General features: G+C 44.4%; 3 protein-coding genes across 6 annotated transcripts; 1 reads left to right on the plus strand and 2 right to left on the minus strand.

Annotated features, from left to right (window-relative positions):
- Positions 1 to 2,217: 2,217 nt before the first annotated feature.
- On the minus strand, positions 2,218 to 24,739 carry RIC8A (RIC8 guanine nucleotide exchange factor A). 2 transcript variants are annotated; one of them, XM_075928363.2, is made up of 11 exons: positions 24,396 to 24,739; positions 22,247 to 22,432; positions 14,723 to 14,770; positions 11,827 to 12,442; positions 10,664 to 10,763; positions 9,934 to 10,084; positions 8,782 to 8,877; positions 7,759 to 7,903; positions 6,904 to 7,048; positions 5,854 to 5,973; positions 2,218 to 3,970 (listed from the first exon to the last, which is right to left on the minus strand). In XM_075928363.2, the coding sequence occupies exons 2-11, from the start codon at positions 22,328 to 22,330 to the stop codon at positions 3,850 to 3,852; spliced, it is 1,626 nt and encodes a 541-aa protein (XP_075784478.1). In that variant the 5' UTR covers positions 22,331 to 22,432; positions 24,396 to 24,739; the 3' UTR covers positions 2,218 to 3,849. The 2 variants fall into 2 exon arrangements, with proteins under 2 accessions (XP_075784478.1, XP_075784479.1); XM_075928364.2 differs by having other exon boundaries at positions 10,664 to 10,758; positions 11,828 to 12,442; positions 24,396 to 24,736.
- A 2,514-nt stretch (positions 24,740 to 27,253) lies between these two features.
- On the plus strand, positions 27,254 to 32,846 carry BET1L (Bet1 golgi vesicular membrane trafficking protein like). The gene is made up of 4 exons (XM_075928372.2): positions 27,254 to 27,412; positions 28,753 to 28,844; positions 29,632 to 29,688; positions 32,109 to 32,846. The coding sequence occupies exons 1-4, from the start codon at positions 27,394 to 27,396 to the stop codon at positions 32,274 to 32,276; spliced, it is 336 nt and encodes a 111-aa protein (XP_075784487.1). The 5' UTR covers positions 27,254 to 27,393; the 3' UTR covers positions 32,277 to 32,846.
- A 3,834-nt stretch (positions 32,847 to 36,680) lies between these two features.
- On the minus strand, positions 36,681 to 57,475 carry CIMAP1A (ciliary microtubule associated protein 1A). Of its 3 annotated transcripts, none has more exons than XM_025186268.3 (8): positions 57,404 to 57,475; positions 55,480 to 55,672; positions 53,165 to 53,294; positions 51,244 to 51,441; positions 50,708 to 50,809; positions 46,581 to 46,702; positions 42,928 to 43,065; positions 36,681 to 36,817 (listed from the first exon to the last, which is right to left on the minus strand). In XM_025186268.3, the coding sequence occupies exons 3-8, from the start codon at positions 53,271 to 53,273 to the stop codon at positions 36,728 to 36,730; spliced, it is 759 nt and encodes a 252-aa protein (XP_025042053.1). In that variant the 5' UTR covers positions 53,274 to 53,294; positions 55,480 to 55,672; positions 57,404 to 57,475; the 3' UTR covers positions 36,681 to 36,727. The 3 variants fall into 3 exon arrangements, with proteins under 3 accessions (XP_025042053.1, XP_025042049.1, XP_006111815.1); XM_025186264.3 differs by having other exon boundaries at positions 57,340 to 57,475; XM_006111753.5 differs by having other exon boundaries at positions 57,288 to 57,469.
- Positions 57,476 to 60,218: the final 2,743 nt, after the last annotated feature.

Below are 60,218 nucleotides of genomic sequence, written 5' to 3' on the forward strand. Positions count from 1 at the left end.
AGTCAGTGCAACAGTGAGACTAGTCATGTTTTAAATGGTAAACACGTGTGTGGGGCTTTTGTAGCATCGGTGCCTAAGTCCATTGCAAGCTTGAGTTTTAAACATGGCCAATTTCTGAGGAATTTGAAGACATGAAAATTAGATAAAGGAAGAGTAAAATATGCCATGGTCTCTTTATTTTCTTGATTGGGTGAGGTGTCTGCCAGATCTAACACTTTGAAAAAGATCAGAGGTTTGAATAGAAAGTTTACTATTTTGCTAATTTCTATCTTCAATAAATAAAATAAAAGGACTTAACTCAGAAACTCCTCTGTTGATTTTCTACTATTCTCCTCAGAAAACCTGCTGTCTATTTATCAAGTTTAGTAGGTTAATTTTTCCATACATCTAGGAACAACTTGGAGTTTAAAAACTTACAGAAAGTTCTTCACTAGGGCTACGTCTACACTGGCAGATTCTTGCGCAAGAACTCTTTTGCGGAAGAGTTCTTGTGCAAAAAATCTTCCACAAGAGTGCGTCCACACTGCCATGTGCCATTTTAACCCTAGGGGCTTCTTGCGCAAGAAATTCATGTGGCCTGTCTACACTGACCTCTTGTGGAAGAGCTCTTGCTCTTATTCCTCGTGGGGAGAATTATAACTCTTCCGGAAGAAGCCCTGTTATACAACGCTATACTGTAAATTTACTTGCGCAGGAACACTCGTGCAGTGTACACAGCAGGCAGGTTTTTGCGCAAGAACTCCTGTTCTTGCCCAAGAAGCTGCCAGTGTAGACATAGTCTAGGTGAAGAACTAAACTTGCATTTTAAATAAGTAAATCTTTGGCCTTTTTCCCTTGCAATTACAATCTTAGCAATTGGTTTACAAATCAATTGCTAAGGATATTTAGAATTGTTTTTCTCCCCTTAAAAATTCACAGGAGAAGGTATTTTAAGGTACAGTCCCAGATTTTTCAAACCTCCTCCCTCCCAATCCTCCTCCACAGCTGCACTTCTGGCCACCAGAGATCCTATCACATCTTAGAATCATAGGACTGGAAGGGACCTCGAGAGGTTATCGAGTCCAGTCCCCTGCCCTCAAGGCAGGACCAAGCTCCGTCTACACCATCCCTGACAGATGTCTATCTAACCTGTTCTTAAATATCTCCAAAGAGGGAGATTCCACCACCTCCCTTGGCAATTTATTCCAATATTTGACCACCCTGACAGTTAGGAATTTTTTCCTAATGTCCAATCTAAACCTCCCTTGCTGCACTTTAAGCCCATTACTCCTTGTTCTGTCCTCAGAAACCAAGAGGAACAAATTTTCTCCTTCCTCCTTGTGACACCCTTTTAGATATTTGAAAACCGCTATCATGTCCCCCCTTAATCTTCTTTTTTCCAAACTAAACAAGCTCAGTTCATGAAGCCTGGCTTCATAGGTCATGTTCTCTAAACCTTTAATCATTCTTGTCGCTCTTCTCTGTACCCTTTCCAATTTCTCCACATCTTTCTTGAAATGTGGCGCCCAGAACTGGACACAGTACTCCAGCTGAGGCCTAACTAGTGCAGAGTAGAGCGGCAGAATGACTTCACGAGTTTTGCTTACAACACACCTGTTGATACAACCTAGAATCATATTTGCTTTTTTTGCAACAGCATCACACTGTTGACTCATATTCAACTTGTGGTCCACTATGACCCCTAGATCCCTTTCCGCCATGCTCCTTCCTAGACAGTCGCTTCCTATCTTGTATGTATGGAACTGATTGTTCCTTCCTAAGTGGAGCACTTTGCATTTCTCTTTATTAAACTTCATCCTGTTTACCTCTGACCATTTCTCTAACTTGCTAAGGTCATTTTGAATTATGTCCCTATCCTCCAAAGAAGTTGCAACCCCACCCAGTTTGGTATCATCTGCAAACTTAATAAGCGTACTCTCTATCCCAATATCTACATCATTGATGAAGATATTGAACAGATATTGAAATCTTGATTTCCTTAACTACAACTGTTCAGCAATAAGCCACAAAGCCCAACCTTTCCTGTCCATACTCTCTGTACATGAGAGAAACACTACTATGCTTAACCTACTCACTCATTCAGAAACCCTATTGTCTGCATACTTTCAGGTAACCATTTAGCCTAGATTCATTCTACAAACACTAGCTGAAAATCTCATTCTGCAATTCAGGCTATGCCCTTAGATATTCTACACAGAGCAGAAAAGGGAACTAACATGCAGGGAATGTATTACTTATTTTTAATCATTACAAACCTTTCAAAAGTAATGGAAGACTTATGCCCAATAGTTACAGTACATGTGGCGAGTACACAGAGCAGAGTTAAGGGTATTAATGGAATCTTAGCTTAAAATTTCCTGAATCACAGGGGCTAAGATGCTTCAAATTAAAACATTCAGTGATGTGTTTGTTTTGTTAACATCTAGAGAGAGTTTCTGCTTTAACTGTGTCTTAATAGGCCATTTTTTGGGAAATAAAACTAATGTTTGGAATCATCATGATTATATGATGGACTTTCTAATTTGCTTAGTGTTGTGACATCACTCAGACAAAACACTAACATGCACTTGTCTGTGCCAGAAGGTGTCCTTTATTCTTGTGTAATTCTTTCTATCTGTGCTGATAAGTTCTGAAAATCTTGGTACAGGAGACAAATTGGAAGAGAGTTTCTCTTCTTTAAACAGAAACGTCTATAACAGAGTGCAGGAAGAGATTTGATACCAGTCTAGGAGTACAAAAAATTAGGGATTTGTGTGAGCCAAAGCAGAAGATTCAGCAAGAAACAATACAATGGGTCTCCATTTTTTGTTCAGAAAGTAGAATGGGAGAAGTTAGTCAAGAAAATGGAACGTGGTGGAAACAGGCACAGAGCTACAGACTACGAATCAGAGCATTGCTGGCAAATAGTCACCTGCAAATGTCAATCCTGCAGTCAGTGTGAGTGCTGAAAGTTTCTCATAAGATCTATACTCTTAGACCCACATGTGATCCCACACAGAATGAATCCACACACATGTATCCAACATGAGTCCACCCAGGTACATGTTCTTAAACATTACACTCACATCCCCACCTGTAAACGTCACAGCGACTCCTGTTTACACCCCTGACAATGCCCACAAATGTTATCTAGATTTGTACCTAAACATTACACATTGACACGTTCCTGTCTATACATACATAATTGCATACATGCCAGACAGCCAGGTTCTCCCATACATGTACATACCATCAGTACGCAGACACGTAAAGTCCATTCTTCTAATCACTACACATACGTCCCAGGCATTTATTCCACTTGTACAATCACATTCACAAATTATCTTGTGTTCCCAAATTCCCACACATGTTCTCTGACATAGGCATACCATCATGTGCCCTTACAAATGCATGCATGCTGCACAAGTGCCTCACGTATGCACAAACACACCCGCACCCCATATCTGTTTATCCAGATACACGCACCACGTCATGTGCCCACACAGAAGTCAGCTCATACAATGCTCCACACACTATTGGACCCTGTTGATGTAATAAGATATTCCGAGTCCTCCCCCTTCCCAATCTTCCTCTATGAAAATCCTACTGGACAATCTTGGGCATGGGTTGGAGTCTGAGATCCTCAGAGACACTGAGGGAAGGAGACCAAGCTGTGGAGAGCTCTTTGGAAAAGGAGAGTTGGCTACGGGATTGGAGAGAAGGTGGATATTATCCGTCTAGGCAGTGGACTCCAGCCCTGATTCAGATCCCACTGGGAGAGTCCTCACGCAGTACTATTCTCTGGCTGCAGCACCAGTTCTGGAGGGAGAGTGGAGAGCCCACAGTCCTGGGGAGGTGAAGAGGTGTGAATCAGTCCAACCCCAAATCAGAGTCAGACGATGACCTCTCCTCCGCCATCTCATGCACAGCATTCTCCAGAGGGGTCAGAGTGCCACCTGGAGTCATCCCCATTGGCTGGATGACTTGCTGTCTGCAATATGAGGGGAAAGAGCAGAGTCAGTCTGGCAAAAGGAGTTCCCAGGAGAAACTACATAATGTTACCGGAAGAACGAGGAGACTGGGGAACACTCATCACTGAGCACTCATGTCCTTCCCGAGAGACCTATTGGCACTTCCAGTTGGCAGCCAGGGAGAATGCTTTGTGGGTTACCAGTGCAGTAGAGGCCTGCTAGTTAAAGGAACAGGCCAGGTGCCAGCAATAACATCCCCATGTACCTTTAGAAGGAGTAAACCCATGAAAAGAACAAGGGACTGATTTTCAGAAGTTCTGGGCATCCACAACTTACACTGAACTTCCCACCGCTGAAGATATTTCCACTTGCAAAGCTCCAAAAGGCAGCAGAGAGAATCTCACAGCCCAGCAAATCAAGTCCAGGAATGGCTTGATTCCTCCTCTCAAGCAACCTGAAAAGCACCACCCTGCAGCAGGGCGTGCTAGGGTCCCACAAGTCCAGTCATGTTGGAATTAACAACTGGAGACTCCTGGAACTACCACTCTAAGCTCCTGCTACATTGGTTGGATTCTAGAATCTGATGGGCATTCCTGGCCCCATCTAGAATAGCCCTGGGCAGAGGCAGGTAGTGCTTACTAGCTGAACCACTGTCATTAGTGGTTAGTGCTAATTCTAGCACCAGGATGAGTTTCTCTCTCCTTTTGACACGCACGTGCCGTCAGCATTAAATGAGCTGCCTTGCTGCCATTTTCTTTCCCATCTTGGTGCCTTTTGAACTCTCTAGGTAGATCTTGGATCCCTGTCTACAGTGCCTCTGAATGACGGATGAGTGCTTACTGGAGGAGGCTGTCCTGTAGGGAAAGGGAATTGGTGCCATTGGCTGCCATCTGTGTCTGAAATGCTACTTTCTACTAGTAGCCAGGCAGGGGCAATGCCACCCTCTGCTAGCAAGCGCCCAGGCTGAACTCTGGGGAGGTGACAACCTCCAGATGCACTGGGGGGCAGATAACATGTCTACGTGGCAGAGCCGCAGGCTGTGTCTACACTGCAGGGGTTTTCCAGGATACTGGAGGGATCCCAGGAAAACCCTGCCACGTCCAGGGAATGTGTTTGCTCTTCCGCTATTTTTTGTGAGGAATAAGGACTCCTCCAAAAGAGGAGGCTTTTCTGCCATTTGGCCCCACCAGAAAAGCCTCTTCTGAAAAAACAATTGGGAAAAAAAAAGCTATGCAAATTTTTCCAGTAAAAGAGTGTAGTCTAGACCAGCGGTGCACAGCCTGTCTTCCTGGGGGGTTGCAGCGCCGGGCTGGGCGCCATTTTATTTTCCCGGCTCTGTGCCTGACGTATGCACAGTGGGGGGTGGGGGAAGTGGCAGGGGAGCAGACTGGCGCTTGAAATGAAAGGGGCCTCAACAAAATGTTTGTCGGATTTTTTTTTTTTTAATTGCTCAACCAAAGTTTTCCCAGCCCTGGGGGTCACAAATTAAAAAATGTTGAGCACCACTGGTCTAGACATCGCCTCAATCTGCTGCTGTCTCAACGACTTGGCTAGGGCCCCTGAATTCCTTTCACTGGGGTAACAGAATCCAGCTGTTAATGTATTCATATATTAAATCTTCCCTGACATCACCCGGAGCCCACCCCCCATGACTTTCCAGAGCCCTGGACAGCTACCAAATGCTCAATGCATGGAGGTGGGATTCCTCTCCTCCTCAAGGCATATGTTGTGTGCCCATTGAGACCATCCTACTGCATTGACCTGCCATAGTCATGTTTCTACGACAAACCTGGGTCTCTCCACTCCCAGTGTCTGACTGATACTAGCCGGCCTTTTTCTCCTAGTGCATTCCCATTGCATCCCCAAACCACACACATGCCCACTCTGTTATCTCTTCTGGTACCTGGACAGCTTGTCAAACATGTTAACCAGCTTCATAGCTTCATACTCCTTCTGCTCCTCGGTCATCCCTTCCATGGGGTTGGGGAGCTTTTCCTCCACACGCCCTGTCACTGGGTTAATGCTAAATGCGATGATGGGAGCAGGAAGTAGAGAAAAAGGGGAAGATAGAAAAGAGAAACTGGTTCACTGAAAATCAGGCTGTGTCTATGAGTCTACAATTGCCCAACAACAGAGTTGGCCACAGAGCACATGCACTCTCCTCCTTGGGATGCTAGCAGTGGTGGCATCACAAGGGACAGGTCATGCTCCACCGATCACACCAAACTCTCCTGAGGCAGGCGAGTCCTACCATGCCCTCCCCTCCTTCTTCAGCCACCACAGTGAGAATATGTCCCCTTCTCGTCACTTCCTTCCAGTGGCCTCCATCTGTTGAGACTTTACATCAATCTTCTTCCACATACATGTGGTCCGTGGGATTCCAGAACTGGCTGACCAATGGCCTGATTTGACATAGCCAATCCTATATTCAATCAGAGCTTGGTAGGTCTGGAGAACCCCCTCCATTCACCAGGTCATAGGGGACACTGCTAAGGACTGTGGAGGGGAGAGAGGAACGTGTTCATGTTGGCTAAAGACAGGGACCCAGCAGCTGGAGGTGGGGATGTCCTGAGCTCTAACCTCACTCTTACTGCACAGGCTGTCTCATCTCCATGCCTCTCCTGAAAGCTGAGTGGATACTGGCACCCTAGCGATGGGGGACATTCCTGGAAGGGGGGAGCAGGAAACGTAATTTTTGGATGGAATGCCATCAAATGAATTTTGAGTAGCGAAGAGGAGAAAGTGGGTGAAGCCGTGGGCACAGAGATGCAGGGAGAGGATGGGGAAGAGCTTAAAGGAACAGAGTGAGAAACATGGATAATGGGGTAGGAAGTGCACAGGGACAGGATGGGGAAAGTAGCTTGTGAGAAAGTAGCTGGGCATGGCGAAAGGGATTTGTGAGTGTGTAGGGAGGGACTGTGCGGGGAGGTGGTGGAGGAAAAGGGGTCCTTACTTGGGCTTAGCTTCCTTGTATTCCTCAGTGTCCGTGTCTTCATCCTCAGAATACTCTCCCTCTGCCCGCCCTCCTGCCATGAGGCCTCGTGCGGCCAGGAGCCCCGCTGCATTGCCGTATCCTGTGTACTTCACAAAGCGCGACACTGAGGGGAGAGAGACAGGAGAGTCAGCACATCCCCAGGCCGCCCACCAGCCAACCAGCCTTCCAGGGAAAGGCTGGGCTGGCTGAGAGAAAGTGACTGGTTTTAAACAAGAGGTCATGTGAAAGAGGCAGACGAGAAATGCAGCCTGTGGCACTGAGAGTCGTTACACTGCTCCTGAGTGCTCAAGCGGCAAGTTCAGCTCTGGGTCCTCCTCTCCCAGACAGAATCCCCATGTACCACTCCTCAGTCCTTCCCCTGGACTTTGTGACAGTGGAGCGGAGCGTAAAGCAAACGATACCAAATTTATTAGCTGTCTCCCCACACCTGGGGAGGGGCTGGACAATGGATCAGTGGAGCTACAGCCGCTGACAGCAGGTGTGACTATGGCCTAGCGTGTCTGTGAGGTGAGAAGAAGTGTCTCCTTGTAAAGTGTTTCATTAACCCCTAGCACTGCTCATCTATATGACGTGTCTATGAGGTGGGAAGGCAACTTTGCCTTCCCCATAGTGCATTCCTATACTACCTCCCCTAAGTACCGATTGTCTGGGCAGTGAGTCTGAGGGGTGGCAAGGTGCATCCTCTAGCTTCTGAAGGTCTGGTGTGGTGTAAGCTCTAATTGGCTTTTACCAGAAACTGGATTCCATGTCCTGCCGCTCTGGCACTCAGGCCCCAGAGACTCTCATCCATCCCCCAGCGCTTCCGTTACTCACCACTCTCCTTGCAGAGCACAAAGAGGAACTCGGCCGCACAGTGCTTCACGTCGGTGTCAATGTGCGTCATCAGACGCACGAGCTTGTTCCGCAGCAAGTTCCCCACCTCAGGGCGATTCTTCACATCCCGCAGCGGAGGCAGCACCTGCAAAGCCACAGCAAGAGGGATGAGGCTGGAACCGTGCAGAGATTTCCAGAGCACCTTTGTGCCACAATGCACTTTACAAATGACTGCACTACTGGGAAGGCAGCAAGTGTGCAGGCAGACATGGCAGATATTGTGGTGCTCATAGCCTTGGAGATCAGAATCGATATATGGAGGTAGAAGGGTGTCTGTTGTAGTAAAGTGAGGGCCTGAAACAAAAGCCCATGTAGCACAGGCCTGGTTTGAGGCCTGAGGCCTAGCTAACTATGGACAACACTTGACTACTATAAAGCAAAGCTAAGCTGTAAACAAAAGGCAGGCCTTTGCTCACAGAACTTGGCACGAACAGGGCAGAGAGTGCAAAACACTAATTGGTAATAGGCCCAGGTGTAGAACAGTCATTGGTACTGGTCATAGGTTGAAAGCACGTTCCAAAAGGATGGTACCACCAACTCATTAAAAAAGACCTTGGTACCCACACTCCCCACAGATACAGACACAGGTTCAGGAAAGGCTCTAAAATAACGGCATGATGGATAGAGATGTTCTAATCGAATTACAAGGTTCACAGTGATGGGTGGTATCTAAATAGCATTAGAGGGTGGTCTTTGGGGGCTCTCTTGGGGTCTGCTGTGGTGACTAACTGCACAAGTCCACCTGGCACACATCATTGTGCACACATGCATGCAGCCTTCTGGTTATCATCATCGAGAGAGCCAGAGACCAGTCAGGACACCACACCGGTAAATCCTACTACATCAGTGACCTTACTACATCTGTCTGCAGGCTGATGGTATCCATAAAGTTTGTGTTAGTCTCCCGGCTCAGAGGAATCAGGAGTTAGTATCATCTGGATTCTCGCTATGCCAGCATAGTACCTTAGCTTTGAGGAACTTCCTCGTCTGGCGGTGGACACGGGCACTCTCTGTCAGCAGGTTCAGCACAGGAGTTAGTGTCTCCTTCAGTTTGTGACCCTGTGAAAGAAACAACAGATCATCACAAGCTCATGTCATTCTCATTGTCTAGTTCCTAGCTGAGACAGATCACGAGATACGTAGAAAGAGACGAGGATGGGGGATTCCAGTTCTCTACCACGGCAGTGTTCCCACTGTACAGTACTCAAAGCTGGCAGCCTCTTTGCATTTGCTGTATGGCACAGGACTGCCAGAAACACACTGGAACTCAGGCGTGACAGCAGAAAGAGCTGGGAAGTCATGCAGCCCCCCCGAGAAAAACTCTCAGACTATCTCTGGAGATTGAAGACCACACACAATGTTCTTCTGCGTTGGTGACTTGTTAACGGATTTCCTTCATATAACACCTTTCTGTCAAAAAAAGACTGAGTACTTAACATGATTTTATTTTTGGCTTCAGGGAAAACTCAGATTACGATGCTGGAGTAAAAAGCCCAGGAATTTGAGGGGGAGGGTGGTATTAATCCATATGATCTGCCTCAATGGAGCCCACAAAAACTCCACCAACTTGCCACCTCAAAGTGAGAGCAGTGACAATCAGTCTTCAGACCTGCTGAGTTAGTCATGGAAAAGAAACAGCTAACCAGTAACTGAACACTGTCATATCCAAACAGCTGACTACCATACCCGTTAATTAACCAGTTCCAGGTCTTCCAATTCAACCAGCTGTTTCAGCACCCCGCTAAGTATCCCTCTCCCAGTCAGTCAGTTAACCAACACCCATCCAACCAATCTTACTATATAAACAGACAATAAATCTATTACTTTTTAATCAATAAGTTAACCACCCTACCGTCCAGTCAACCAGTAAACATACTCAAACACCAACCATAATGTTTTTGCCTCTCTCAAGAAAATATCTGTTACTGCTTCTATTCACGGTATAGCTACAAATGACTCTGGTGAATTCCAAACCAGCTATCACTTGCTGACATTCCTGCGGTCTCCTTGGGAGGTGTGTTTGGGTTTTTAATGGAGAAATCAGCACTGCTAAGGAGGGTGAAAGGGAAGGTACTGCATAGAAAGATGAATCAGCTGAACAGCATCTCTACTTACCCGGTCGAGTCTTCGCTCTAGGAAATCCAGCAGGACACTGACTGCATCCATGTTGACGCCCATGTACTCAAGCGAGCCTGGCCGTACTTTCGGGGTCAGCAGAACATCCAGACACATGAGCGGGAGGTTTCCCAAGAGGTTAACTGTGTGGCTGAACATACAGGGAGAGGAGGAACCAAGAGACATCCAGGCTCTGTGTTAATGTAGATCCTTTTACTCTCCAAGAAGCAAGTTTGTTTCTAACTTTTAGCAATATGAAGAGCTGATGGGTAAGATCAAAAACCATCATTTGCTGGAACCTGCAAGTGGACTCTTCTACAATCAAACCAATCAGAGGATGCACACACAAAGGTCAAATGTGACCTGATTTGGGCAAGTCTCTCAGCTTTCTCTCTAACAATTGTTAATGTCAATTGCACAACATATGACAATTGCACAATATGACTCAGGATAGAGATGTTAGTGCAGTTGTTTAAACTGGTAACCAATAAGCATGAGCAGAGGCAGCAGGTGAGAGCCACGGGACAGCAGCCAGCTCCCTGGGAGTATGGTGACAGGCAAGAACTAGTGCACACCAACAGCTGGCTCCTGGTGTGCACCAGCTCCCAGGGAGCCAGCTGCTGCCCTGTGCTGCTGCCTCTGATACAGGATGGCTTAGACAGTAGCACCTTCTCCTGTGGGCCAGAAGGTTATGTGGGTTCAAATCTTATGCCAGGACAATGATCTTCACCTGTGAAATTCTTCTGTCCGGTCCTCTCCATCAGCTGAAATCATCAGGCAGTGACGCAGGAGAGCACCCAGGCGTCGGTACAGAGCAGCATCTTCCTGGCCCCAAAAGAGAGAACAAAAAACCTGATTATGAAAGGGAACCACATATCTGCAGTCCCTGAAATTCTGGAGTCTGGTGTCTGCTCTGCCTCTCTATTGCTGTTCTGGTAACAGAACACTTCTTTACACTGAGGTCAGGTTCACATTAGACCTGGAAGGTTGAGTTAAGGCATGCAAATGCTCCCATTGGCCTCCTTTACTCCTCATGACTGCCAGGAGTACTGGCGCCGACCAGAGCTGCCCTGTGTTCGATTTAGTGCATCTTAATTAGACCCACTAAATCAAACGCCAGAAGATTGATCTCTGGTGCACAAGTGAAGATGTGGCCTAATACTGAGAACAATAAAATCTTGTTAAAGTGGAGTCAGAGGACTAACACACAAATCATGGAAATGTCCCCAGAATTCTCTTTCTGCTTCCAGCCCCACCCACATACTTGATCATTCTTTATATTGCTCCATATCCCTTCCAAGTTCTCCATCATGCTCCGGGGCCTAGCTAACTCCCAAGAGTTAGCCATCTGCAAACTCCATCTCATCCACTAGCTATTATAAAAGGCAGAAAAGGGCCGTGCCTTGGCTCTCCCGAAAGGAGAATTACATGAACGTTCTTCCCTCTTCTGGCACAGAAAATTTATTTTTAGTCATAAGAAAGTTTACAAAAATTCAGCGGTTTTTAAATGCTACAATTTGTTATGTGTTAACACTGGATAGGGCTGAGATAACAGAGTTGTCATCAAACTGTTCTAGAAACAAAGGCTGCTTCTGTTCCTACACATGTGTATAAAATATGGAGATATACCTATCTCATAGAGAGAGAAGAGACCTTGAGAGGTCATTGAGTCCAGTCCCCTACTGTCAGGGCAGAACCAAGTACCATCCTTGACAGATTATCCCTAGATGGCCACCTCAAAGATTGAACTCACAACCCTGGGTTTGGCAGGCTAACACTCAAACCACTGAGCTATCTCTCCCCTTGCAGTATGTAACTGAGTTCACAGACTGGTGGATGTACCAAGAACAGACATCACAGGAAGGAGTTACTTAGTGACTTCTGGGAAACTTACCTCATCCACCTCTCTCTTGCTGGAGTCAAACGTGATGTTGAAGAGCACCTTAAGGATCTCCATGGCACGCTCTGTCTCCTGGCGTGGCAGGGGTAGGGGAGGGCTCCCCTCACTGGCTACTTCATGGGGGTCCAGCCATTTTACCCCTAGTGTCAGCTCCAGGGTGTCTGTCATCAGGCTGATGCCCCTGAGCTCCTGGGCCAGCTGCTGCCGGATGTCCACCCTCAGTGCCGTCAGCAGGAACACAAGTCGCAGGTCAAAAAACTTGACCTCGTGGGACAGGTTCTTCTCGTTGTAGAGCTTGATGCGCTCTGTGAGTCCCACCACTAGCCGGGCCTCAGCTGTCAGCTCCTGTGCCCTAGGACTGCTGAAGACGATGTTGCAGAGGCATTTGAGGGCCTCCAGGATCACATCCAGGTCTGGGACCTCCCGAATGAGCTCCTCTGAGTAATCAATGCCAGCATGTCTGGCCAGGGTCTGCAAGCCTTCTCTGGTGGTAAAGGGGTCAAGGCAGCTTTTGTCCCGGGACAGGATGCGGATGCTTTCCAAACATGTGACTTGGCAGGAGGGCTGGAGCTCTCTCTCCAGGAACTTGATCAGCAGCTGGGCCATTTTCTGGAGGAGTAGGAAGGGAAAAAATGAAGACACAGCAAACAGTGCCTTAGCGTGCTGACCCATCAACAGCTGTTCTCACAAGTGGGCACTGTGTAACATACTGTGCTGAAACAGATAAGTGAGATAGAGATGAGTCTAGCACAGAGTTCAGATCAAGATATAAGCTTTCCGAAGCTCATGGGCAGTGTTCCCTCTAAGCTGAGCAGCAGCACAGCTTCACAGGTAATGAATCAATCCCGCCCAGTCAAAGGCTCAGGGTGCATGGAGCTCATCGACTGGGTGGGGCTGTGAAGCTGTGTTGCCCTTAGAGAGAACACAGCTCATGGATATTTGGCTCTAGTGTGTTGGTTCTGACCCACTTCTAGCACTAATGCATGGAGAGAAATACAGAATATTGGGGGGTAGCTGTAAAGAGAGTCTCTAGGGCAGACAGCGGATGGTACTGGGGGTGGAGGCGCAGGCTGAAGGCACTGAGGGAAGGATAATACGAGGTTAAGGGAAGGAAGGGGAATCTAGCTGGGAGGAGAAGAGGGTGGAAAGAAGGGAAAAGGTCTCACAAGATATATAGTAGAATATCACTAATTCTCACTCATAACAGGAAACTCATTGGCCCTGGTTCCCTGCTGGGATAAACTGGGAGAGCTCCCCCAGTACTGATTTACACCAATTGAGGTTCTGTCCCCATTGCGAACTGCTGATAACTTGCAGACCAGCGAGTTTAAGAAAACAAACAGCAAAAGAGCAAAGGCAATGCATCATACAACCCTGTGCAGTGTAGCTTCAATGCATAACAACACTTCAGATGACCCTAATGTTCTGCATATGTTGTCTGAGTAATGATGCCACAAGGATGACTACAGCTCACTCGCTGCCATTCAATCTGTGATGAAATGTGAGGGTGAGACAGCCAGCTGCCATAGGAGTGAATTTGGGAGACTGTGGCTCAGTGAAGTATGATATGAATCAGGGGCGTTTTGCTGTAAATGTTAAGCCTTTCTGGAGATGATCTGAAGTGAACTGAATGAGGAGGGGGCCTTGCAGAGATCGCCTGTATGAAGAATAATGATCATTTCTTGCTTTGTTGCCAGATAAGCACTCCAAAGTCAGGGTCCTTCTACCACCCCAAAAGAATGGTTTTTGATGACATTCTTGAAGCAGTTGAATTTATTTTATATTGTATATGTTAAAGGATATAAAAACCTTTATGAAAAACACCCTCCTCCCACCCCTCCTGACAAATAGTGTAGTATCAAAAACTTCACAGAGATCAGCTGGGCCTCTCCGTAATTGCTCTCCACCAAGTAGCTGGAGTCTGCATTGGTCCAGTGGTCTGTCCTAGTTTAAGGCAGGGTGATGTAACACAGGGCTGCCTCTGGTTGATCAGATTGCTCCTTTAAAAGCTCCTTGCCACAGGATTCACTGTTGCTTACTGATACCAAATCCAAGGGTATTTGCCATATTTCTTACCCCCCCGACTATGTACGGAACACTTCTGTGTGTAGACACAATAGACGTTTCCATCATCTGAGAGAGACCATAGTACATTTCTCCACTGTAGATAAAGGCCTCAGTGTGTCTATGCAGGTGCAGATTGTTTTTCTGGCTACCTGAGTGGTGGCAGAGGTATACCTCTGTGTATACCAGATTCTGCAGGCCACACTCAACTCTGGGATAATTCCAATGACTGCAGTGGAGTGACAGAAGGCATGAATGTGGTCTGTGTCAGTAGTGGTGGCAAGCATTTTTCTGTATGGTATGTCTGTTTAGATGCTGTGTGTGTGGCCGTGTGTACATGCATGCACACGGTGGGCATTTGTCTATGTGAGGGGTAGTGGCAGGAGCGTGGTCATGTGTGTATCAAAACTCAGAGTAGAGAGTGTGCCAGCAATAGAGACTCAGAGACAAGAGTGATTTTCTATTCCCATGGCTGAAACACGAGAGTATAAAAAGCCATTTCTTCAAATCAAGAACCATAAAAGACATCTTACGACAGAGCATTGAGCAATACCATGCCTGGCCCTGGGGAACAAGGAGAGGGACAGCAGATGTGGCATCTCATGCTATGCAGAATCTGCTCCTAGATCTGGAATGGACACTGTTGACAAACTGAGTCAGGGGACCACTGTTCTAACCTAGTGCTCTTCCACATATGACCTAAATCCCAATAAGAAGGCACATGTCACTTGGGGGAGGTTTTCTGTCTTTCACCAAGCCCTTTGGCATTCACTGCTCTGCATTCAGGTATCTCTGCGTGGCCATAGTAAGAAACAAAAGACATACTTTCCTCGCCTCCCGCTCTTCATCTTCAAAGGTGAAACACTGAGATTTCTGTGAAAACAAACCAGAAATTATCAGCTGCAAGAGGCAAAATACAGAGAGAAAAAAAATTGCTCTATGGTATACAAGGAAATGGTTCAGGGACAGCCATTGGGCTGCTTCTACCCAGCCATACACACAATATGAGGCCTAAAGGCCAGTAATTGAACTGAAACACAGCAATGAAAGAAGAAGTCATTCTTCCTGAAGAGTAGAGCCAACCCATGGAACTCACTGCTGCAGGAAATCAGTATGGCAATGTTTATAAGAGAATGTTACAAAGATTTAAGGTATTTACATAAAACAGAACATAAGTAGCTGAAGTCACTAAGAAACCAGGTAAAAAGTTAACAGAAATCAGGATTTGCCTGGAAAGTTCAGAAAATCATTTCTCCCGACACATTAACTAGACACATTATGGGGAGTGTCACCTTCCTCTGAAGTATCATGTAAAAGCCACTAAAAGAGGCAAGACACTGAGCTAGATGGGTCAATGGTCTTAGCCAGGGTTCCCAAACTTTTTGATACGGGGACCAGTAAATCCATTCACGAGCTTTGGGAGGACAGGTAACATTCGTTTGCATATTTGTATATTCATTAAGCAAATGATGAATATTCAAATAAGTTGTTTCTGGTCCTCCCAAAGCCCCCAGTGCCAGCATTAGCAAAGCTTTTGATACAGTCACCTACAATATTCTTGCCAGCAAGTTAAGGGAATATGGATTGGATAAATGGACTGTAAGATGGATAGAAAGCTGGCTAGACCAGTGTTTCCCAAACTTTTTACTTTAGTTGGAACCAGGTTTTTTTTAGTACTGTTTTTTGCAGCCCAAAAATATAAACACATATTAAAAAAAGAATGAAGATGAATAAATTTTCAGTGTTTCACCTGGCTGCATCCTCCACCCAGCCTGGGCCAGGGCTTGGGGGACCCGGCATCACATGGGCACTCCAGGAGGCGGGAGAAGGAGCAGACTGGGGGTAGGGTATCTGGCTAGGAGGGAGGGTGCAAGGAGGGGTAGGGTTGCCAGGTGTCCAGTTTTGTACTGGACAGTCTGGTATTTGAGGGTTCTGTCAAGGAAACAAATTGAGAAAGTACCGGACATATGAAATGTCCGGTATTTTCTAATTAGGTAAGTTTTATTATTATTAGGTGTATCAGACTGTAGCTGCGAACTGTCTGGCTGGTAGATGTGCTCATGCTGCATGAGTGTGTCTACCAGTCAGGCAGTTTGCAACTACTCGAGGGAGGCTATGAGGGAGGGGGGGAGAAATGGAATCCCTGGGGTCGGACTCACTCGTGTGCCTGGGTCAGTCCCACTTCCCGCCGACCGATTTGCTGCCCCTCCCCCCGCTTCTCCTCCCAATCTCCCCCGTCCAGCCCTGCCTCCAGCGGCTGGTTCTCCCATTCTCCTCCTCATAATCTCCCCCCGTCCCCCGTCCAACCCTGCTTCCGCTGCCCGCCTGCCCCGATCTCCGCTGGACAGCCCCACTGCCCCCAACCCCGCTTCCACCAGCCGCCCGCCCCTCCCCCTGATCTCTGCCAGACAGCACCGCTGCCCCCAACTCTGCTTCCCGATGGCCAGTTTCCCCACACACACACCTCCTCCCAGCCCGCCCCGCCCACTCCCCTCCTGGCAGCCACGCTGAGGCCCGGTATTTTTTTCCTGCGGCCCAGAATGGGCTGCGGCCCATAGTTTGGGAAACGCTGGTCTTAGCCTGTATGATGGTTCCTTGTTCTTATATACATAGGAGACAGTTCTGTGTCATAAAACGTTACCCAGGGTTACATAGGCTCAAGGAGCCAACCCACAGGCACTCCACATGTTTCCACTCAAATTTAAAACAATGGAAGTGGGGGGTGGGTCACATCAACTGGATATAGCATTACAAGCCCTTTATACATGGTTGCAATTAGGGTCCAATCCAAGAGCTGATGAAGTAAATGAAAAGACTCCCATTGAATGTAAGGCACTTTGCATCAGGCCCCTATATCCTGGAGTTTGCATTACATTTTATATGACCACTTACATACTCAAACTATTCTCCACTCATTCTTCTGCTCCATGTCATCTGCCCTCCTTCTGTTTTCTGGATGTACAAGAACACATTTTCCACCACTCATGCCTGAGGTTTTTTCTTGCATCTTCCATCCTAGGTTGTCTAACAACCATAGTGACCCAGGGTGGTTCCTGGTGTGGGATCCCGCAGCAGGGTTAGCTCTTAATACATTTAAAAAGTTGGTGCGCATCAAGGGAGACTCCATGGCTATGTCTACACTGGCATGATTTTCCGGAAATGCTTTTAACGGAAAAGTTTTCAGTTAAAAGCATTTTCGGAAAAGCGCGTCTAGATTGGCAGGATGCTTTTCCGCAAATGCACTTTTTGCGGAAAAGCCTCCGTGGCCAATCTAGATGCGCTTTTCCGCAAAAAAGCCCCAATTGCCATTTTCGCGATCGGGGCTTTTTTGCAGAAAACAAATCTCTGCTGTCTGCACTGGCCCTTTTGCGCAAAAGTTTTTCGGAAAAAGACTTTTGCCCGAACGGGAGCAGCACAGTATTTCTGCAAAAGCACTGACAATCTTACATGACATCATCAGTGCTTTTGCGGAAATTTAAGCAGCCAGTGTAGACAGCTGGCAAGTTTTTCTGCAAAAGCAGACTTTTCCGCAAACTTGCCAGTCTAGACACAGCCCATGTGATCTGGGACAACTGATTCCCGGCTTGTGCCGAGTCCCCTCTGCTGCACTTCTGCTTTTTAAATGCATTAAGAGTGCGGGGCAGAGTTCCCCTGCTTATCAACTAATCGTCTAGTTCAGGGGTCTCCAAACTACGGCCCGCGGGCCGGATGCGGCCCGCGAGGCCCTCTCGTCCGGCCCGTGGAGACTGTGACGGGGAAGAAACTCCCCGCACTAACAGCCCCTCCCCTGGAGAAGCGCCGAGCGGCGCAGCGCCGCGGAGCTGGGGCGGGGAAGAAACTCCCCACACTGTCAGCCCCTCCCCCGGAGAAGCGCCGAGCGGCGCAGCGCAGCGGAGCCCAGGGGAAAGCCCACGGGGAGGGGAGCGAGGGCGCACAGCCGCAGGCGCGGCAGGCGAGGAAGGCGGCAGGACCCAGGAGGAGAAGGGGCAGGGACGCCAGGGTAAGCGGCACGCCCCATGCGTGCCGGCTCAAAAGGGGGAGGGGCCGGAAGGACAGGGGCGGCCGGCACTCACTTTCTTTTGGGCAGGCAGCCAGGAGAGGGAAGCCGGAGGAGCCAGCGGGACGGAGGAGGGACTCTGGACCCGCGCAGCCCTTGCCCTGGGCAGCGAGACTCGCCCTGCGGACCGACGGCCGAGCCCGGGCTCTGCGCGTCCCTCACAGCAAAAGGGGTTGGGACTTGGCGTGGACAATTGCTCCCTATTGGCCAGTGCGTTCTTATCCTATTGGCTAGCTCTCTCATGAGGTCTCTAGTGGGCTGGGCTCTATTTTGGCATCCAGGAAACAATTTCACCATTCACACTAATACAGGTGTTCATGTGTAGTGTATCAATGTGTTATTAAATAATAACTGAATAAAATAATATTAAATAAATAATTAAAAACAACATCCATGTTTTGATTGTTTTTTATTTGGACCTCAAGTGTGTAGTCGGCCCCCGAACTGCTGTTTGATAGTTAATGCGGCCCTCGGGCTGAAAAGTTTGGAGACCCCTGGTCTAGTTGATGGAAATTCCACTGACTACTTGATTAGTTGATTAAACTAAATTTAACATCCCTACTTAGCACTAGTGCTAGTTCTCTTTCCTGGCCTGTCAGGTGGTTCAGGTTTTCAATAAGCAAGTTTAGAAATTTGCCAGTGTGTCCAAGAGGGTCTCGGTTTCTGGTTGCATGGCAATTTTAACACACAATAGACCTCTTTATTGTCGAAGTCTTGTGTTTTTTTCTGTAAGGCAGCTGAAGGCAGCAGTATTATTATAAAGGCTAAGATGGCAATGGATCATCAGAATTCCATTCACAACACACCTGCTACAGCATGTGGTGGTGCATTTAAACCACATACAATAGGCAGCATGGAAGCAGCTAATTTCATTCTACGACCTTTCCATTCTTCTCCTGACCCTACAATTTTATATCTCAAAAGTTCCTCTTCCTTCTTACTCCTGATGATTCTGTGCTTTTTTTTTTTAACTGAGTGGCAGGCAAACAGACAGAATGTATGTATTTTATTCCCCATCTGGAGCCTCCTATCATACTCACGTCATCTCTTGCTCCTCTATTGCTTCGACCTTATCAATTAACCTGATGTTACACTCTCTTCCACATCTGGCTTTTTTCAAATGCTGTCCCTACATTCCCTCACAAGCAGGTTAACTTCATTTATACACCTAGTCAAAATTACAGGTACTGTTGCTTTGATGCTTTCCCATCTCTGTAGCTCCAGTCAAGCCCTCTACGCTACTCAAAACTCTCTCAAGACATTCCCTTCTTCTCAACTCACTTTTTGATAAAGCTTCCAAGGAAACCGAGTTCTAACTTTTTGAAGCTGGGGCACTGGGCCAGATCCCAAGGTGTTACGAAATGGGGGGTTGGGTGGGTATGACAGTGGTGGCTTTCTACCTCTACCCCTACTCTTGAAGGCAGAAGGCGACTGTTTTGGTCCCTGGCGCAAATTAGAACAGATTGAGAGTTGCTCTAAGGCCAGGCTAGTCATTCCAAAACTGCAAAGCTTCCTCTCTGCTGGCATACCCACTGCCCCTGGAAGGTGTTATCAAGAACATGTGATGCAGTAGAGTTGCCTATGCAGACTTCATGCCACCCAAGGATTCCCCTATGCAAAGGGAATCCTCAGCTACCCTGTCAGAGCAACAGTCTTCCCTTTGCCCACCTGGGGATCTACAGAGAGGATGAAACAGGAGCTGAGAATCTGACTTTACATCTTCTAATTGCCTGCAAAGGACTATGTAAAAATACAGTGCTGCATGTTAATAAGGAATAATAAAAAGCTACTAGCGGGCACTGCTTTGTTTACCTAAAAGGTCCATAGCTACTGAGCCTCACGGCTCCCACTGACTCCGGTTTGCCATTTCCAGCCAAGAGGAGCCACAATGCTCAGTGGCCATGGACCCTTTAGGTAAAATAAGTGGCACGGGCCCGCTAGCAGCTTTCCCAAATCAGGCTCACGGCCCACTATGAGAAACACTGCTCTATAGTTTTGATTTTCAAATAATTGGTTAGTTATTTTAGCCTAGTACTGTGTATAACACACATCTAACTCCCTGTCTGACCAACTGACTTATTTTAAAAGACTACAATACAGTAGTAGAGAAGTTAGTGTGTGATCCAGGTATACTGTGTGTCCATCTATATCAGTACCCAGTTATGCCCCAAATCATGCACGTATTGCTCATCCATTCTTTTTTATTGATACATAGTGCTCACTACTGCACTGTTTCACCCATGCACTCTCTAGTCTATCTAGATATTATGTGGTTCTCGTTACAATAGTATCTGAGCGTGTCAATTATTTACCACATGTTCTTTAGACACAAATGGTTAGCATATGAAAACATTCCCCCTCTCTATAGGTTCTTGTAGCTGTGCATTACTACTCTGAGTCACTTTGTAATGGAAATCGTTTTAAATGACATATCAACGATCAACAAGGATCTCATGTCAACTTTACCATACACTGCAGAGTTTTCGGATGCATTGTTTAGAAAATGTTTTCATCTGGTCTTTGGTATCATTCACATAGTCTCTCAATAATACAGGGCCAAATCTAACACCATGTCTCCACTTACTGGGAGATCAACACTCTGGCGATCTATCTTCCAGGGTTCAATTTATCGGGTCTAGTAGCTGGAATTGTGTACCTTAAGCTGACCTACAAATGGGGCCTACGATTTTTCCAGGGTGATTATATGTAATTTAGAACCTATCAACATGTAAAAATAGTTCAAATTGTTCCTTCCAATATATATCTTCTTCCACTGATCCACAGTGACTTTCTATTACCTCCATGTTTCTCGATTGCCTACTGGCATCTGATTCAATATCCTCCAAAGTCAGTGATAGGCTTGCCAGGGGGGATCTGGCCTGTTGTGGGGTCCCTCGGGAATTTCTGACATGCTTTTGCAGCCTTGAGAGACTACATACATTTCTGTCATCTGCAAATCTGGCCTCCTCCATTGTTCACAACATCCTTTATAAATACAATTGAATTGTTCAACATGAATTCTTCACTCACCCTAATGTTAACTCCCTTTCATGCCCACATGTTAAAAAGAATATGTCTGGGGCAGGAATCTCCCTTCCTCTTAAGACTGACACAAAGACATTGCCTCCACTTCTCTGTAATGTCTTATCCTCCTCGAATGTTCCTTTTGCTCCCTGGGGGACTAGCTGACTTGCCAACTCTCTCCCAGGCTTCCTGTGTCCAACAGACTCTAAAAAAAAGGCTTGGTATTTGTTCTGCTATGTTTAGCAATTTGCTCTTCATGTTTCCTTTGAGCGTCTTAATTTCTCTTTTATTTCATCTGCCACGAACTGTATTATTTCTGCTGTATGTCACTTTTATGGGGTTTTGCTGTCTCTTCATTGAGACTTTCACTGGATTAAAATTGCCCAGCCGGAACAGATGTAACACGCACATTTTTTTCCTGGAAAAAGACACTTGTGCAACAATATTTGCAGCTTTCTCTGCTCGCTTTCCACCTACTTCAGCGTGATGCAGAATGAGTCATTTTGCTCTGCTGGGCCAAATTCATCCCTAAGGTAGCTCTTTTGAAGTGAATTTCACCTGCACTGGCTTATTAGCTCCTGAGCTGAAAATGTCATGTGTGTCTATTCTAAAGGGGCAACCCCTTTGTGCAATGTTTTGAAACATTCCCAAGCTAATAGCAGCAATTACTCAGTCCTACCAGTTTTCTTCTTTTCACACCCTATTTTTTATTCCTTTTGCCATCAACTTTCAGATGAAGCATATGTGGCAAATCCCTACCGTTAACATGCTCCCTTCATTATTTGTAGTTGTGAACCATAATAATTCTACTACATCCATAGCTTGCTCCCTAGGCCTCAGATGTTACCTCCTAATCTTCCTTTACCATAAAGGTCTCTTCCTTGCTATCTCTTTAGTCCCTGCGTCTTCATTCATTTCTCTGACATGTTTCCCTTGTACCCTTGATGCTAAAAATCTGAGCTGAGTGCTTCACTTCCAATACACAAGGGAAGCAGGATGGGGAGATGTTTACTAAATGCTCAGGATCAGTCACTGTCAAAACATACATGCAGGAATCACTGATGCTACAAATACAAAATGTAGCTGCTAAGCAGGTTAATGGCACTTTTATTGAAGTGACACACAGGCAGATGTAGGTAGAGGAGACAGACAGGGACAGCTGGCTGGCAAGAAATCCCACAGCATGGCTTCCCCAGCCAACCTGCTGCCAGACACGTAAACATGGAAGCTGAGCACTGGCACAGGCCTAGCACAAACCCAACACTCACCTCCTGGTTGTAGATCTGCAGCACCTTGAGGATAGCGTCTTGTTCTCCGTTTTCCACAGTCTCTACCACATTCTTGAGTTCCATTGCCCCGGCAGGTTGGACAGGGACTGGAACGCTATGGGGTGGAGTGGGCAGGCTTGCAGCGTTGCTGGATAATTACCCGGATAATTACGGATGCACAGGGACCTTGACACACAGACCACAGGAAGGAAGAGGGGAGGAGCAGAGAGAGAAAAGCAAGTGAAATGGCTCACTCTATTACAGCCAAAGGGCAGAGCAGATGGATGACCCCAATAAAACCAGGCGCTAACTCCCTCTCTTCTTCTCTCCCTTTAATCCTCTCTCTCCCTCTCTTTACTTTCCAATGTTTAATAAACACCCTCCCACCAACACACTTAGGAAACCCCCCTCCCTTCCTCAGTGGGAAGATTAACACAGAACAGATAACTGCAGCTCCCTGCAGCCCTCCCCTTCCACCCACTGTCCTGATTTCTGTTCCTGCACAGCAAAAACCCAGAAATTTCTTTGTGGAATAAAAGAGATGCACAAGAGAGCAAGACAGACAGACAAGCCCCATGCAGGCTGGGTTAAGGTGGAGCTGTCCTTTAAGGTGGCACGAAGAAGTCCGTCAACTGAAAGCACATTAATTTTGTTTTGTTTGTTTACGAAAGAATCTAGCACTCTGAGGCATCTGTGTAGGTCTGTAACTGGGGAAGATGAATATGCCAAATGCATTATAAAAATGCCTGGCTTGATGGATAAAAGGCCACTGTTGTCCAACATAGGGGCAGCGGGCTTCTATCATTCCTGACACGAATGTGTTTTACAATTATAGTAAATAATTAGATGTGCATTTATATGCCAATAATACTCATAGATTCTTTGGGGCTAGGCATTTGGCTGGTTGTAAAGCACTTTGTTGACGGACAGCGCTGAGAGAGATTGTTAATATACTACACTATTGAATATGATTCCATAAGGCTGTGTAGGGTAATATTTTCTATAGCTAGATTTCAATTCTGCACTAAATATTGAGGGTGTAAATCCCCCAATAAAGCCAAGGTCTTGAGACAAGTCCCATACACCTCTCTCCCCACCCCAATTCAGAAGCTCCACCTGAAACTCATTGCGTGGTGGGCACCAATTCTATGGCACTGTCACAATAAAGTTTAAGGGTGCCTACTGGCTGCCCAGCATGATGCTCCCCCTGAAGTTTGCAAGCTACTAGGACGGCTGAGGAAGACAGAGAGGAACACAACTCTCAAAACCACAATAAAACCCCAAACTCCTCAAAAGAGATCCCATGGAAATGTAGACATTAAAGCTGAAAAAGGCAGCTCATCTCTAATCCACCCCCTTTGGGCCAATACAGGATTGTTCACGACAATGTACTTTCCTTCCAACTCCAAGCTTCTAGCACTTCCCATGGGACTAGAACACTTCTCTCAAACCTCGCTATTTGGATTTTGTTCCTGTTTTTCATCTTGCATTTTTCTGTTTAACTCATGAGAAGTTCTCCCCACCCAATACCAGTCTCTTTTTGATGCCCACATCCACCAAAAATGTATAGATGCTGGTCTTTGTGCTGCTCCCTCTAGTTCCAATTCTGCACCAATTACACCTGAACTTAACTTTAGTTCTGTGAGCAGTCCTTTCAAATCAACTGGACTCCTAAAAATTCTGCATGGGGGTAATGCCTTTGCAGGTTCAGGGCCTGTAGTCATACACATTTCTGTCTTTTCATCTTTCATAGTAAATCAGTCTTTACAGAAATCCTCATCAATTTGGAAGGACAGGATGGGACAAATGATAACTAATTTGCTAAAAGTAGAGACCGTACCTCTTCAATACTGAGGGATGGTCACAGAAGCAAAATGTCCTGAAACAATTAACAATAACTATTATAACAGTTTTCAGAGGGGTAGCCCTGTTAGTCTGTAATTTAAAAAAACAACAGCAGTTCTGTGGCCCCTAAGAGACTAACAAATAGATTATACCATGGCAATAATTATCAGATTAGCTTTATTTTAAACGATAAAACGTTGCTAAACTGGTTAAAACAGCTCTACCTTCCAGAGTAAAGAAAAGGAGTGTAAACAAATAGTAGGAGCTAATAGATGTTACATAGAAAATATAATAAGCACATTACCTTTACTTTAGTTTTCCTTGCTTAGGTTTCTTGCTTTATTTCCTGAACACTGCAGCTTGTCTCTCCCCCATCTCTCCAATGTAAGCGATTTGTGCAGGCAGCTGCTTTGTTTAAAAAAAGCTGGATTTTGCAAGCTCGAACGCTGGCCGGCCGGCTCAGGGTGGAATGTGATAGCATTTACCCTGTCGGGATGCTGTTCCCAGGGTTCAGGGATGGGGCACCAACTGGGGAAGGTCTTAATCTCTCTTCCCGCCTCCCCACTGTCCAAGGGTGGAGGGAAAGAGTCTATGTAACTCATACGGAAGTTAGGACCGTGCTGACATCCGACAACCGATTCAGAATGGGGGTGGGGATTGCAACAGGTCGGAGAGAGAAGACGATACAGTAGTACAGACAAAAGAAACGCTGTATTACTGGAGGTTTGGAAATCGGGGGAGGGGCAGAGATAGCTTCCTGCGATCAGCCATAAGAATTTTCAACAACGGATGCAATATGGAAATATTTTAGGTGCTGATCATCCACCCTTCTCTGGCAGGATTAATGACAAAGAAAAATCGTCTCCTCTCCATTGTCTGGTGGGAGTCAGATGAAAGAAATTCTTAGAGCAAAATAATTAAGCGGGGCTGGGCAAACCTGTTCTTTGACTATGTTTTTCTCCTATTGTTTTTTTAAAATATTTCATTGAATTTTGTGTAATATTTAAGCTGTTAAGTATAAAATAGCAAACATAGAAATAAGAAGGAATGTGCTAAATGTCACTGCCCAATCGCTGTTTTTCGGTTCCATCCCTTCTGGCTAGCTGTTCATTCTTGGTGCTCCAGTTGTGTTAATACTAGCTACCAGGCACACTACCTTCCTCCCTGAGTGGTCCTACTGATGAAGCTAACGCCTAGATCCCGCCATTTATTCCCCATTACTGGAACTTTGCATGCTTCTCAGCAGGCCCAGGTGGCTGCTCACATGGATCAAATTGCAGGCTCAAGGGCTAAATAAATAATATGTTGTTGTGTGAAACAGACACAGGAAGTTTAGGCCAGGATGTTAACTTTATTAAAATAAGCTACAGAAATGCTTTCCGTTTAATTGAAACCTTATTTGTAATGCAAACATTAGGGCTCTCAAGTGATTAAATGTTTAATCGTGATTAATCACACTGTTAAATAATTTAATGTTATTTATTTAAATATGTTGATGTTTTTCTACAAATATATTGATTTCACTTTCAACACATCAGAGTACAGGGCTGGCTTTAAGTGTGATTACAAATATTTGTGCTGTTAAAAATAGTATTTTTTAATTCACCTCATACAAGTGCTGAAATGCAATCTCTATCATGAAAGTTGAACTCAAGGTAGAATTATGTATAAAAATAACTGTGTTCAGAAATAAAACAATGTAAAATCTTTTCCTCTCCCATTGTCCGGAGAAAGTCAGATGAAAGAAATCCCTAAAGCAAAACAATCAAGTGGGGCTGGGCAAACCTATTCTTTGACTATGATTTTATCCTATTAGCTTTTTAAAAAATATTTCATTTAATATTGTGTAATATTTAAGCTATTAAGTATAAAATAGCAAACATGAAGATAACAAGGTATGTGCTAAATGTCAATGTTCAATTGCTGTTTTTCTTTTCCATCCCATCTTGCTAGTTGTCCATTCTTGGTGCTCCAGTTATGTTAATAGTAACTACCAGGCATAAGAGTCTACAAGTTCACTCAGTCCTATTTCTTGTCCAGCCAATCACTCAACAAGTTTGTTTACATTTGCAAGAGAACTGCTGCCCATTTCTTGTTCACAGGATCTGCTTGATAATGATACGAAACAGTGTAGACTGATGCATATTCATTTTCTTCATCTGAATCAGATGTCAATAGCAGAAGGTTGATTTTTTTTGGTGGTGGTTGGATTCTGCCATTTCTGCATTGGTATGTTGCACTTTTAAGACTTCTGAAAGCATGCACCACACTTTAGTCCACTCAGATTTTGGAAAGCACTTCAGACTCTTAAACCTTGGAGTGTTGTAGCTCTCTTTAGAAATCTCACATTGGTGCCTTCTTCCTGTTTTGTCAAATCTGTAGTGAAAATGTTCTTAAAACAAACGACATGTGCTGGGCTATTTTTACAATGCAAATATTTATAATAAAATAATATAAAGTGAGCACTATACAGCCTGTGTTGTGTGGTAATTGAAATCAGTGTATTTGAAAAGGTAAGAAAACATCCACAAATATTTAATACATGTCCAGTGAGATAAGAATGAACAAAAGAATGGCCATACTGGGTCAGACTTAAGGTCCAACTAGCCCAGTATCCCGCCTTCCCACAGCAGCCAATGCCAGGTGCTCCGGAGGGGGTGACCAGACCAGGGAATCATCAATGTATCCCTCTCCTGTCATCCATTTCCAGCCGCTGATAATAATTTATAGATTAACCTCCATGAATGGATCAGGTTTTTTTTAAACCCTGTTAAAGTCCAGGCCTTCACAACATCCTTCCGCAAGGAGTTCCACAGGTTCACTGCGTGCTGTCAAGTGGTGATTAAGCACGATGATTTTAATCAATTGAGTTAATTAGGAGAGTTAACACTGCCATTCATTAGCAACCCTAATAAACCTCCCCATGTTTTCCCTCCGACGTTAGGAGCCCGGACAAAAGCCCATTGCACTCAGGTTGAAAAGGGAGCCCGTGGGGTGGCCCCGTGTGAACGCAAAGCCCAAAGAAACGGGACAGCCGGGCGGGGTGTAAGCGGGCTGCAGCCCCTGCGGTGGGTGTGACGCACGCGCACGCGCACGGCTGCTCGGACAGCAGGGCCCGGCCTCGTTCTCGCCCGGCGCCTCTAGCGCGCGGGGCTGAGCCCGGCCCCCCGGTCTCCGCCCCAGCAGCTGGGGGCAGTGGAGGCCCCGCCCCGCGAGGCGGAGTCACTGCGCCCCTCCCCCCCCTTCCCGGTCCTCCTCCTCCTCCCGGAGCCGCCGGCCGGACGCGCAGGCAGGACGCGGCCATGGCGGACTGGGGCCGAGGTGAGCCCGGCCGGGCGCCGCGCGCGGTCCCGCTGCAACGGGAGCCCCGGGCCCCGCCACCGCCCTCGCGCCGGGCCCGGGGAGAAGGAACAGCGGGGCGGGGCCAGGCAGGGGCTTGAGACGGGTTTGGTGACGCAGGGGGAGGGGGGCAGAGATCAGGGGGGCTGGTGGGGAGCTGTGGGGCGGGGTGACTGGGATAGGGGGGTGGCAGGGAGCTGTGGGGCGGGGAGCTGTGGGTAAGGGGGACGGGCGGGGGGTTGCGGGGCGGGGAGCTGTGGGTAAGGGGGGCTGGCGGGGAGCTGTTGGTAGAGGGTGGCAGGGAGCTGTGGGTAAGGGGGGGGGGGGCTGGCGGGGAGCTGTTGGTAGGGGGTGGCAGGGAGCTGTGGGGCGGGGAGCTGTGGGTGGGGGGGGGGGGGGTGGGAGCTGTGGGTAAGGGGGGCTGGCAGGGGAGCTGTTGGTAGGGGGTGGCAGGGAGCTGTGGGGCGGGGAGCTGTGGGTAAGGGGGGCTGGGGGGGGGTTGGGCGGGGCGGGGAGCTGTGGGTAAGGGGGGCTGGCGGGGGGTTGCGGGGTGGGGAGCTGTGGGTAAGGGGGGCTGGCGGGGAGCTGTTGGTAGGGGGGTGGCAGGGAGCTGTGGGTAAGGGGGGCTGGCGGGGGGTTGCGGGGCTGGGAGCTGTGGGTAAGGGGGCCTGGCGGGGAGCTGTGACCGGCTAGGGTAGAATAGGGCTGTCTGTGAGGTTGGAGCAGGGTTGTGGGCAGGGAGGCTGTGGGCAGCCAGTGGTCTGGCAGTATCGGTTGATGTGTCTTGGGGGGGTGGGACTCAGTGGGACAATGAGGCATGTGGCACAAAGGAATGGGGTGCTTCTGTGATGTGGGGAGGGGCCTGTCAGTAAGATAGTGGGTTGGCAGGACAAGGCCCGGGTTGATAAATATGGAATGGGTAGTTGGTTTGGGTCTTGTCTATAGGACAGCATGCAGCATGTCAGTACAAAATAGGTGTGGATGGTTTGATTTGCTGGTAGTTTTGAATTTTGGGGGCAGGAGAATCAATGGGTATAACTCTCTGGTTAGGGAGTCACTTTAGTTTGTTGTTTAAGCATGTTGTGCATGTGAGGTTTTCTAAATAGTAATTTTGTAGAACAAATTTAAAATTAACAAATCCACCTCCGAGAATGTTAACTTTCAGTTTGTGCAGATGTAGGTATAGAAAAGTTAAGTAACTTGTCCAAGGTATCTCAGCGGTAGAATTGAAAATAGAAATCAGAAATCCTGACTCCATTCCACCATTTTAACCAGTAAATACACTGCCACTTGTTGTATTATAACTGATAGAACTTTTGTAGGTAAGAGTCCGAGTGCTGTGGATGATATGCTAGATGTGGAGAACAAGCATATGGCAGACAATCTAGCCACCAAGGTCACCAGGCTGAAATCGGTTAGTTACTAACTACACCTCATTCTTTTTTTTTTACCGTCTTACATCATGGATGTTGAAAACATGTATTCGGTTACACGGGTCTGTCTTATTTATTCAGCTGTTCAGACGTTTTATGTACCACACTGTCTATGACAGGTCAGGTAACTAAATTTTGCTGTTAGAACATCCTGGAGAACTTTATTGAAATCCTCATTCCTTGTTTGGGATTTAGACAAGTTTGTACCTTTATAATATGGTTATTTTTTGTGGCATCCAGAGAAGGAATTAGGTTTGGTAAATAAATGGGTAGAGGGATTAGGGGCAAGAATATGCAAAGATATAGTCCTAAGGATGCCATCTGAGGAAGGTCTCAATAAAACCATATTAAAATATTCATGACAAATGTGTGTGCTCTGTTCCCTCAGTGCTCTGTTCTCTCAGGATAATATTCCTGAGACTAAACTAGTTCCATTGGCTTGAAAAAACATTAGCTTTCATTTCTTAATGCAGAGACTACAGTGTTAACAGCGTACTGGAATCTTTTTCATTTTCCCCAGTATTTGCAAGGTCACTTCATATACAAAAGTTTGAACTTCTGACACTAGAGATCTTAGGAATGTCTATTGCAACTAATACCATGTATTTGACATTCCATTTTTTTCATTTGACTGAACACACACATTGTGTGCATATGTGTGTGGGAGATGGGTAGGAGTGTTTGTGTGCTTGAATTTCACCAGCTTTCAGTGTGTTAGTTAATTATTTCACTTGGAGACTCTGACACTTGCTTTCCTCTCTTGAGTAGCTGGCACTGGACATTGACAAAGATGCTGAGGAACAAAACCGCTATCTGGATAGCACGGTAAGCAGCTGATAGAAGTCTGTAAGCGATGAAAACTTCTCGGCTGAATCTCAAGATTTGGGGTAATTGTTTGAGTTTCATGGCAGCCCAGTAAACAGCACCACAATATTTTGTAGCAATTAGGTTTGGCAGTGGTCCACATGTTGGGTGATCAAGGAACATTAGAAATACAGTTGGAGATTATTTATTGAGATTAAAACCTCTGTCTCTAAAGCTAATACTCAGATATAGGTTTTTCTTAGTCACTTTTGTTTATAACTTTGGAAGTCTTAAATTGCTATGCATATCGTATAATAGCAACACAGAGAGGAAATCTGTAACTTAGCGCTTACCCACTGAGGTTTTTGGAACAATTCTGAAAGGAAGGCAATTCAGTGCAGATGTTTGAGGATGGGACTGCAGTATGCTTGTTTCTTGATGAGAGGGATCAGGCAGTGGCTTTTCTGCACATGTTGGAGTCTGGAGAAACTGGGACATGGAAGCCATAGGGAAGGTAACTGCAGGTTTGAAAGCAAGATGGGAAGAAGATAACTGAAGACTTAAGCAGAGGCGGGATCCATACAGTCACATACAAAGTCAGAATTGGGAAGGAGAGGAGAATGAGCTTGATGATGAAGATTAGCAGCAAGATAATGTGCCTTTCACCTGATTCTTAAATCAACTAGGTATGTTCAGGAGATTAATTTATACTTTTATCTGAGAAGCATTTCAAATGAATATCTTGGGATGTCGGCTCAAGTTTCTTCCAAGTTACATAACATAAAGGAAGACTGCAGCATTAAAGTTATTGCATATCATGTTCACTTGAATGTCTGAAAAATTATAGCAAACAATAGAAATTGTAGCAATAAGATCATAATGGAGAGTGAGAAAGTGGATAGAAGAAAGCAAATGGTCCATAACTAAGCCTTATTAAGTTCTATATAGGCGAGTTCTTGATGCAGAAGAGAAACCACTAATAGAAATGAACAACAATTGGGTAAATAAGGAAATTGGAGCTGCCTAAATATATAGGGAGGTAGTGTAACAGGAAAGAATGGTATGAAGTCAAAGGTGAAGAGGAAAAAAGAAATAACTATCATGAGAGAGGAGACAGTGGTTGAGCTAATGAAGGGGAAGTACATTCTGTGCTAAATCCGGAGTCCAACTGTAAACTGCCTATGTCTACACTGGCATCTTGGTCAAGAACTGTTTTGTAGAAGAGTTCTTGCACAAAAAGTCTTCCACAAGAGCGCGTCTACACTGGCATGTGCTTTTGTGCAAGAGATGTGCTTTTTCACAAGAGCGTCTGTGGCAGTGTAGATGCTCTTTTGAGCAAGAAAGCTGTGATGGCCATTTTAACCATAGGGTCATCTTGCGCAAGAAATTCATGTTGCCTGTCTACACTGCCCTCTTGTGGAAGAACTCTTGCGCAAAAGGGCTTATTCCACTTGGGGAGAAATAACTCTTCTGGAAGAAGCCCAGTTTTACAACGCTATACTGTAAATTTACTTGCGCAAGAATGCGCGTGCAGTGTTGACATCAGGCAAGTTTTTGCACAAGAACGGCTGTTCGTCTACAAGAAGCTGCCAGTGTAGACATAGCCCTAGACTTCAAAAGTGTGCTTCTCTGAGAAGTGACTATAGTAGACCCGGAAGATCTATTTGAAGGTACACCACTCCAGCTATGTAAATGACATAGCTGGAATTGGAGGTTGATGGGAGCAAATGCTCCTGTCAGCTTCCCTTATTCCTTGCGACTGCAAAGAGTACCTGGTGCTGACTGAGGGCACCCTCAGTTTTCGATTTAGAGAGTCTTTAGTAGACCTGCTAAATCAAATGCCAGAAGATCAATCTCTTGCACGGCAAGTGGAGACATGGCCTAAGTTTCCACGCTTAGATTCAGGAATAACTCTGTGTATAAACAAGCTCTTAAACGTAGATAAGTAGCATTCTGTATTAATAGTTATGCTACATGTGGTGTTTAATATGACATGTATTACAGGATCCTCAATTATATGTAGAATAGAATAACACGAACATCACTCTGCGAGCCCTTAATTCTGCATTTTCTGGTTTCTGTGGAATTAAGATACCCAAGTTGCCGTGACAGTTTTGTTATATTTTTGAGGGTGTGCATTGCATTTAATAGAATTTTCCCTTCAAATAAGTGACTCCAGTGAATGAACTGAAGGTAATAAGCAGTTCCTGAAGCCCAAGTCTGAGTGTAGCCGATGCTGATTTCTTAGTCTGATTGCTGCTTGTTTTTTATCATAGTAGTTGTTGTCGCCGTTTATTTTAGACTTAAGACTTAATCAGTTCTCCAAACAGCTAGAGACTGAAACACTTTTCTTTTTTTTCTTTTTTTTTTAAATCAAAACTACCACCCTAGGGAATGCCCCATTTGTTTTATAATTTCTCTTTCACCTTTGTCTCCCTCAGGACTCAGATTTCATGAGTGTGACAGGCCTGCTGACGGGGAGCGTGAAGCGTTTCTCCACCATGACACGCTCGGGAAGGGATAATCGCAAATTGCTTTGTTATGTTTCTGCTGGACTGGTTGTTGTCTTTTTTATCCTCTATTATTTGGTGTCAAAAGCACGGACTTGAGTGGGGCTCTCGTGCTTGGAATTTTTATGAAAAGAAAAACTTGCCATGATAGACAAAGACTTGCTCAAGGGTATCCACATTCTACCCTGTCGTGGGTTGTTGGGATATTCCTGAAGAACCAGATAATGTTTCTAGATTCCAAGTTATTGTCATTTTTCTAGTCAGTCTTGGATACGTTCATCGGATTTTTTTTATAAAATTAATATAGTTAATTCTGATTTCTTTAAATTTGCGTAAATTACAACTTGATCTCCTTGTTAACACTTAGCCTTTATTTATTGCTTTATCCATAACCTTTAGCTTCCATCTATTGCTTGGCTCATAACCATGTGATGTCCACCTTAGTGAGTGTCATGCTATGAAAGTGTTTGACTCGCCCCATAGTAGAAATGTGCCTGTACTCAATTAATTAATGGAGGTGGGGAGGTTGCAGGATTCAGGAGTTTGAATGTGGGACTTTGAGGCAGGAGCTGGTGAATTCAAATTCATCTTTGTCATTGTCTTGCTTTATGGTGTTGGAAAGACAGTTAATCGCATTTCGTATTTTGAAATACATTAATATCAACAGCATCTCTTGAGCCTAGAATTTTTATGATACTCTGAAGAACTAAATTGTATGTGGTACGTACTGAGTTGAGTAGTTACAAAAATCTATCAGCCATTCATTCTATGAGAGTTGAGTTTTACTATTGGAGTAGCTTTGTTTTATTAACTTTGCTTGTCTCGTAGCAGAGGATGGGGAAAGGCTGTAAAGAGGTGACTGGTGGTGGTAATTTTTCTGTAGCATGTATATCACGGCTTGTGTAACACATACACGCTTGCCTAGTTGCAACTGTAGAAGATCTGAGAAGATTGGAAAACCGAAGAGGAGGAAAACATTACAACAGGCTTGGAAACTGTTGGTATTTAAAGTAATCCAGAATGGGAAATTGTACAGCTGGTGCTAGCATTCCCATGATATGGTACTTCAGTATTGTTGGGAAGATGTTTCCACTCTATAGGTAAAGATGGATATTGGGTCTGATCAGAGGGGGTAACATAAAATAGGAGGTAACCTTAGAATTCACAATTCTTTGACCCCTCCACAGTCCACAACCTGGTAGGTATGCTGCATGTCACAGTTTGGCAGTCTTGTACACCTGCCTGAGCAAGTATTGACTATTGGTGAACTAATCATTCCAGAGCGTGCGGCACTTTGAGATATAGTATGTAGCCCATTCTGTGATGATTCTACATAATTTTATGCATTTGAATGCTGTGTGGATGAAGGATGTTTGTGATCTTTCAGTACTACGTCTTTATTCTGTACAGTACATTCTTTAGGAATGCTTATCCCAAATCACCCTTGCTGTCCCTGTCATTGAACTTGTTGCTTCCACTCCCATTCCAATCCATGTATATTGTCCCGTTTGAATTATTTGTATCTTCCTAATGCTACTATTGTTTTTTAAAAAAATCCCAAACTCTATACACTGTTTTAAAAGGCTTTTATGGTACAAATCAACTCTACCATATCTATTTTGTAGTGTGTGGTATTTGTCTAATGGCTTCTCTGTTCTGGATTTTCTTGTAAGAATTCCTTTGCTTGAGGATGTTGTCTCTCTTATTCCTCTGGATATAACCACCTCTCTAGGACCAAAGAACATATCCTCTATACAGTTTATTGTTCTCCCCAAACAAAACTATATTTCCTAATCCCAGTGTGTGTTTGTTTGGCACTGACAAATGACACAATGTAACAGCAAAGAATTCCTTGTACAAGCCACAGAACATTGATCCTTCTGAAGATTTGGATCCAGTTATCTCAGTCTGCTTTGTACCTTGAATGTTGATCTTCTAATACACTAGTTGGTGTCCTCTAATTTGCATCCTTATTCTGTTCCAAAAGTAGAATGTGCAGTAAGGATGGGGGAGAAAGATGCATTAATGATCCACTCTTGATTCAGTCTTGCATGATTCTTGTCTTTGCTAACACTTTGGATATTCCGAGCTCCGTTTAGATGTTGAAATATTTTGGACTGCTCACTTGACTATTCTGTCTGCTTTCCTCGAGCAAATTAATCCTGACCAAAGAGCTCCAAAGCACTCTAATTCTTGCTAGTGCAATTATTTCTTTGCTTTTTATGGTGTGAATAAAGTTGTACAGGGTTGAACCTCTCTAGTCTGGCACCCTTGGAACCTGACTGGTGCTGAACTAGAGAATTTGCCAATCCATGGGAGGTCAATATTGTCTAGCAGCATTACCAACACTTTCACTGCTTACTGGGGTCTCTGAAGACATTTAGAGGTAAATTAGAGTTAAATAACAGCACAGAGCACTGAGAGCCAGGACTGCTGGCTGTAAACAAACTTTATGGGACTTCAGGAAACTTGTCCACACCTATTATAATGGACATCTGACTAACTGAAATATTGCTGGTCCAGAGAGTGCCATAGTAGAGCGGGTCAACCTGTACTAGATGCTGCATCAGTAATTTTATATAATATAAATTTTTATCATAATACCGTATTATACTAACCAGTTTTCAAAGAAGTACATGGTAATTTTTATAGAACCTATTGCCTTGAACCAGTATTGATGCACAACATTAAATGTATCCGTAATACAATACTACAATGAATAGTACAGCGATTACATCCAACCTCTAAGATGCATTAGTCTCAAAGGGGTGACAAAATAGAACCTTATTGGAGCTGCATGTGCCCTTAAAGAAGAGGAGAAACTGCCTCCTATTGACTTCTGGGATGAAGAGGAAGAACGACCACTGAAGAACAAGTTGCCCCATCTTACTCAGAAGTCAGTAATAGAGTTGGTCAGGAATTTAAACACTTTTTGCTGGAAAATGCTGATTTGTCAAACAATTTCCCTTGGATTTCAACAGATTGCTGTTTTTGTTGTGTGCATTTGTGGAATGAAGTTCTTTGATTTTTTTGGTTCAAAATGACTTCTTGTTTTGAAATTTTACTTTAAAATATTTTTAAAATAAAATTTTAAAAATAAAATTCACTTGTCCTTTGGAGTTCAAGTGTTCATTTTCCTATCACTGCCATCATATTAATCTTGACTTGAGACGCTAAGTAAAACTTTGAGAGAATAACTGGGGAGGCTTTTGGTGTTTCCAGCTTGGTTAAGCAGGGCAGATAGTTTGTCCTCCCAATAACTGTATGTTAGCCTTTTTTGGGCTCAATTGTGGCACTTAGGCATTGCTTATAGCAAAGGATGGTGCAGAGTTGCATAATTTCTGCATAGAGCTTGGGGAGGAAGCCTCACAAAGACAGAACTTTTCCCTATAATTCAAGATGAGAATCTCCATTTCTGTGCCACTTCAGCAGGAGAATTTCCCTCCTGTGTTGTCAAGCGTTCTCCAAAGGGTGATGTGTAGCTGCAGTTTGCCCAAAGCCCACCTTCTCCTTTTTAGGGTAGTGTGCTTCTTGGGGCGGGAAGAGTATGGAGGGAATAGTTCTGTGCTTCCTGAATGCAGCCTGTACTTATGCTTGGCCTGCATGTGGACCTTGTGAGGCGCTGTATTTCCACAGACTTCCAGCATACAGTAGCTAAGAGAGCAAGAACAGTGTTTCTCCTGGGGTTATGGAGGAAGTCGTTGTCAATCTAGGCTTTATTTTTTTTAAATTCTAATGAATTTTTTTAAATTTAGGATTTAAACACTTTCTAGCAATTCTAACATGGCAGTATTTTCCTAAAGCATGAGAACCAGAAGTGGAATTTCACTAATTATACCCCCCTCTCCCGCCCCCCGACCCCAATTATCCAAGATGAGTGAAAAGGAAAATTAAACTAGACATGGGCGATAAAAAGCCTTTTTAAATTGTTCATGTTTTAATAATCTAAAGATGTAACAACTTTTAAGCACACAGTGTCCCTTTAAACTTTAGTCTGTAGCTCCATCTAAAGGTAGATTGAGGTATTCAGCTAGTTTGACATGATAAATATTGACTCCCTGATTTATTTTTTGTTCTAATGCTGCAATAGAACACAATAAAAGAGATAAATGACATGTACAGTGAGGGTAATCATGGAGTAAACAGAATAGCTCAGGAGTAGGAAGTTGAGTGACTCTTTACATATATAGTTATGTGAATTCCCAGTTTCTGGAACAAACTAGGCCCCAGATGCTGCAATGCACTGATGCAAGGTCCAGACTCTCAGCTGGTGGATACAGCAAGATCCATATGTCAGGGTAATACTGCTAGCTTCAGCATGTCCTCTTCATTAAGGGGAGACATGGAAAATTTCTTCCTAGCCAGAGGCAGGTTAAAATATTGCAAGTGATCATTTTCTGAATGTGTCATCCTTCAGTTCCATAACGTGTTGAAACTTATTGTAGACAGCTGATTGTTAAGAATTTGTATAAAAACTGGCAGCTTTAAAATACAAAGTAACATGATATAGAAAAATAAATGTAGTTTCTGTAAGGCAGCTTGTGTGACAGTCAATAGACGTCCACTATCAAAGGCATTGTGTACTCAGAGTGTCGGATTCCAAAGGTAACAGTTGGGGCACAAGGCTTGATCAGTGTTACCTGTAGATGGAAAAATAAATAAAACACATCAGGTTATTCACCATGAACATTTTTTAATTTCTACTTTCTATGCGACCAACCTTCCCACTCAAGTACAAGATCTGGACAGTCCAGGTCACCTAGTGTCAGGCATGCTCCCCTTTTTACTATATTCCTATCTGTAAAAAGAAAATGTATAACCGAGGAGGGAGGCAGGCAGATGCACAGAATGACTAGATCAGAACCAGATTAAAATCAGCTTCTCTGAACTCCAGGTGAAATGTTGCAAAATTTCCTAATAAAGATGAATGGTGTCTGGTGTTTAACCTTTGATGGTGGCAGTCTGACTGAAAGTTTAGCTTCTTACAATAGGCATGGTCTACGCCATGGCTATGTCTACACTGCTGGTTTTGCCAGCAGTGAGTATGCAAATGAGATGCAGCTTAGCATATCGTCATGCCTCATTTGCATGATTTATGCAAGCCATTTTTGTGCAAAGGGTTTTTGCAGAAAAAAAATGTAGTGTTGGCTTTTTTTTGCGCAAAACCCCTGTTTTCTGCAAGATCTTTATGCCTCTCCCAATGAGGCATAAGGATCTTGTGGAAAACGGGTTTTGTGCAAAAAATCCCTGTCCATACTACATTTTTCCCACAAAAACGGCTTGCATAAATTATGCTAAGGAGGCATGGCGATATGCTAATCTGCATACTCGCTGCCGGCAAAGCCAGTAGTGTAGATGAAGCCCATCAGTTTAGGTCAAGCTTATCTGCATTAGGTCAATTTTCTAAATACCACACCACCGAGCCTTTTCTGCCAACTTTAAGAGCTGTTGAAGTCTATTTTGGTATTCCTGTTTTTCATGAGGAGCAAAGGTAAAGTGACTTTGCATGGTTGATTTTAGGCTAGTGCAGATGTAGTACTGTGAAAGTATGTTCTTAGCCTCTGGGAAGTGTCCCACAGTGCCCCCAAAGTTACTGCTCTAGCCAGCTCTTTCAACTCTGCTGTTTTCCAGATACACAGGGAAAGCCCTAGGAACATTTGAATTTCATTTTCTGTGTGACCAATGTGGTGAGCAGGCAGCACACTTGACCATGAATGCCAAGGATCACGAACCATCTCCAGCATGGAATTTGCAGAAGATCCTGGACCTTACTGCTGTATGGTGAGAGGAATCTGTTCAGGCGGATTACAAAGCAGCAAAAGAAATGCTGATCGTACAGGGCATGGTGGCAAAAGGATATACAGGCAGTCCCCGGGTTACATGGATCCGACTTACATCAGATCCCTCCTTACAAACGGGGTGAGGCAACCCCGCACTAGCTGCTTCCCTCCAGCAGACCAGGGAGATGCAAAGCTAGAGCCCCCCCCACCCCCCGCCAGCAGACCAGGGAGACGCGGAGTGGCTTTTCTCAGCAGACACCTCAGCTTGAGAATAAAGGACTGAGGGAAGTGAGGTGTGGGAGAATAAAACTGAGCTCTGGAGAAATGTTTGGCTAGAGTTTCCCCTACAATATGTACCAGTTCCGACTTACATACAAATTCAACTTAAGAACAAACCTACAGTCCCTATCTTGTACGTAACCCGGGAACTGCCTGTACTAGGGATGCCTAGTAGTGCCATGTGAGCTCAGGCAGGTGTACCAAAAGACAAAAACAAACAAAGGGTCTGGATCATTGCCATAAACATGCTGCCTCTATGAGGCAGGAATCTGACCAGTGTCCCAAAGAGGTCTGGATTCCTCACAAGAGACTCTTCTGGCAGCTTTGAGTCACAGCGAGGAGGACTTTGTTGATAAGGAAAAGGTGGAGGAGAATGCTCAGCATTTAATCAAAGCATCTGATCTCCCAGACAGCCCTGACCTCTTTTTAACTATGTGACCAATTCCCTCTTCCCAGGAGGTATCACTGCTGGACTCTGGTGGTGGGGAGGATGCTTCTGGTGAGTTCACATTTTTAATCTTGCTACAAGTGAGTTAAGGCAGTTGGGTGTGATCTGTGGCAACCACTCTGCCTACACAGTGGGGGGCTCCTTGGAACAGTTTAACTTGTCTGGAAACGGAGGGGGAACCCTCCCTGCACATCTCCATAAAGCTCTCATAGAGACACTCTTTCATCATCCTCACAAGGTTTCTGGTGAGGCTGCCTTATTCTGTCCTCCACAGTAGGACACCTTTCCATGCCAAGCCAGCAGTAAGGGGGTTGGTGTTATTTTAGCACAAAGCAGTGCAGCATAAGGTCCTGGTTTCTGGCCACGTTCAGTCAGTGTCTGCTCCCTATCGTTCTGTGTGATTCGGAGAAGACTGATATTGTGCATGGCCACCTACATGAACCAGGGGAAGCTCTGTCACTGTTTGCCCATCCTCAACGAAGCAGGACCCCAGGTTTGCTGGTTGTGTAAGCTCCTGCAAGCCTGTGGGGTTCTTCCATCCTCCCTAACAGGCCCCGTGGAATTGGGAAAGTTGTAGTCTCCCAAGAAAGGAGGGGTGTGGGGTGCACACTTGTCACATAAGGCCCTGCAAGCCTGTGCACTTTCCCCAGCCCTGTGTGAGCCCCTGCAAGGCTGCATGCTTGCCCCATCTCCCCTTGCAGAGCTCCTTTGGATCGCAGCCCCGCTTTGCAAATGCAGACGTCTGGAAAGCCAGGAGGCATGTACAGTAATTCCTCATTTAACACCATAGATATGTTTCAGAAAATGATCGTGTTAAGTGAAAATGTGTTATGCAGGGTCATTTTTCCCATTGAAAATAATGGAAAAGGTGAGGGTTGCGTTTCAAGCGATGGTGTCTGTTGGGACCGGGATATAAGGTTGGGGGAGAAAGAGGACTGGGTTACAGCAGTGAGGGGAGGTGTTTGGCTCTGGCTCTGGGGAAGGGAAGGGGAGAAGAGGGGAGGGGGATTTGGTTGGGAGTATGCCCCTCTGACGGGACCCACACTGTGTCCGGTGAGCGGGGGTCGCTGGGGAATGGCACGGCGACCGGCGAACCCTCCGCCACTTTGCAGGGAGGCGGGGGAAGCCCTGCGCAACCGCCAGTGATGGGCTGGCTGGGGAAACTCAACTGCTGGCCTGCAAGCAGGGGCAGAGGAGAGGGGGCAAGGCTCCTGGCAGCGGGGAGTCAGCAAGGAATGGCGTGGCGAACTCTCCACCACTTTGCAGGGATTCAGGGGAAGCCCCACGCAGCTGCCAGCAATGGGCCAGCTGGGGAAATTGTGTTATTCCAGGGACGGGCATGTAATTTCAAAAACGTTCCCTTAAAAAAAAATCTTGCTATCGCGAAAACGTGTTAAGCGGGCACATGTTAAATGAGGAATTGCTGTACTTGGCAAGCACTCTGTTGCACATGGTTTCAAAGCCGAAGCAAAAGAGCAAGAGCCCTAACCAGCTGCTTACCATGCCTGCCACCAAACAGAATCCAGCTCACTGAAGTGATCTGTATCTTGTCCCTGCCTTGTAGGCACTTAAGATTATAACTTTAGCCTTGTACATGACACATGCCTATTGTGTAGCACACATGGTCTTTCGTGGTAAAAGAGTAACTTGTGCATTCCACAATACGTCTTCTCTAAAAGCCTCCCCCCTTTTTTTTCCAGCATGTACAACAATGAGTTTTTTGCCCACTCCCCTGGTTTGCCAGTGCTTCAGCTATCAAAATCATAAGGCAGTTTCCATAGGGTACAATATTCCTAACTTCCTTTTTAAAAATGGGCATTGTTACAATAAAAAAAATCAATATATGCAAAAGAATCTGCACTAATTTTTATGCTGCTCTTCAAATATGCTTGCGTAGATAAATTTAAGCATTTATTTAAGTAAATAATATCCATTTATGCATGCCTGAATATGGATGATCTCACAGCAGATTTTTCAAAAGCTTTCTCAATCCATCACTGCCTTGGAACACTCTCAGCTGTCCTTTCACTGCTGTGCCAAATACCACTCATCCATCTCTTTCCCAGTTATCCCTTATATGAGAACCTGCCACCACTCCTTCCATGATAACTTTATCAAGATTATTTCCATCTCTATGCCTGATGTGACCAAAAGCCGTAAGTTTTCACTTGTTGATTTCCAACAACATGGTTTGCTTCTCTCCAATAATGCTGCTAACTTAAGCATTTGTCATATTTTTCCATCCAGGAGATGTGCAGGAATTTTTGTCAGGACCACATATAAAAGGCTTCAGTTTTCAACTTTTTAGTAGCATTAACTACCCATAATTTATATCTCTATGCCACTTTGGAGAAAAATAAGTTTTTTACCAGTCAAACCTTCATACGTTTTGAGAAGTCATACGTTTTTCTAAACTTTAGTGAGGAAGGCCATGGCTGAGAGCCATTCCTAATCCTCTTCCACTTTCTTTAGAACAGCCTTCTTGGTTTGATTTTTATTATCCCAGTTAACTGAATTAATCTACTACCTCTACAACTTGACTATTAATTGTGAGTCCATTTTCATCCTGTTTTCCTCAATCATGTCAACATACATGCACTTCATTTTTACAGTATTTGGGGATAGTCCATATTCCTCACTAATTCTTTTTATAGATTCCAACATTAATTGCATTCTATCAATGGCTGTAGTAGCAGTGGTCATTAGCATATTTAAGGTCAGTTAAGGACGGATCCACCAGTGGAAATCTCACAGTTCCTTCCATTTTATCAAGACCTTCTGGGATTTGTTTTATGCTGCATACCTCTTGAAGAGGATTGGGACAGAATACAGTTTTGTCTTACACTCAGCCCAGTGGAAAACCGCTAGCCTTTGCCTGTAGCTATGTGCACTGTGGTCTCTTGTTGAAGTTGAGACTTCAGCAGGATGCTTTGGGATCCCCAAATCTGCCATTTATCTTCCAAAGATGATCAAATTGGATGGTATTAATCATTTTTAGTAGTCCATGAAACACATGATCAATGGGTGATTGTACTCCCTGCATTTTTCACTGATATAATGGATGCTCAGAGTTTGATCACCTGTGTCTTGTTCCTCTCTTTTGTAGTTCCAGTCATTCACAAGTTTGATACACATGCTAATGGTTTAAATAAAGATACTGGATGGCTGGGACATTATCAGCCTACCAAACAATGATGGTGCCAGTGGTTCTTTGTATAGTATCTGATGTTAGTAGGCTTCCTATCTGATTGCTTACTAATGGTTCTTATCTGCCTCTTTTGACTATCCAGGCTTTAGGTGCTTGTAGACTATTTGTTTTTCCTGTTACATTCCAGCTCTGCTTTCCCCTTGTTATTTTTATACCCATTGCCTCTTCCTCCCCCCACCCCTTCTCCCCTATTTATTTTAGTTCTGGACATCCAACACTCTGGTCATCTGAAGAAGTGGGCTGTGCCCACGAAAGCTCATAAAACCAGCTACATGTTTTGTTAGTCTTTAAAGTGCTACCAGACTATTTGTTGTTTTTTAAGTTTATCCTGTACAGACTAACTCGGCTACCCCTGAAGCTTTAGAATCATTATAGTTTGTCTTAAGTCCACATATCGATCCTATAGGTTTATGTCCCTACAACAGCAGCTGATAGTGAAGTGCTTGAGTTCTGTTTGTTTAAACAATACCTTTTTCTTTCATCCCAGATGCATAAATAAAATATTTTTTTTTTTTTTTAACATGTGTTCATGCAGGTTCAGATACCTGATGAATACATATCTAGACAGATGGACAAGGATTTCTCGAAGAAACTTGTCCAGTTTCTTGACCTTCGACAATCTTTCTCAGTAATGCATTAATATTGTGGGATGTGGATTTTTTAAAAATTTAACGTTCATTTAATCAAATGTGGCCTCTTCTGAGCATTGATGTAAAACATTAGCTCTTCCATGCAGATTGATGTCCTTTTTTAACAATATTAATCTTAATGCATTGATATATTGAAAGATCTTATCCTGGCTATTTGAATCTGTATTTTTATTTGCTGAACACTCACAAGATTTTGTGATGGTTCTAAATCAAGACTTGTCAATTTAAGAAGTTTAAATCCAAACCAGCCCTATAGCCTGCAACTGTTTGTCCTCTAACTCAAGTAAATTACTTTATAGTTTTCAAGAACCATTTGAGAGAGAGGAGGAGACTGTTAAAGATCAGTTGCTGAAAAGAAAAGATAAATAGGTTCTCTCTGCCTTACCTTTCCAGGATAATAGTCTCCAGGTCCAGGTTGTACTGCATTTCCTGCAGGCTTACTCCGGGTGCTCATGCTGTACTTAGGGGCTCTCTTTTTGTACACATCAACCTCTACCTTTCTATATGCAGCTGGACCTGGTGTCTGTAAGAAAGTCAATGGAGCTTCAGTTAAAATAGCTATATTCAGTATCTGCAGTTTTCTATGAGACCTGCATGGGTTTATCATGATGGACAGAAAAACAGTATCAGAGACACTTAATTTTAACAATTTTTATTGTATTCTATTTTTACTTTACTGCAGAATGTCAAGGGTTATGTCTTTTAGGGCTTTACATTAGATGTCTGAAGTCTTATTAGCCTGTGCAACTTTACATTTGACAGACTGCAGAGGGACAGTGGTTCAAAATGAAATTAAAGTGCCATTGTTCAGTTTCTGCAAGCTTTAGGCACTGATGATCTTCATAGTTTTTTTATATACGGTAAGTATTGTTTAAAAGCTCAGTGTTTTCAGTAAGTTTTAAATAATAAACAAGAACCTATACATGATCCTTTTTCATTTACAGTAAAACCTGTGTTATCCGGCACACTCGGGGATTAGGGCATTCAGGTTATCTAAAAATTCCAGTTATCTGAGGGTCCCATTAACCTATGAAAAAACAATGGACAATAATAGTAAACCTCAGGTTTTTAATATTGGTAGTTTTGTAGTATGAGGCAGTTGGTCTCACATTTCTATTTTAAGTTAAAGATGATTAGTACTACTTAAACAAATAATAGTTAAACCAATCATGGTAAATCAGTCCTGTGCGCCAGTTCTGTGTGCCTGAAGATGTGACAGTATTGTGGCTGGGGACAATGCTAGTTAACAAAGTTTTCTGGTTAACAGAGTGCCGGATAACAAAGATTTCACTGTAATAAAAAAATAATCATTTTGTAAATATGTAACATGTCACATGTATTCAACTACAGAATCTTATTTCACTTATGATGTTACAGATATAACATCTGGTGCTTAGTTTGGTAGGTGTCACTAGGAATGTTGCTACAGCCTTCTACAAAGAAGAATAAACTTGAGCAGGATGTCAATTTTATTCCTCCTTCCCATACTTTGTTGTAGGAAGAGGGTCTAAAACACCCCTCATTGTTAAACACAATGCTAATAATTTTAATAACCCCACAACTGTTATCACTCAGCAGAATCTGAGCCATAACAATTATTTCCATTTTAAGAAAGCTGTGGTCCTTCAGGGTATGTCTACACTACTACCCTAGTTCGAACTACGGTGGTTAATGTAGGCAACCGAAGTTGCAAATGAAGCCCCGGATTTGAATTTCCCGGGCTTCATTTGCATCTTGCCGGGCGCCGCCACTTTTAAATCCCTGCTAGTTCGGACTCCGTGCCCGCGGCTACACGCGGCACAGAGTAGGTAGTTCGGATTAGGCTTCCTATTCCGAACTACATGTTACTCCTCGTGGAATGAGGTGTACCGGTAGTTCGGAATAGGAAGCCTAATCCGAACTACCTACTCGGTGCCGCTTGTAGCTGCAGGCATGGAGTCCGAACTAGCGGGGATTTAAAAATGGTGGCGCCCGGCAAGATGCAAATGAAGCCCGGGAAATTCAAATCCGGGGCTTCATTTGCAACTTCGGTTGCCTACATTAACCACCCTAGTTCAAACTAGGGTGGTAGTGAAGACATACCCTCAGATGCTGCTCTGTTTATCACTGGCAATTGTTGATATTTTGACAACTGCTACTGGATATTTTAGACAATTTTTTACACATGCTTGTTGTCTGGGTATGTCTATCAGTTATGGTAGATATTTAGTAAGAAAATGTTTTAAAGATGACAGAAATTTGAGTCTGAAATTTTGCTAATGAATATGCACAGTAAGAAGTTAAAATACTCATAAGAATGGTCATACCGGGTGAAACCAAAGGTCCATGTAGCTCAGTATTCTGTCTTCTGACAGTGGCCAATGCCAGGTGCCCCAGAGGGAATGAACAGAACAGGGAATCAAGTGTTTCATCCCCTGTCCCCCATTCCCAGCTTCTGAGAAACAGAGACTAGGGGCACCATTCCTGCCCATCCTGGCTAATCACCATTGATGGACCTAACCTCCCTGAATTTATCCAGCTCTTTTTTGAACCCCCATGATAGTCTTGTCCTTCACAATATCGTCTGGCAAGGCGTTCCATACGTTGACTGTGCATTATGTGAAGAAGTACTTCCTTTTGTTTTAAACTTGCTACTTATTTATTTCATTTGGTGACCTATAGTTCTTGTATTATGGGAAGGAGAAAATAACTCTTCTTTATTCACTTTTTTACATCAGTCATGATTTTATAGGTCTCTTTTAGGAGCCTTTTCCAATGCCAAGATATTTTTTTAAGATAAGGTGACCACATGTACAAGCAGTATTCAAGATGTGCTCATACATGGATTTATATGTAAGCAAAAAGATATCTGTCTTATTCTCTATCCATTTCTTAATGATTCCTATCATTTGGTTTGCTTTTTTCATTGCACTGCACATTGAGTGGATGTTTTCAGAGAATTATCCACATTGATGCCAAGATATCTCTCTTGAGTGGTTAACACCTAATTTATTTATTTCTATCTATTAGTCCTTTGGGCTCCTAATGGAGCATAGGGTCTCCACCCATTATTTTATATGTATAATTGGGAGATCTTGAGCAGTTTTGTATCATCTGAAAATTTTGCCACCTCACTATTTACCCCTTTCTCCAGATAATGTTGTGAATATGTTGTATAGGATTCCTCTCAGTACAGACCCCTGCAGGACACCACTAGTTACCTCTTTCCTTTCTGAAAACTGTCCATTTAGTCCCACCCTTTGTTTCCTCTCTTTCAACCAGTTATCAATCCATGAGAGGACCTTCCCTCTTATCCCATGACAACTTACTCTGTTTTACTACTCTAACACAGGAGTAAAAGGTTTTCCCTCTAGAATGTAAAAAATATGTTGGAATATGTGTGTCCTGGTGTGAAATTTCATATAACAACTTTTGTTACTTAACACATTTATGTTTCTCATTCCAATTCCAACTCCTTTTCCAGGTGGAATTCAAGCAACAAGATGCTCAGGCATACCACAGATCTAGGACTAATCTGAAAACTATGACAGTCATTGGAAAAGCGGCGAGGAGTCCTGTGGCACCTTATAGACTAACTGAAGTGTAGGAGCATAAGCTTTCGTGGGCAAAGACCACATGCATCTGACGAAGTGGGTCTTTGCCCACGAAAGCTTATGGGCAACGCTTCAGTTAGTCTATAAGGTGCCACAGGACTCCTCGCAGCTTCTGCAGATTCAGACTAACACGGCTACCCCTCTGGTACTTGAGTCATTGGAAAGATTCCCATTGATTCTTATAAGTTTTGAATCAAGCCCTTAGACGGTACTTGCTGCAGATCTAGTTAGAATCCTCCCTTGCCAATGGTGCACTTACTAAGAATAGCCATGTTTGCTGCTAGTCATCAGCTGCAGCACTTGTATCTGGTCATGCAGCAGAACACTTGTTGTGTCTGTTCATGTAGTAGGAAAGAACCCACAGTGCTCCTTCAGTCATGGAGGCAGTGACTGACCACTGGTTGTCAAGGGGAGCAGCTGGAGAGGAAATGCAAAAGCAGCTTACCTGATGGAGATCCTCATCATAACGACCGAGCTTACTCTTCCATTTCATGGAATAACAAGGGCTAGCCGTTTTGTCCACCGTATTGGGTCCCATCACCCCGGGGATAGTGTATGCAGCAGGACCTGGAGGGAGAGGGGGGAAACATGATAGTTACTTATACTGTGAATTCTCAGGGATCAGAGGGAATATAATAGTGGAGAGAGGCTTTCAACGGAGGCTGGGGAGAAGAAGGGGTATTTCTTTTTCATATTCCCTGTTCTTTTTCTGTCCTGGAATGAGCATCTTGATTCTAAACTGCTGGTGCTCATGGGGTGGGCCTGGCATGCTGAACGAAACAAAGAAAAGGAGATTTATATACCTTACACTAACTGGGTCTTCAAGATGTGTCATCATAATCAGCTGCATCTTGCCTCAGTTTTTTTCAGAATCCTCAGTATCTTAGGAATTGGAGGAAAGGTCTGTGCTCATCCCAGGTCCCGGAAGACTGGGCCTGAACCACCACAGGAGCAAAATGCCTGATGCTTTGTTTTTGTGGGTCTGTGGCAAACATGTCCCTTTCTGGGAATCATCACATGCAACAGATGTTCTGCAGAACTGAGTCTTTGATAGACTACTCCTGGTTGTTTGAAAACAACCTGCTAAATCAATCTGACAAGGCTTTTTGAGGGCCAGGAAGGTGCGTTCACTGGAATGCACTAGGTCTAGAGTGGAGACAGTCTTGTTCCTCTAGTATGGTGACCTGTAGTTCCTCTAGTGTGGTGTTTCTTGGTGCTTGGATTATGGGTTCCTGGAGTCGATACATGAACTTTGTATGCCAGGCAGATTGCTCTCAGCTCCACAATGTTTATGTGAAAACAAGCTTCCTTGGAAAATCTCATAGGCCATCATAGTTTGAGGGTGACATAGTTTGAGGGTGATATAGATGAGTCTTTCATCCCCAAGTGAAGGTTTTCATCATTAATGTCCTGGTAGACAGAGGTGCAGAACCAGAGCATTCCCATACATAGCTGTATTTGGGTCTTTTTGCTAGTTTAATGGAGAGAGCACTTTTTGTGGACCAGATGGTATCTGTTGGGTAGATACACTTTCATGGCGCACAAGTGAAATCTGGTAGAGTCATGTATCTTTCCACACCTCTTGCAGGTGTCCAAGAGAACCGAGGCTGATTATGAGGATAGGTTCTGAAGAAGGTGGCTCCAGGAAGGATTTTCCCTATGAAAATTGGGTCATTTCTTGCTGACCCTTATACCTACTTCTTAAAATCTCTTCACAGCTCCCACTGCATTTCCTGAGCAGGAGAGGGAGAGTGCATAGAAGAGTAGTCCGTGTCCATGTTATGCTCTGATGGGAATGAAGAAAAGGATCAAATTTCTTCCAAGTGAGGAGCTGTACTGTCAGGACCATCTGGCTCGGTTTGTGCTCTCCTTAGTTGGATAGGGGTGAAGTTGGTTGTGGAAATGTCTCCTTTGTCTGCTGTACTGATGTTTCAGTGGCTAGTAAATCTTCATCCGCTCAAGGAGAGGAGACTGGTATCAAGCCACAGATAAATCACTCAATACTATATAAGACTTGAATACTAACACATTAGGTATCAGTGCTGGGCACTGAGAAATATGGTTTCAGGATTGCCTGTGCAGAAGCATAAGTTGCTGAAGGATGATTACCAAGAGCAGTGTTCCCTGTAAGCCATGTGCTTATGTGGCCACTCAAGACAGATTCAGATACAACCCACAGCTAGTTTTTTTGTTTCTACTGGTGGTGCACATAAACATTTACATATGCCTTGGTGCACATAAACATTTATTCTGTAAATCAGAATGAGGAACTTTTTTTGGGTCAAGGGCTGCTGACCCACAGAAAAATCAATCAAAGGCTGCATACAAGTGAGAAGGAAAGTGAGAATCCCCTGACTGAAAAGGAGAAAGACATTCCCCACATTCCCCTTGCACACCAGAACCTAGGGAGACCCAGGCTAGTAGATTTTGTATGCTCCAGCCACATGGGTGGCTGGGACAGGGTGGGAAGAACTGGAGCACCAGCGTGGGTTCCGAAATGCTGAACCTTGGGGGCTAGATCCAGCCCCCGGGTGAGGTTCCCCGTCTCTGCTGTAAATGGATGGAAAAAATCCAAACATGGATGGGAAAGATTAGAGGGAACCTTGACCAAGAGTGATGCTGTCTGCTGGTTTAAAGGCTAGTATTGATGTTGTCTTAACAGTCAGTACAGAGGTGCCTACGAAACAGAACCTGACTGAAATCACCACGTTTTTGTGTATGTTACCAATGGGCAACAAAACAGACATGAAGCTGCAGGGAAGCAGGTGGACACTGTAGGCGTTTATTTTTATTGCCACAGATAAGAAAGAAATGAGACAGTTTATTCCCTGAGTGCACAAGGAAACTCAGTGCACATGTGCGGCTCCGACATATGCTGTAGGGCAAAAGAATCTGATCATGTAGACACAGGGTGAATGCGCAACAAAAATAGAATCCATGTAGACAAGAACAATGTAAGAAAAAAGCCTTCTGCTTCATTCAAGGGGACAGCTTGAAGTTCAGACCTCAGGTGAGTTTGTGGGACTAGGGGTTAAAATCAAACAAAACAAAACAAAAGCCTCCTAAAACACAATAGGAAAATAACATTTCCTGTTAATTGCGGATTGATCTAATTCACACTGGAGTGTTTTGGACACTATAGTGGCTTTTGAGAATGGAGCAGCACTTTTAAACCACTCCTGATAACTATTCTGATATAAAACAATGTACTCATTAGAAAAATAATAAACATTATGCAGTTTAAAGAGAAATTATTACAAATGTTATACAACCATTTCAAGTTGTTCCACCACAAACTTCACGTCCCATCTACTCCAAATCCTAACTATGTTATACCAATGACAAGCCTGCTGTGGCTTCGTGGGGCTGCAATGTGGTTTGGTTTTTGCTTCTGTGAACAGGACTTATTTTTATCTTTTCAGGGTTGTAGCATACTGTAAATAAGATGATCTCCCTATTACATAGATCCTTTTCCTGACTCATTGCTTTGTCCCTGCCACCTCTTTCTTGTCATCCAGCCTTTCACTTCCCCTTCTCCATCACATGAAACTTGTCTTCAATTTCAAGGCTGTTTGTGTGGCTTCTCTCCCTGCTACCTATCATCTCATATACACGATTGCGATGTCTAATGATGTTTGTCATGTGATGAACCCCTATTGATTTATGATAGTTGTGCTGCTAATTTGTTGCTTTTTTTTAGCTGTAGGTAAAAGGAATTGCATATGCATGTCAAACAGACATAAGAAGACAGGTCATATTTTGTCGTCTTGACTTCTGTCAAGGCCTTAGGTATATCTCTGGCTTTGTGAACTTTTATACCTCTGTGCTAAAGGAGTTCTTCTCAGTTCTGAAACACAGGTTGCCTGGCAGTGCTATCAATGACTAGTGATTCCGAGTCTTGTCATATGAACAGGAGCATGGTCAGTATTTTTTTTTCCCTCCCTTGGAAATATTCTTGTTGGTTTCTGTCACTATTGCCCCTGGTGAATTGAGAGGAAGAATTTAGTTTCTTCTGTTTTCATTTCTTCCAACACTGAACCAGTTTGCCTGTCTCTAAGAGCCCATCTTCACTTTAAATACAAATGAGATGCAGGATCTGATTATAACATAGACATTCGTTGACTACCGCCCAGCCTGAACAGCCCCTGCTTATGATGCACCAGGACCCACCATGGACAGAGGCTGCTCCAGCAGGCCCCATGGGGCTAGAGCAACCCCCTACCTACAGCGAGTGGAGAACTGCTATAGCCCCCTTTCAGGTGATGCTTACACACCCCTATGACTGTCATCCACTGAGCTAAAGCCTTGGATGCGAGCAAGGCTTAGGCCCAGTGACAGAACACAGTTAAGGTTTCATTTACACAACAAATTGGAACTCTATTGTAATCAATGTAGAGGACAACCATATGAAACTCAGGACCATGTCATGTTCAGTTTTTGAAAGCTCCAAGTCCAAACTGCATATGCCTATTCCTATGACTTTCTTCCTTCATTTGAAAACTTTCTGTGGAGTCAGGCTCAGGACTTTCACTTTCATTTGGCCTCATTCGTTTATTAACTGCTGGATTTTACCTGGAGTGCCGTCTACGCGGAAGCACCTAGTCCTGAACGATATGGATTGCACAGGAGCACATTTATAAACATGCTTTATTGACTTCTCTGGTGAATAATCGCCTAGACAAGAGGGGAACAAAGCAACAACAATGAATATTTTGGCTGGCCTCCTTTCATGCCAAACAAGTATCTTGGGATGTAGGTTTGTTTGAGCAAAACTGCAGTGCCTCAACCCACATCATCATGCTGCACTGCCATTTCCTCTACATCCCAGCCCCATTGACCTATTTTGCCACTTCTCCATCCTGCTCCCAACACTCTGCACTGCTGTTTCCCTCTTCCCAACCCTGTGACCCTACACTGCCCTTTTCTGAATCCTGAGCCCACTACCCATGTTGTTCCTCCCACATCCCACCCGTCAATGCAGGAGCGGTTAATTTCCATTTTAAAACATCCATACTTGAGTCTGGTGTGAGGTTTATAGTCCCCTAGCATTGGACAACTATAGACATTATCCTCACCTTTAATATGTGATTGAGAGAAATATTACTCACTTGGGCCAGGTGTGACCTCGGTTTTCACCTTCGGGCGCCCACACATGGTATACGCTGGGGAAGTTCCCTTTCCATTCCTGGTCATTGAGGATTCCACAGAATAAGGCCCCGGAGAACAGGTTTCATTAAGCAAGGGCTTTGCCCCCTTAAAAGTGTAGGCAGGGGCTTTCCTTTTGGTGGGGTTGTGCTTCATGTAACCTAGGAAGAAGGGCTACATTTCATATGCATGTGTCAGATTTTATTATAAGTCCCCTTTGGGTAAAATGCAGGACAATGTAGCACTTTAAAGACTAACAAGATGGTTTATTAGATGATGAGCTTTGGGTCTTATTGCTAAAGTTGTTTGAGAGCTTTAGGACCACAAGATTCATTTCCAAGACACTGGCTTTACTTTTGGTTTATAGAATAGACTCAAGGTTGCCATTATTACTAATTCATCCCAGTTTGTGGGTACATATGAGGTTTCTTCTTGTTATAATGTAAGCCTAAGCTGTGGTTTTCTGAGCAGTTCTGTCAGTGGGCAAAAGAGGTGAAACACTAAGGCTGTGTCTAGACTATACCTCTCTGTCAACAGAGGGATATAGATTAGGCACATTGAAATTGCTAATGAAGCGAGGATTTAAATGTCTCGCACATCATTAGCATAAACATGGTCACTGCTTTTTTTTTAAACGGAGCTTTTTCGGGGAAACCCCCCCCCCCCCACACACACACAAACTCGGCAGCCTAGACGCAGCTCTTTTGAAAATACAACCCTTTTTTGAAAGATCCTGTAAACATCACTTTATAAGGGATAAGGGATCTTTCGAAAAAGGGTTGTATTTTGGAAAGATCTGCGTCTAGAAAGCCTTTTTTTTTTCCGAAAAAGCTCTGTTTAGAAAAAAAGCAGTGGCCACGTTTATGCTAATGAAGCACGAGATATTTAAATCCCCGCTTCATTAGCCTGTCAACAGAGAGGTGTAGTCTCGATCAGGGCCGGACGGAGGCATGGGCGAATCCGGCAGTTGCCCCGGGTGCCAACCCACAGGGGGCACTTGATGGCAACTGTAAGGGGCGCGCGGCATCCCTTACAGCTGCCATCAGGAGCCACGCACCCAGCTCCTGCAGCGCCAGCCCCGTGGCGCCGGACAGCAGTGCCCTTTCCCCTACAGCTGCGGGGCCATGCACGGCCCGGTGCGTGCGCTAGCAGCACTAGCCAGTCCGGGCTGGGCAGCGCATGCACCATGCGCCCCGGGGGCAGGCCCCGGGCTGCACACCAGCAGTTGCGGCTGGCGTGCACATTTGCCGTGCGCCCCGGGGGCAGCACCGCATGTCTGGGCCCAGGACGCCAAAAGGACTCAGGCCGGCCGTGGTCTAGATGTACCCTTAGTGAGGGCAACACTCCCACTGATTTCAGTGGGGCCAGAATTTCACCCAAGGATTTCAAAAGTGAGCTGTACTGTCCTGTTCTGCTGACAGCAACTAAGGCTTCTCTACATCAAAAAATGTACCAAAATAGATATCCTGTTAATAATTATTCCAGTAATTCTTTCAATTAAAGCCCTCGTGTGGACACCCTTAAATTGGATCTTATACTAAAATAACAATCTCTAGAATAGATCTTATGGATATTTCCAAGCATAGACATGCTCTGAGACCATTCTAAACCTATTCCACAAAAGAGTCTCTCCTAAATAAAATCTGTTTTGAAATACTATTTTCACTGAATTTGTGGTCAAACAAGAAAACACAGTCTTGAGAATGTGGTGCCCAGCAACCAGCATGACTGGAAACACTGACTTTCCCATGTGAAAACACAAGTTATTTGAATAAAATATGCGAGTTTCTACAGAATTAATTGGTTTGCTCCCATCTGGGTTTAGTGTGTTTAACTCATGTTATTGACCGTATTGCTTGAAATGCTGTATCTTTGTCCTTTTACCTGTTGTTCCCTCTATCCAGTACTTTGGTCCTGGACTGGTAAACTGGGCCATTACTGGGCCCCTTGGACGGTGAGGCCTCCAGGTCCCCACCCAAGCGCTGTCATGCATGGCTGGAGTTGGTTACAAAGCCTAAAGGGAAAATAGAAGGATTAATAATGGAGTCTCTTAAAGAAGCAAAATTCTGTTTCTTTTTTGCATTTCTGTGAAAAGTTCAGTCTGGTCCTGTGATTATGCTATACCTGAAGCCACATTGGTTGAATCCAGTCTCCATGTGAATGGAACTGAGACACGACGTTGTATAGATTCCTGTTGATAAAATCTGTCTGTCACTGTCCGTGACTCTAAGAATTGTATTGGGTCAGAAATAAAGGACCCCTGCTTCTATGGTACACACTGAGTATGAAATCTTCTTCTTTAGATCTTTGATACTTAAGCATTCAAACTCAGTGGTCTGTTTGTTTTGCTAATATGCATTTTCCTTTATCCCTGTTAATAACCTGTTTATGGTTAAAGTGAGGGATGGGAAGACATCTGGATGCAGAGCACTCCTTCAGAACCTCCTCCATCTGCAGCATTGAAATATGCTAATATGGGAGGGGTTGCGCACACACCTTGTTGAGAAGCCTCAGGTGCTAGCTCTGATGGAGGCAGAATATTCAGCTAAATGCACTGGACCAACAATCTGATCCAGCATGTGAGCTCTAATGTACAAGTGAATTGCTTAAGACGGTAGATATAGGGCAGTAGGTATCGATGGCAAATGTTGATGAAGTTACTAGCAAGTCAGTAGTGTGCTAGGAGTATCTTGGAAACCTCTTGGTATCTGGGTGCCTGTCACTATCTCCTGTGATATTAAAGATCTTTTCAGTGCAATGACCTGGGCAAAGCTTTGAATCCAGAGCAAGTATCTCTCTGACATTTCAGGGGGTCTGTTTTACTCTACTATCAGAGAACTGATATAAAGTAGATCTCTGGTTTTATGATGTCACTGTTCATGACCTTCACATCCTGCGTCCACAGCAATTGTGGCATCCACCCTCACAGTGTCATTGCCACTAAGATTTTCTTGTCAGAGTTGGGCTTAATAAAAATCCCCTTGCTCATTAGCTAGTATCTCAGCAAAGCTCAGAATCCATCAGGCTGCTGTTCTGTCTTAGACTGGTAGGAAATATTTTCTGCTATGGGTTTCTCCTTAAAGTTGTATACATATTAGGGGTGAAATCCTGTCTTCATTGACATCAGTGGGACTTCTGCCATTGTCTTCAATGGGGCCAAATTTTCACTCCCATTAACTAGTGTGCATTTAATCCACTGTCCCCCCTTCTTTTAGATATATATCTCCCCATCTCGTGTGGTATACTAGAACCTTCTAGATTATACTGCTCTCATCTGCAGGACACTTTTTGAAAGACTGGGCTGCCAGGTCCTCAGGTAAGCTACCTTCTTATCGCTTTTCATATTCCTCTGTATTACAAGTTGAACCTCTCTAATCCAGCACTCTCTGGTCCGACAACTTCCATGGTCCGGCAGGATTTTAGTTAGCTGGATGTCCACTTATCATGGGTGTGGCCAAGTTTCCCACAGTCTCTTGTGTTTGTTTACAGCCTCCAGCCCTGGCTCTCAGTGTTCAGTGCTTTTATTTAGCTCTAATTTACCCCATACATGTCTTCTAAACGCCCAGTAAGAAATGGAAGTGCTGATAATACTGCGAGACACTAATGATCTCCAATGGTCCAGCAAATTCTCTGGATCAGCACGGGTCAGATCCTGAGAGTGCTGGATTAGAGAGGTTCAACCTATACTCTCCTTTGCCTTGCTGCTTACAAAAAAAACCTGACACTAATTAGCCCACTCGTGTGCTGAGACCACCTGCCTGTTCAAGCTGACCAATATTATCACAGTGTCCTTGTACTCTTGTGACTGGCTATCTGTATTGTCTCCAGGGCTGTAAACCAGAGGGAGGGGGGATGTATATGGGGCAGTTGGACTCCCCACCCCTTTAAATTATCATTACAGCCCGAGGCAGCACTGATGGGCTGGCTAGGGAGGCTAGCCCCCAGCCCTGCCCCTTACAGAGGCTCAGAGCTGACTTTCCCCAACTTTAGCTAGAGGCCCAGCAATTCTTCTCAGCAGTTTCCTGGTTGTCATCTCTTTTTCTTTTTTGTTCTCTGTACAGTTTCTACCACACACTAGTTCTGGGTTCCTAAGCACTATGGTAAGAAGGAAATGCTAGGGAATAGCTCACTGTATCTCTGTCTTCTGCAGGGTAGTTATTAGACTTGCTTGTATCTCACCCATTGAACACTCTGCTCACCTGAGTTTCACCTTTACTTGCTGCTTTGGTGCTTTAAGCATCAGCTGTGTGGCTCTATTTTCTCTGTATGAGCAGCAAAACTTGCTGTGCTTTGAGTCATGAACCACCCCGTCTACTGCACTTCCTTTTTAAATATGCTACAACTCAGGAAATGTATTTCAAATCAGTTCCTTGTCTGGACTGACACGGGTGCCTGAAACCCAAAACATAAAAAAGTTCTTCAGCAGTTGGATACAAGAATGAAAAATGAATAAATTTCATTAACATAACAATATATTAGCAGACTTAAAATAAGGAATTAACCAAACATATCCTAGAGGTTCAGCTGTTCTGAAAGAGCTCCAGTTTTATTCTCTATGGGTCCAAGAGAGTTATGCCTCACATACATTGTGTATGTGCAATACACCTTAAAATGTGGTTACAGACAGAATACGACAATGTAAAAATGACACACTGTACTAATTGTCCATCTTTGATTTTAATCTCTGAGTACACTGGGAGATGCAGATTTTTAACTGTTGCTAGCATCCGAGAACCAGTATAGTTACAGATGAGGGAACTGAATGTTATCTTGCCTCTCCAACTCAGGTAAATTCCTACTGCACGATATTTTGATACTGACAGTGATATACAGGAAGTTTGCAGCACTAAATGTTAGAAAAATTATTATTCTTTGAGTTTGTGTGAAACTCAGGAAATTATTTCAAATCAGTTCCTTGTCTGGACTGACACAGGTGCCTGAAACCCAAAACATAAAAAAGTTCTTCAGCGGTTGGATACAAGAATGAAAAATGAATAAATTGAATTAACATAACAATATATTAGCAGACTTAAAATAAGGAATTAACCAAATATATCCTAGAGGTTATGCTGTGAAAGCCACTGGATATAACAGCCCCATTCTGCCAATGCATTGCTCATAGAAGTCCCACGGATTTCAGTAGGACTCCTGTGTGAAGAGAGATTGACGGATGAGGCCTTAAACATAAAAGAACCAGATGCCATTTCCATTCACTTTTCAAAATATAACTTACTAAAACATTCCATGATAGCCTATAATCCTGATGCCATGTATATTGGAATTCAACATGCAAGAGAAAAAAGCTACTTCCCAGCTGACTGCTTCTCTAGAGAATGCTCAACAGGGTGAGTCTAACAGAAGCGCATTTTCCTCTTGGGGCAGTTCCAAATTCTATTTAAAGCCATCTCATCACTATTGGAACACCAGCAGTCCACAAAAGATGCTTAGTATGTTAATTGCAATGTGCAATTTTCTGGTAGAGCACTGAAGACTGTCAAAGAGATGGTTTGTGTGTGTGGTGTTGTGTGTGTGTGTGTCAGACAAATGCTTTACAACTATTATAAAGCTACTTCTCTGACCCAGATGCTGTCCTGGATAATAATAATGCTCAGTCTGCACAATGAAGAATGAGAGGTAAACAAGATTGTTTGGAATTTGGTGGATGTGGAATTAACTATGCTTTTTTGGGTATTCTGTCTAGCAAATTACAGCACTTTATAATAGGACAGCTGACAGTTTGTATAGTTTAGCATTTTTACACTTTTTCAATGATTTGTATCTTCTGCAACACATTTTTGTTCTTACTATTCTATATTGAAAAGAAAATACATGAAGGCATTTAAAAAAACAGTTTTAAATATAGCAACTTGGAAATACTAAACCATTTATGGTTTACAGAGAATATGATTTGTTAAAATGACTGGATTCAGTCCTCCTATAAAAACTCATATTTGTCACTGAATTAAATTAGGCTCAGTGTAGCTATGTGTAGCACTAGAAGCTGTACCGATATGAAGATGCTGTGAAATCTTCAACTAGATGAATAGGAAATAAAACACCTTTCTTGTCCTTTGAAGCCCAATTATATGTGAATAAACCCTGTCCTCTCTGCTGTCTTCTGACCTTTCTTTCAGTAATAGAACTGCAGAGTTTTAGGAGATGGTGGAATGCTGGCAGGGCAGTCTTAGGTTTCTCCCTCCATGCGGACTTGGGAAGAACTTTCATGAAATTGTCATAGAAACTCATAATTACTTGTACAGTGGCTCAGTATGTTCTAGAACACGATGCAGTATTGGGGTTCTAGCCTCAGGTGTATGTGTTTCATGAATCATTCCTATAGCTTTGGCAACATGGTGCTACTCTGCTCTTATAGCTCACAGTGAAGCAATAGGAACATCAGATTTGCACAAGGACTTTGTTCCCACAGAGTGGTGCATTTCAAGCACTGCTGATAAGTCTTTCTGCTAACTTCTCTATTGTCAATGCCGGTCCATCTCTTCAGCGGATAATTAAATCCTGCCAGCCTAGTGCTTGCATCTGGCTGCTTTAAGTATATAGTGAGTTCTTCCTGTGAAATTCCAAAAGGAGGTCACTGGCTTTTGTAGCAGAAGGGCAACCCTTTTAGTCACCTGTCTTATTACCTCTTTATAAATCCATAGTATGTCTGCATCTTGGATATTATGTGCAGATGTGGTTACCTCATCTCAAAAAAGATATCTTAGATTGGAAAAGGTTCAGACAAGGGCAAAAGAAATGGTAACCGGTATGGAATGGCTGCCATGAGGAGAGATTTATAAAACTGGGACTTTTCAGCTTGGAAAAGAGAAGTTTAAAAGGGAAGTATGATAGAGGTCTATAAAATCATGACTGGTGAGAAAAGTGAATAAAGAAGAGTTATTTACTCATTTCCATAATACAAAAGAATTAGAGGTCACTAAATGAAATTAATTCACAGGACAGCTGTCTCCAAAAAGAGACAAGCCTGGGAAAGCCAGGGCAGGTGGTGACAACTTTAAGTGTTGTCCCTGGGGAGTGGATAGAAGACAGTGCCTTATGGCTGTAGTACTTCTATCTCAGAAGTAGTCTCCAGGGAGTCGCTCTGCAGCCACACCATGATCTGTATCGGAGGTTTCTTCCATTTGACCTCCTTTCTACCAGTGTGGACCAGCCCAGATCCTAGCTGGGCACATATCTGAGGATTTGGCCCTGTGGCTTGTCTGCCGTTAAAATGCTACAGTGACCCCTCTAGCAGCTCATTGCAGATGTTAAGTATGGTTCTCCAGTCAGTGCAGGTAATCCATCTCCTCAAGCAGCAGTAGCGAGGCTGACAAAATTCTTTCATTAACCCAGAGCTGTTTACTCAGGGACTTCTATCAGATTGACCATAGCAGTATGTAAACCCCCACTATGGGGAGATTAGGTCGCTAGCCCTGCCTCTTCTACCCAATCTATCCGCCCCATCTGCAGGAGCCCCAAAACCACACACTGCCCCCACAAAGGAAAAGGCCTGTGGGAGGGAAGGGGATTCTCCCCAACCAAAGGATTCCCAGCCCCCACAGCCCAGCCACATCAGGCAGAGCTGCTGCAGCCATCCTTCTCTCCATGGCCCCCACCCCAGCCTCAGTGTCTCTTACTACCCCCCCCCTCCGAGTGCTGGACCAGCCCCAACGCTGGGTCCAGCCAGAAGCCTCCCTGAGCTCCAACTCCTTTCACCTCTGAAGGCCCCATCAAGCTGCTGGTCAAGCTACCACTGGCTCTCCATGTTGCTCCTCACTCTCCGTCCTGAGAAGGAGGGACATAGCAAGCAGCAGAGACCTTTGGGGCCTCATGGAAGGGGAAGCACCTAAGTCCAGTTGTCTGGTGGCTGGTCAGCAAATCTTTCTCTGGCCTAATATGGGCAGCGGGTATAATAACACAACCTGCATGTGGATTTTTCACACATCCTGACTGAAATTAAACAGCTCTACTTATCTAGTGTACATCAGTCCTCAATAATCCCTCAATGCCTATCACTCACAGCAAAGCAGCAGACTTCGATTCTTTTTCTATTTAAAAACTTTTTTTTTCACTCTTTAGTTCAGGGCTCAGCGCAACTCAGGAGGGAGGAAGGATTATGGCAGCTTTATGCCTCTTCTCAGACCTTCATGATACTGGTCTTCTCCCTGTGCTGGACTGGTCCACCAGTGCAATTTAGAACTGCCTCGGGCTGCTCTAAGTTATCCCTGGCTACCCACAGCCACAGAAAGCTGTTCTGGCAGCTTGGGATCACTCAGTTATAAGGTCGCCTCAGCAAGACCCTGAACCAGATCTACACATCAGGGGCGGATGAGGGTTTTGCAGGGCCCAGGGCAACACAATTTCACAGGGCCACCCTTTTAACATGGTGCATGCACCATGGCACCACAGCACAGCCGCCCCACTCGCCCTGCCCTTTATCCGCCGCTGCTGCAACTGTTGTTCATAGGTGTAGGCCCAGTGAAGTCAACATCTCCAAAAGGGCTGGCTGCTTATTACATGTGCCTTTTGAGGAACCCGTCTCTTCCTTTCTTAAAAAAATGTATCCTGAGTTGTGAATCTGGTGGCTTTAGCACTGATGTAAATCTAAGAGAATTTTGTTGAAATCGGTGGAGTCAACCCAGAGTAAACAGGATGACAATTCAACCCACGCTAGGGTTCTGAAAGCAGAGTCTGGCAGGTTAATTGTAAAGCCACTGCAATGACCCCAATAATTAAATGTGGCTTGTTCCATATTTTTTACTGACCACAAGTGGCTCTTAATGACTAGAACTGGATTTTTCTCTTGGCAGCAATCTGCCCTTTTAAGTTTTGTTCTGGCTTCTTTTTGACCTGGAACTGTTCTTTGTTCATGTAGTTTTCCCAACATTTACCTTTGTTACTTAGCAAATACTGAAAAAAAACCTTCCTTGGACAAAGCCTT

This window comes from Pelodiscus sinensis, chromosome 5 (assembly GCF_052426305.1).
Source record: "Pelodiscus sinensis isolate ZL-2025 chromosome 5, ASM5242630v1, whole genome shotgun sequence".
Lineage (NCBI taxonomy): Eukaryota > Metazoa > Chordata > Testudines > Trionychidae > Pelodiscus > Pelodiscus sinensis.

What these genes read in the sequence shown, in the direction of transcription:
- RIC8A (XM_075928363.2), bottom strand. Translation starts at nt 22,330, where the DNA reads ATGGAACTCAAGAATGTGGTAGAGACTGTGGAAAACGGAGAACAAGAC. An exon ending in CAAGAGAGAGGTGGATGAGG is followed by an intron (nt 10,764 to 11,826) that starts TAAGTTTCCCAG and finishes CTCTCTTTTGGG; the next exon opens with GCCAGGAAGATGCTGCTCTG. An exon ending in TGTGCTCTGCAAGGAGAGTG is followed by an intron (nt 7,049 to 7,758) that starts GTGAGTAACGGA and finishes CTCTCCCCTCAG; the next exon opens with TGTCGCGCTTTGTGAAGTAC.
- BET1L (XM_075928372.2), top strand. An exon ending in AGGTCACCAGGCTGAAATCG is followed by an intron (nt 28,845 to 29,631) that starts GTTAGTTACTAA and finishes TCTCTTGAGTAG; the next exon opens with CTGGCACTGGACATTGACAA. An exon ending in ACCGCTATCTGGATAGCACG is followed by an intron (nt 29,689 to 32,108) that starts GTAAGCAGCTGA and finishes TGTCTCCCTCAG; the next exon opens with GACTCAGATTTCATGAGTGT.
- CIMAP1A (XM_025186268.3), bottom strand. Translation starts at nt 53,273, where the DNA reads ATGCATGACAGCGCTTGGGTGGGGACCTGGAGGCCTCACCGTCCAAGG. An exon ending in CCGCGTAGACGGCACTCCAG is followed by an intron (nt 46,703 to 50,707) that starts GTAAAATCCAGC and finishes CTCTCCCTCCAG; the next exon opens with GTCCTGCTGCATACACTATC. An exon ending in GAGACTATTATCCTGGAAAG is followed by an intron (nt 36,818 to 42,927) that starts GTAAGGCAGAGA and finishes TTCCATCTACAG; the next exon opens with GTAACACTGATCAAGCCTTG.